This window comes from Magnolia sinica, chromosome 4, assembly GCF_029962835.1.
Source record: "Magnolia sinica isolate HGM2019 chromosome 4, MsV1, whole genome shotgun sequence".
Lineage (NCBI taxonomy): Eukaryota > Viridiplantae > Streptophyta > Magnoliopsida > Magnoliales > Magnoliaceae > Magnolia > Magnolia sinica.
Window position 1 is genome coordinate 4,240,870 of NC_080576.1, and position 57,492 is coordinate 4,298,361.

General features: G+C 39.6%; 3 protein-coding genes across 14 annotated transcripts; 2 read left to right on the plus strand and 1 right to left on the minus strand.

Annotated features, from left to right (window-relative positions):
• The first annotated feature begins 3,432 nt into the window (after positions 1-3,432).
• LOC131241984 (agamous-like MADS-box protein AGL104) lies at positions 3,433-13,959 on the plus strand. The gene is made up of 16 exons (XM_058240340.1): positions 3,433-3,617; positions 3,755-3,808; positions 3,915-3,933; positions 5,567-5,628; positions 5,765-5,864; positions 6,353-6,388; positions 8,230-8,279; positions 10,431-10,641; positions 10,740-10,808; positions 10,898-10,990; positions 11,089-11,160; positions 11,274-11,363; positions 11,629-11,673; positions 11,863-11,978; positions 13,586-13,766; positions 13,861-13,959. Exons 1-16 carry the CDS (start codon positions 3,433-3,435, stop codon positions 13,942-13,944), a joined length of 1,467 nt encoding a protein of 488 aa, XP_058096323.1. The 3' UTR covers positions 13,945-13,959.
• Positions 13,960-15,475: 1,516 nt separating this feature from the next.
• On the minus strand, positions 15,476-28,845 carry LOC131242206 (uncharacterized). 8 transcript variants are annotated; one of them, XM_058240714.1, is made up of 2 exons: positions 27,708-28,845; positions 15,476-15,493 (listed from the first exon to the last, which is right to left on the minus strand). In XM_058240714.1, exon 1 carries the CDS (start codon positions 28,786-28,788, stop codon positions 27,709-27,711), a length of 1,080 nt encoding a protein of 359 aa, XP_058096697.1. In that variant the 5' UTR covers positions 28,789-28,845; the 3' UTR covers positions 15,476-15,493; position 27,708. The 8 variants fall into 8 exon arrangements, with proteins under 8 accessions (XP_058096697.1, XP_058096694.1, XP_058096695.1 ...); XM_058240711.1 differs by lacking the exon at positions 15,476-15,493 and adding an exon at positions 15,568-16,093; XM_058240712.1 differs by lacking the exon at positions 15,476-15,493 and adding an exon at positions 16,702-16,835.
• Positions 28,846-43,467: 14,622 nt separating this feature from the next.
• LOC131242207 (sulfate transporter 1.3-like) lies at positions 43,468-51,176 on the plus strand. 5 transcript variants are annotated; one of them, XM_058240721.1, is made up of 14 exons: positions 43,468-43,588; positions 45,599-45,977; positions 46,069-46,117; positions 46,198-46,405; positions 46,718-46,892; positions 46,979-47,044; positions 47,128-47,241; positions 47,390-47,506; positions 47,591-47,717; positions 48,134-48,420; positions 48,510-48,700; positions 49,540-49,625; positions 49,748-49,824; positions 50,776-51,176. In XM_058240721.1, exons 2-14 carry the CDS (start codon positions 45,642-45,644, stop codon positions 50,920-50,922), a joined length of 1,980 nt encoding a protein of 659 aa, XP_058096704.1. In that variant the 5' UTR covers positions 43,468-43,588; positions 45,599-45,641; the 3' UTR covers positions 50,923-51,176. The 5 variants fall into 5 exon arrangements, with proteins under 5 accessions (XP_058096704.1, XP_058096699.1, XP_058096702.1 ...); XM_058240716.1 differs by lacking the exon at positions 43,468-43,588 and adding an exon at positions 44,663-45,171; XM_058240719.1 differs by lacking the exon at positions 43,468-43,588 and adding an exon at positions 44,663-45,134.
• Positions 51,177-57,492: the final 6,316 nt, after the last annotated feature.

Sequence of the window (57,492 nt, forward strand, 5' to 3'; positions counted from 1 at the left end):
TAATATGATCTGCTTAGGGCTAGGTTTGGGTATCGGTGGGTGTATGCCCACACCCAACCCAATTATTAACAAGACTCAAATTAATACAAGGACCTGTACCCACCCATAAATTAGCTACAACAATAATAATCCACATTGGGCCTACCTTAGGTACAATGGTGGGTGGTGGAATTGTTCTAAATGACCAACCTAAAATTAGGGTTATATGGGAAATGCCCATTTAGTAGAGTGGTCATCTTTGGATATTCTTGTTTCGATAGATTATCCCAGTAGACTGGTCGATAATTTGCAAGTATGAAATACCTGAAGAAATTGACAAACCAAAATAGAATAGGAAGGACTTGTTGTGTTACAGAAGTTCCAAGTAGTTGAAGAAACCAACCTCACTGCAATTTATATAAAAATAAGGAGAAGACTCTAGTTAGTGCTTTCTACTACATAAAAATGACCGGTGCAAGCTCTTCACGGTAGGTTTCTAATGATGCTTCAATGAGACGATCAAACACTTGATGACATCATCTAAACTCCCTTATGTACCATTTGGGCCCATTTTTGCAGAACACACTCTCATCTTCCCCGAATAGGAATGGCAAACCATATTTTAAAGCTTAATTTGAATATTTTTTGCTAGGAAGATTTTTAACATTATAATCACAACTATTTCTTTTGCAAAATTAGCTTTTAAAAAATAAACGAGTTCTATACAGTGTCCAACATTAAACTTGTGATTGGTAGTAAAACATCAATTTCATAATGTAATAATCTTATTAAATCCTCTCAAATTCAATGAAATTATATCCTTGATGTGATGGGTTATGGAGTTATGAATTCTCTCCCTCTTATGAGGGATTGTTAAAGAAAGCCCGAGGAGCTTCTTTTTTTGTTTTTTTTAATTTTATTTTTAACACACGCACACACACTCCACAGCTCCTCTTTTTATTTTATTTTATTTTATTTTTAACACACGCACACACACCCCACACATACACGCCATGGGATTTTACCACTGGTGGGTACTCGAACCTTGACCTGGTGTTGAAACTCCTGTGAGTCTACCACCCGGGTAAGGGTAAGGACCCAGAAAACCTGAGGAGCCTATTTAATAAGTAGCTGAATAAATTCGGATGCGCTTGATAATGACACCTATTCTTTTAGAATATTTTGTAAATTCACATTCCACAATTTAAAAGTGAGGTCGTCTTCATAAAGCAGGTGCCGATCAAAAATGGGAAAGACAGGTGACAGGCGACAGCCACGCATTGGTACCCTATCAACTGACACCAACAGCCGTCACTTGAGGAAGCTTGCAAAGGTTGATAAATGGAATAATTTAACGGTTGAAGTGTAATTTTGTCAGTAAGAGAAGCGACTATGAAGACAACCGTTAATGGTCACAATGATTGCCTAAAGATATTAACAAACCAAAATAGAATAGGAAGGACTTGTGTTGCAGAAGTACATGTATAAATAGTTGAAGAAACCTACCTTATTGCAATTTATATATATATATATATATAAAAAAAAAAGGAGGAGACTCTAGTTTGTGCTTTCTACTCCATAAAATGGGTGCAAGCTCTTCACGACAAATTTCTAATGATGCTTCAATGAGACGATCAAACACTTGATGACATCATCAAAACTCCGTTGTGTACCATCTAGGCCCATTTTCTCACAACACACACTATCATCTTCTCCAAATAGGAATGGTAAATCATATTTTAAAGCTTTGAATAATTTTTACTAGGAAGATTTTTCACACTATATTCACAACTATTTCTTTTGCAAAATTAGGTTTTAAAAAATAAATGAGTATTGCGTCCAACATTAAACTTGTGATTGGTAGTAAAACATGGATTTCATAATATGATAATCTTATTAAATTCTATCAAATTCAATGAAATTATACCCTTAATGTGACGGTTATGGAGTTGTGAATTCTCCCCCTCTTACGAGGGATCGTTAAAGAAAACCTATTTAATAAAGAGTTAAATAAATTTGGATGCGCTTGATGATGTCACCTGTTCCTTTAGAATATTTTGTAAATTCACATTCCATAATTTAAAAGTGAGGTCATCTTCATAAAGCATGTGCTGGTCAAAAACGGGAAAGACAGGCGATAGGCGACAGCCACGCGTTGGCGCCCTATCTATTGACACCAACTGCCGCCACTTGAGGAAGCTCGCAAAGGTTGATAAATGGAAAAATTTAACGGTTGAAGTGTCGTTTTGTCGTTAAAGGAAGCGAATATGAAGACAACCGTTAACGGTCACAATGATTGCCTACATTATAATTAGCATTTTATTTGTTGTCTAGTAATGACTTCCTCGTTATTTATAAATTATCCGACGAAGGTACTAAAAATGAGATGGCAATTGGCTGGACTAGGCTGAGCTAGTGTTTCCTTTGTCTCGACCCTAGTCCCTTAAGCCTTGGCCGTTGCCCAACCCTAGCCCTAATTGGGCTAAAAAGGCCTCAGCCCTGCTCCAACAAGGCCGGGTTGGGCTAGAGCCAACTCTATAAGAAAATAGGACATGGTGAAATGTTTGAAAAAGTTTAAATTTAAGAAACATTTTTTAATATCCCATGAGTCCTACAATATAAATGGTTTTGATGATAAAAATGTGACCCTAATGTAAAACTACCTTTAGTTACACATGAAGGTTGCATGAGACCCTTCCAAGTGTTTTCGAATTGTTTCACCCTTACCCTCAGACCAAGTCTAAGAGCCCAAGCCCCAACCCTATAAGGTTGGGCCACCAGAGCTAGACCCCGTGCCTGGTGGCTAGACATATCGTGGCCCCTACTATAGAGGAGAAAGGCTTACAAATTAATAGAACCAAGGTGGAATATATGGAACGCCGTTGTGATTGTAGGGTCTAGCATGAACTAGCTAGTAATTGTTGGACATTGAGAGATACTTTCATAAGTTGACTAAATGGGCCCTAAATTGGTGTCTACGAGATGCAGTTAATGAAAAATTAGGAATTATAATGTAAGCTTGAAATAATCAAAACTAGAAATGGATTAATGAAACTTATGTTAAGCAAGAAAATATGGAAATGAAGGGGTGGACCATATTTCCACCTTTGTATATGCCTAATATATATAATTATAATAAAAACAAAAATACAAATAGACTCATCCCTCAAACAAATGCTCCCAAAAAAGAGAAGCGAAATACACGAGGCTATCCTGCCGCGTCGTGATTTTCCTACTCATACCCAATGACTCAAAGGTATCCACATTAACTCCATACTCCCCTCTCCTTTATATTCTCACCCCCCCTTTTTTTCCTCTTCCCTCATTTTCATGCGCCTGCCTCATCCATCTTCCTCTTTCCCATCCTTTTTTTTTTAGCTCTCTCTCTCTCTCTCTCTCTCTCTCTCTCTCTCTCTCTCTCTCTCTCTCTCTCATATCTTCTCTTTTGTTAGCATGGGTCGTAACAAAATCGAGCTGAAGAGGATAGAAAACAATACCAGTCGGCAAGTGACCTTTTCGAAGCGTAGGAATGGTCTTATAAAGAAGGCATATGAATTATCAGTTTTATGTGATGTGGATGTGGGCCTCATTGCCTTCTCTCCATCCGGCCGACTTAGTTACTTCTCCGGCGATAAAAGGTAATTATTTTCTGTCAAGGCAAAAAATACCCAAATCTCCTTTTCTCACTTTCTAATACCATTTTCATGTTTCAAAGACCTTTTCTTGTCACAGCACTTTGGTGCTAACGTTTTCTTTGGGTCTTTTATTTCTGTAGGATTGAAGATATTTTTGCTCGTTTCATCAGCCTGCCTTCAAATTTGAGAGATTAGTACGGCGAAATCCTCCTAAGCTGAAGTTTGATTTGGGTTTTTTTTTTCCTCTTGTTTGTCTTGTTGTCTGATGTTCCTCTTCTTCATTGCTTGCTGAACTTGCAGTCCTATTGAGAACGAAGAGGTAATTAGCTATAATCCATACACTTTCTTTTCGTTTTTCTCTTTAATTTTGGTTCTTTCTTTCGGTTTTCTGGTTTTAGTGTTTGGCTAATGTGAAACTAGAGTGGAAGTCTTTTGAAAATGCTATGGATTCATGTGTTCGTTCATGCAGCATTTGATCAGGCTCCTGAACCAAATAAAGTTTGAGACTGATATGGCTGCCTTCAATGAAGAGTTTGCACTCTCTCTCTCTCTCTCTCTCTCTCTCTCTCTCTCTCTCTCTCTCTCTCTCTCTCTCTCTCTCTCTCTCTCAATTTGCATGCCTTACTTTTCACTGCATGATGAATGGTTCGGATCTGTGGCATGCATGCCATCTAATAGGGTTTTCTTTTGCACGGGTCCCTTCTCCAGCATGATGGCTGGTCAGATGGTGGAACAAATCCATCTTTGAGAGCTATTGTGAATGGGCCTTGATCCAAAACAACATAGAATGGATGATCCAAACCATTTTTAAATATATGTGATAATGTGAATGTCACACCTGAAAAATACATGTTCAAAGGTTCACATTCACTTCATAAATCAATGGTCAGGATCATTCTTTCATCATCATTACCAAATCGTGGCCCGTCTACAATAGCCTACGGAAGATAGATGGTTCCAACCATTGGATCATCTCTGCATGTGGGCCCCATGGGGGATGCGAGCCTGTGGACCTTAATACATCATAAGCTTCCATGAAAATGTTATTGCTATGGCCCATGTAATCTCCTTTTCCATTTCTTGACTTCTTAAAATCATTTTCCACTGTTTTGCATGATCGATAAAATGCTAAAAACCATTAACACATGCTCAATGCGGTAGAATTATACACACACACACACACTACGAGGTCGACCTCAAAGGAAGTGTGGGTGCCACTACCCCATCAGTCAGATGTATCATTTCATGGTGGGCCACGGGCTTGAACATCAATTCAATCCATGACTTAGGTGGGACACACCATATACAACAGTTAAGAGGGGTTATCCTCCCATTAGAACATTCATAATCATTTATTGAGCCCACCAAGATGTGGTTCACAAATCCAGCCCATCCATTGTCTGCGTTCTGCTTGGATGAGGGGCTGAACCAAGTTTAAGCCACATCCAAAATTACTCATGTGGGCCCCACCCAGTGCTTGTATTTGTTTTATGCATGTCTTTACATGATTTTAGATAGTATGGCCCACTTAAGTTCTGTATACGGCTGATTTTTGCAATATCCCATAAATTAAAGGGACCCATCAAATGCACAGTGTTGATGTTCGACACACATCATGGCGGGGCCCACACAGCTCACAGTACCATTTCCGTATGTATGTATGTATATCTGCATAAAGATGCATGTGGACAGATCTCTTAATCCTATTTTATTTTGCTTATTTGATTATCCGTTCGATCGTTCTAATGAAAGCCCTTTTGTTTTGAATACATCACTGTCGTTGAACTTGGATGGGCCCCATGATCACCAGTACACAGGTAAATAAATCATTTTCCGCAATGGCCTTCCTGGAAAAGAGAGAGAGAGAGAGAGAGAGAGAGAGAGAGAGAGAGAGAGAGAGAGAGAGTGGTTTTTTACCCTTCTGTTGATAATTTTTCTCAATTTACTCTCAGAGTCTGGAGCTGGAAATTCAGAGAACGAAACAACAACTAGAGCTCACCGAGGCCCAACTGAAGTTACTATAATTACCATCAAACCGTTGAATATTTTCATCAAATCAGAGAAGATGCCCATGTCATGATTTTAGTGAGTTTCATGGGTATTTTGGACATTAAAACAATAATTTCTTTCTCTCTTTGGGGTTTATGCAGGGAATACGAACCTGACCTAGGACAGGTCATGTCCGCGACTGAATACGAAGCGCGTGAGAAAATGCTTAAGGACACGCTGACACGTGTCATTGAGAGAAAGGTGGGGCCCAAACCCCTATCTGCCATGCATGTCGATAGATTCTTCTTCTGAGGTTGCGTGTTACTTCAGCGTAATTCACGACTTAAACGACCCCATGTAGATATGATCGTATGATCTGGACCGTTCACCTTATAGGTGATGTTGTGAATGGACCCAAATGAAAATATCAAGTTGAATGTGTGGTTCTAATGACCTATAAGTCTTGATGAGTTTGGATCGTTGAGAATATATTTTCTTCATTTTCGACGGTTCAGATTCAAACTAACAAATCAGTTGAAAAATCATAATTCTAGTGAACGGAGGATGGACGGTTCCGATAATCTGACCATCTCTGCCTATAGGCCCTACGGGGCTACGCATTCTGGAAACCGTAAGTCGCGGTTAACGGAAAACAAAATCGGGTGAGAACGGAGAAGTGCAAGCATTTGCAGAATAAATATTTTATTGACCATTTTACCCCTCTTCCTTTTCTGTATATTTTTTTTCAGAAATTTCTGCTATACAACCCGCCGTCGTATGTTCAGGTAAAAAGTCGACCAGAAATAAGTTGAAGGATGTAATAATTCATGTAATTTTTTACGTCATGGTCGATCAGTAGTGTGGCCAGTCTGATGAACGGTTCAGATCACCTACGCACTATTTCAAGATTGGGGAATGGTGTAGATGGATGCATCGCGTGTGCGCTTTGCTGGTATGTTACAACGAGGGTAAAAGAGCTCAGACAAATGAAGCGAAACTATATATAGTCCGCTTGCTGGGCCATGTTAATTGGTGGAATCCGTACTTCAGGAGATGGGCCCCACTGTTGATTGGCCATGGAAGATCTCATTTTTTCTTTAAAGACGATCGTAACCGTTCGGTAACTTGAATCAAATCCAAACCGTTGATTATCTATGATTTCCAACATGTTTCTGTAGATTGAATGGAACCAACTGACCGTTTGTGGCTTATTTCATATTGATGGATGTGCATACCTCTTGAAAAGTTACAATCGTCAACATGCATGGCCTGAAGGGTGGGCTACGATATCGCTTTAGTAGTCCGAAGACTATAAGACCGGGGCATCTTATTGAAATAAGAGAAATTGACCACTGTAGCGTCACTTTTTACCCACGTCTTTTTTAAATGCTCCCAAACTTACTTTCCCATTCTAAACCTTTCACGCACGGGTGTACATCGATTTGAACCGAGTTCAGCGGGCCTCAACTCGACTTGGCTTGGCCAGTAGTTGACATATCTCGATCAGCTCGATCCTCAAGCCTAACTGGCCAGCTCAGCTCGGTTTGGTCAGCAACTCGGGCCGAGTTCAAGCCATGGACCTAGCCGAGTTTGTTAGTGAAACATTTTCACAAACACCTTAACTACACTTTCAAAATCTCACTATATTTAAGATAGCAATAATAGTTTTACAAGTATTTTATTAAACACCTTCTAAGCAACATAAAAATTAAGAAAATTAGAGTATTGGTTTCATATACATACTTTCCTTGCCACCCGCCATACTTCTTTAAGTCATTTCATCAAACACTTGTGAGCAACATCAATATCAAAGTAATCAAGTCACCGAACTGGTTTGATCCAAGTTCGATTCGAGATAGGTTTTATCCAAGTCAAGTTAAGCTAGGGCTAACTCGAACATGGCTCGAACTCATTTTCGAGCTCCAAAAGTCAGCTTGACTCAACTCAAACTCAACTTCAAACTAAGTCGAATCGAGCTTTGTTGAGTTGAGTCGAGTCGAGCGAGTTAATCAAGCTAGCTTGGTTCGTGTACACTCCTACTTTCACGTAGGAACGGACTAATTGAGGATGAAAATACCCCTGCTTTTCAAAGTTAATTCTTAGAGGTATTTTCGTCCTCAATTAGTCTGTCCCTACATAAGAGGTTTAGACTGGGAATGCAGGTTTAAGATGGTTCAAAAAACACACTGGGGGTTAAAAGGTAGTGTCTACAGTGATCAATTTCTCTTGAAATAAATGTGGGCTAGACTCTTCTCTTAGCATTGCACCATTTGAAAAATGGTGGTGCCTCATCCTCCTCACACGTGATACTGACGTGCATCTATCCAGACCATCTAAATTATAGGACCCACTGTGATTGGATCATATATTTAAAATAAATCTGATCAAGATATCACAACCATCCAATTGATTTTAAATTAAAATGGTGTGTGTTCGAAAGAATTCAATGGTCACTATTATCTTCTCAGCTCAATTTTCAGCTGCTAATCTATCCAAAGCTTTTGAAGATTATTTTGGACGGTCAGGATTTTCGTAAAATTTCTTACTTTGTGAAAAAAAGGAGACGAGTGTGTTCGTATTGGTTATGAAACCATTTACTAATTTTAAAATGTTGACCCAAATGCAGCCGATGGTTGACCCAACTGCAGCTCATCCTTTTTTAATGGACACAACCAGGTATATATCCTATCATGTCAGTATACCAGCATCATCTCCATCACATCACCCTCTATCATCATGTTATCATTGCCAGTCTGGTGGACCACTGAAGTGAAATACATCTCTGCCAAATGAGCCATGTCTATCAGTGTAAGACCATCTTCAGGAAGTAGGGCCCACCATCAATAAGGTCATGGATAACCATATGATAAATGGGTTTAATTTAAACCGTTGACTATTCAATGATTTTATGTCCTTAGATTGAATGGCTAGGATGGTTTGTTGGAAAATATTTCTGACCGTGGCTTATAAAGTTGGTTGGACCTACCTCCTAAACGATTCGGATCACATAGCTCTGGCCGAACCAGCAGCCTAGAGCCTTGGTTTTTCTAACATATGATAGGCACCAGATCCAAACCAATAATACCCATAGGCTGTATTTTGGGTGGGCCATGCCCGAAAATCACACTGATTATTTTCAACCTCTTCGGTGGTGGGGACGACAAAATAAATGCTTATCAAAAGTCACACAGCTCCATTGACTGTCCACTTTCTCATTACAAAAAATAATAAATAAATAAAAAATCCTCCAATGCAAGGATTAGGATGGACGATTAATCCGGGTAAATATTGATACATGGCCCACCGAATACGACTGGCAATGCACTTGGCAAAATCGGTATTTAGAATGAGCCCGGCCTAATAAATCTACCCAACCGGTTGGAAATCCAGGCCTGAGTCCCGGCCATTGCCAGCCCTACATCCAAGGTATGGTCTATAAATCTGAGAGTGGATTGGCTGAGTAGCTAAGTTGTCTCTATTTTTAGTATCATAGAAGCAATACTTGTGTAGGACATCGTTATCATGAAATGGTTAGCCCCACTATGAAGATAACCTAATCAAAATTAGGCTGATATGCTGAATGAGAGTGGGCCACAAAAGTATCTTCAGATAGACCGTCCGTTATTCATTGATTCCAATGCTGTGGCCCACCCTATAATTGGAAAGACTGTTTTTCATTGTGGGGCCTGCCCATTTCATTGTAGTGATGTCCAATGCAAGTGATATGTTAGCAGGAAATATGGCAATGCACCACAAGTTGTAGTATATGGGTATATGCCATCATTTCTCTTAAACATTTTTTGGTTGCCACTTAAAATTGAGGGTTTTTTTTTTAATTTATTTATAAAAAAAACGTTTTAGTTAATAGTAATTATGTATTGAAGATTTTGGTAATGATCAATTTTTATTTTTATTTTTAACACACACCCTACATGTGCACTCAAACTCAGGACTTGAGAATTAAAATGCAGAAATGCTAGTTGTATGTTATAGTGCTTGTAGTTACATTAGTTCAATTGATTAATCTGAACTGTTTATTAAGTTTTTAGAAAATATTTCTAAGGCTATTAAGATTGGATGATTCAATTTCAATCCATCATTCCGTAGCAATCCTTTGCCCAAAATATGGATGAGATGGCTACGGTTGTCTAACAAAAGTGATTCTTTAAAATAACAAGCAATCGTCTCTAACAAAAACAAAATGGATCAAATTGTTTATTAGACCTAATTTTTCCTAAATGATTTTGGTTATATCTACATCAAAGACTATTGATCAAAAGGTAAATATTTTTCAAAATGGTTTGAGGTCTACATGGTTGTCCATGAAAATGTGCATTGGACCTAGTGAACAGTCTAATCAATGTATCATATCATCCAAGTGTCTCAATACAACTAGGAGCACTATAACTTAATGCTCTAAAAGCTCTCAATCTTAATAACATTTATAATTTATATAACTATAATTTCCAATACATAATTAATATTAACTTAAAAGAGAAATGGTCTAGTGAGCTAACTGTATCAAAACCTTTTCGTGCACATTGTTGCATTTGGACTTGTTGGCATCCGAATCACTTAATATAGAATATCCGTTAGATCTAATTTATCCATCATCATAGGCTTCCTTGAAAAGGCATACTAATCGGAGGATCCCAAGCTAAAGTTGGGGGCATGAAAAATGGATGGACAAGATTATTCTCAAAAGATTGGTCCAATCACAAATACTTGGGCTAAATCCATGAGATGAATTTTTAAGTGGCGCCCTGGAAGATTCTAGACTTATCTAGAACCTTTAGCTTGTTTATTTTCACGTAATTTATTTTATAGGCCTCACTGGATGACGTTCCTTGGCCCATGCAATCAACGGATGGGGTTCCCTGTCAATCCACACCTACATGAGAGCCACATCAATACTACACACCCCATGGACCACACCTACAATGCTGATCATGCTGCAAACCTGGCACCTTCACAAAATGTGGGCCCGTCCTCGCAGCATCCAGTCGTCCACATTCAACCAAATTACTCTGGAATCAAGGTATGAATCCCCTTCTCGAGATTCTCAACATCTTCCAACTTCATACCATAGTGTAGCATGTGGGGCCCACTTCTAGAACCTAATCATCATGACCACAGGAAATGGAGGGCCATCAAATTCCTTCCATGTTCCCCGTGCAGCAGGGGCAGATCTCACCTGACTACATGGTATTATAGTACCACTTACATTAGATTTTTGTAGCTTCATATACTATCTTGATGGGCCTGATTCTAGATCCTGATCATCATGGTGGTAGGGAATGGTGGGCCATGACATTCCCAGAATGCAGCCACATGAGCAGGAGGATGCTTTCCACAACAACTATACAGTACCAGCTTCTTTACCTGAGGTGTTAATCCATTCTTAAGGCCTTTCTTTTAGATTTTATAACTTCATAGGCCATCCCTTGTGGGGCGCATTTCTTGATCCTGACCATCATGGCAATAGGGAACTATGGGCCATCACATTCCTGAAATGCCACCTCATCACGAAGGCGAGATCCCAACCAATTACTTTGAGGTACCAACTTCTTTGATTAAAAAAAAGAAAAAGAAAAAAAGGGGCCCATTTATTGAATTTGTGACAGCATTGCTTGTGGGGCCTATCATTAATCATAATCATCACAACCGTAGGAAATGGAGGACCTTGATGTGCCCTTGATGCAACCCCATGAGCAAGTGGATCCTTTAGCCAACATCTACGAAGGGCCAAATTCACCCATGGTATTTATCCTTCCTAAAGTCCTAATTTTGAATTTTCTAGCTTTGTTAGGTAGGCTGCGTTTGGATGCATACATAAATTGAATAGAAAACATTCAAATTAATCAAATGAGATTTTTTTATTTTTTATTTTTTTTTTAAAAAACAATTAGAGCCATTCCCACTTTATTAGACTAGTCATTGCAATTTGATTCAATAGTGCATCCAAACGTGCCCCTACTATTGCTTATGAGACCTAATCAGTTCATCACGACGACATCGAATGAAGGGCTTTGATGACCACGTGATGTTTCCTTACGAACTGCACCCAGAGGTACAACTTCTTCCTTTAAGACCTTGTATTATAAACGTCGTATTATTGTTATCTCTCTCTCTCTCTCTCTCTCTCTCTCTCTATATATATATATATATATATATATATATATATATATATATATATATATATATATATATAAATAACCGAACGTAATTTAATTAATTGAAATCTCAATTGAGAAATCAGAGGCTTCCAAATTGGGTGGACGTGGTGCCGCCCTTATTCGAGGACGTGAATTGGATGGCGCAGAACATGCCCAGTAAAACTGAGGCTTTTATGGGGTCCTACGAAGATCACACAAGGTATATTTTTTTACAGTTCATTTTTTTTCCTGTAGAATCCATATGTGGTGATGGTCGGATAATTAGAGCTGTCCATATTTTGGATGCTGCACAACCGAGACGGGATGCAGTAAGAAACTGACATTGAATGGATGATTTAAACCACCCCAGTGTTGCTGATTGTGGATCATTGAATATTAAATTTTCATAATTCTCAATGATCAGGATCATCTTGTGGAGTGATTATTGGGTCATGGGCAATTCAAAATAGCACTTAAATCACATCACATGTGTCATGGCATGCGTGTGACATGCATGGGCTGGGCTCATCATGATATAGCCTTGGCCCAAAGAACAGGCTAAACTAAATCATGTGGTGCCCACATAAGTGGGGCATGCACCTGATTTGGTAATTCAAAGTAAAACTCCAAAAATGAATGGCCACATGAATCCTTCCATCTGGCTTTATATATTCCTAGATTTTAGGTTAGAGTTGTACACGAGCCGTGTTGGCTTGGTTAAATTGCTCGATTTGAAACTAGGTTTGAGCCAAATCAAGCTGATTTTTGGGGCTCGAAAAAGTTTTTAGCTGAGTCTCAGCTCGTCTAAGCTCGACTCGACTTGACTCCGATCGAATCAATTCAACTCGGATGAGTTCACTTAATATAAATATTTATATATTTAAATAAATTACATATTAAAAATCCTAAAACCTAAACTCTAACTCAGCTCTAAGGCTTGAAGTCAAACTCAAACTTAGCTCAAAAGATCGTGCTCAAGCTGGGCTCGAACTCAGCTCAAGCTGATCCGAGCTGAGCTGAGTTTGCCAATCAAGGTTGAGAACCGAGCCAAGCCGAGTTCGAGCTGGAGTAGCCTACTGGCGGGGCCAAGCTCGACTCAGTTCAACTTGTGTACAGCTCTTAACTCTTCAATCATTCACTAAAAAATAGATGGTGGAAGGAAAATTACACCAACAGGTCCAGAAAAGGACTGGGATCGAAGGGTTAGGATCTTTGAATTTGTGTGAATTCTTCTGCATACCCCATCATGATGGGGGCCCACTAGATCAATAGTTTGGATTGCTGAAATGTTGACCCTACATACTGGTGCTTTTCCATTTTAAACTCCTTTTGGGAAACTATGGTCTATGAATCACCTTGGTGAACGATACCATATTTAAAAACTGTGTCCATCAATATGGACCGTCCAATATAGGGCCCACCTCTTTGATGGGGCGATGTAAAATTCAAACCAATAAGACACCTCAAAACTTGTGATCAATAGACAACTTTTTTACCCTTTTTGATTGTCTAAAAATTACGGGATTGATCAACTGGTAGAATTATCCAACTGTGTGATTATCGATTGTGTTTGATTGAAGAGGTGGCCTACCAATTGGACAGTTCAGATTCGATTTACGTCCTCTCTTTAAGGAATACCATCATGATGGATTCTCTCTTTAAGAATAATATCAAGATGTGTTCAAAAAACTAATCTAGTGGTTAAGATAATCCACCCGATGAGAATTATGGGTCTACAGTCAATTGCAATAGGTGCCCCACCTACTTAACGGTCTGGATGGGCATGCACATGCACCTGACTATTATAGTTTTTTTTTTTTTTTCCAGGGATTCTTCCTCAACGGTTTATAATCCAGTTTATCAAGGGTATGGATTAGATGCAGATCCGCAACTCCGAGTGTATAATGGCAGCACATCAGATGCTCAAAGCTCAAACGGATGGGCTTGGGATAATGTGTACACATCATCTGGCCATCCAACGGGCGTACGTGGTTATCCCAAGATAGAGGTCAAATTCCTAGCTAGAAGCCCTACTAAGTGAAATTTCATATCATTGCATAGCTTAAGATGAATAATTATTAATAATGATCATGATGCCACAGGAAATGGTGGGCCCCACCACGCAGATGGGTGGGCCATATCAGGAGGAGGCATCCAACAGTTGCTCCAACATGCCTCCATACTAAAGCCCAATCACTGGTGTCTTAAGTAATTGGGTCTTTAAATTTCACCTCATGGAATAGTACATTCTGTTGTTGTTGTGGTTGTTATTTTGTTATTGTTGTTGTGTGATTGAGAGAGAGAAGGGGTTTGTAGCTGTTTTTTTTTTTTTTTCCCTCTCTATCTATGTTTGGTGTGGACATGGATTATGAATCTAGCCATATGAAACTTGAAAACATCTCTTCGTGATGTGCTAATTTCGAATCAGGAAATGATCCAGTGTGTGGTACAGTCCTGCATTGGAATGTCCTTGCCAGATCAGTGGCCCACAAACAAGCAGGTTAGAGAAAACACAGAGACATTCTACATACAATCAAAGGAGAAAGAAAAATAAAAGAAAAATGCTCAATGGTTTGGTTCTTTCAAACTCAAAAGATTTTTCGGGCAGAACGTTCCTGTGGGGTTTACCAAATCAATGGTATGGATCATCAAGACATGGGCCCCACATGTAGGGAATTGGGAGCTTCAGCTTTCTCTTTATGTTGGTAAATGGTTAATTTTCGATTTCATGTAAAATTAACTGATAATTTCAGTTTTACCTTTAAGCTTCGAGACTGTTGGGGCACCATGCATCCATGATTTGGCACATCAGATCAATGGTTTAGATAACCAAATCATGACCCCCCACATCTATAGAATTCTTCACTACAGAAAACTAATATTATAGCTCCAAAACTTGAATTGGCTCAGTCACTAGAAAACTCAGTACTGGGCCTAACTTACCTGGACTCGGAGGGACTCTTTGAGTCAACTCGACATATCTCAGCGGGACTCAAACAGAGTTTATAAATAAACAATTCCAACGTGGACCAAGAGAAGCATCATCCTTACCTAGTGAGGTATTTGTGTTGTTGTTGGTTTGAGTTACATTTATGTTACTTACATTAGATCTAACTATTTCAAATATTGATTTCTAATATTTTCAGTTTACAATATTTAAATATCGAGTTGAGTCAGGTGGAGTCTTCGAGTCAACCCAGTCCAGCTGAACGTCCAGTTAAGTTTTCAGGTTTTTGAACTACGGTATTGTAATTATGGATTGGGTTCTTTGACTGTGTTCAATCATACAATATACATTTCCAGAAGGATCTACAGACCTTATTGATGCAACCGGGCATTCACATGGGAATAAGAAGAGATCTAGTGTGAGCCCCAGAAGATCACGAGTGGACCGTGATCATACATGTGATTAATATTAGATATCATTTTTCAGTTTTGTTTAGTTTTATGCCATTATGAAAAAAGGGAATCTACCCAAAAACCCCTACTTAGGATTTATTATGAAGTGGCCATAAGTGAGCACAATTTTGTAAATTCCCATCTTTAGGGCTCTCTTTTGTCTAAAGCCTATAATAAGCACTCACTCGGATGTGTGGTTCATTATTGCTTGAAGAATTTAAAAATAAAAATAAAAATCAGCATCTCGTTTATGCTTTCATGGCAGAAGAGCAGAAGAGGAAATCTAATTCACTGGTTCATCTGGTCGGGTGGGCTGTAGGGTTGATCCCACACCCGCTAGCTGTTGCAAATCAGCTTCCGGGTCACGTTAATGATACTCTCATTAAAAACGTATTGCATTCCTGTAATATGTGGTCAGAAAGGGAAGGGATGCATGCAGAAAAGATAAGATTATCAACAAAGCAGAGTTACTTTTCTAATCAACATGCAAAGCAAACTAAGGTCTTAATTAGCATACCCAGCATATGCTACAATAAGCATTTTGGCTGGTGACAATATCAAGCTATTCAATAATGGAAACTGTATCAACCCCTGCAGTGTCATTATGGGCCTTTTTTTTTTTTAGAACAGGCATTACAGCCCATATTTCATAATGGATCCTACTTTTTTTTTTTTTTTTTTTTTTTTTGAAAGGTCATATTTTTTTCAGCAGTTGGGATCTTCAACAGGGTTCTCCTTTTTAGGGATTGGGCCCATTAGTTTTGTCATAGTGTAGGATGGCTTGTTGGGTCTTCCAGCTAGCCATGGGGCTGGTGTCGTTGTATTTCTATTTTTGAGGTTTTTAGTTTGCCAGTTGCAAGTGGTGTAGCTTTTCTTCTTCTTATTTCCTCGATTTTGTTGTCCTTTTCTTTTCAGCTTTTGCCTAATAAATTTCACCTTGTTAAAAAAAAAAGGGCAAGAGCCGAAAGAAAACAAAACATAAACAGAAAGGACAACAAAACAACCAGAAAACACACGACCAAACCTATAAAGAGTACGACAACAACAGACAGCCCCTTGGCTGAAAACATTAAGGCGCCCAATCCCTTAAGGGCTCCCACTGTTTTTTTTTTGAAAGATGAACGAGAATTTCATTAAACGAAAGGAAACAGGAACAAAGAAGAACAAAAAAACAGAAGCCACAAAAAAAAACAAAAAAACAAAAAAAAACCAAAAAAACAAAAACTGAGGATGAAAGATCCACTGAGATAGCAGATCAGAACAAACTCAGATCACATCCCTAGAAACCGCAAATCTGCGTTCTTCAGCACATCAACCTGCGTGGCCCACTCTATCAGGGCCTTCTTTGACTTGGAGGTCACGAACTGAGCGATATGGGCAACATCCCTGAAACATCTATTGTTGCGCTCCTCCCAGACGAACCACCAGATGGCAAGCACCAACTTAAGGGCTCCCACTGTTACCATTATGTAACAGCAGTTATGGCCATTATCTAATGGTTTTTTAATACCATGAGCAATATAGACACAGTTTGCCCTCAACACTAGTGACAATGCCCTTCCTAGCAGGAATTTGCATCAAATGGATACAAAAACAGCATTTTTTCAAGGATTTTAATAATATTGCACACAGAATCTACCTGAGTTTTCATCATCAAAGCAACTGGTGGTCCATAGATCTGCAAAAAGGAGCTGTATGAATTCAAACCAGGCAGTTTGGGAAGTGCAATGCACATGAAGAGAGGAAAGTGGTCAGAGAGAGGCAGAGAAGCGGGAATTCCAGGAGATTGTGATGATTGACACACTCGCGCTTTTGAAATCATACATGGCATATATCAGCTCAATCAAACCGTCTAATTTGTGAGACCCACATTAGATAATAGTTTTCAAAATTCACATTAATTTGACATCCCTAATATCTTATTAATAAGCATTTACTCACGGGTCCTTGCTCATGCCTCGGTGGTAGACTCACAAGGGTTTCAACACGAGGTCACCCGTTGTGGTGAAATCCCACACTGGTGTGAGTGTGTGTGGGGTGTCAGTGCGTGTGTTAAAAAAAAAAAAAAAAGAATTTACTCATTGAATTTGGTCCATCAATTGCTGTCTATTAACTATCTACCAATCAGCCAACTAAAAAATCAAATAATTACATCTACAATACTTCTAAATCAAATCCCATGATTATGATTTATTCTGAGTTTCTGATATTCTGCTTGTACAAATTTTTAGTGCCGGTGTATCAATCATCTTACCCTACCAGTACCAAAGATTCCTCTCGTTTTCAAAAAGCAAGAGAGTCATATTCAGATTCTCTTGAACCAAAGACATCTCTGCCACTATCTCCTGCTGTTTCTCGTTCACCGAAGAATTCACTGATCCTGCTGAGAAAGCAGGCATTGGAGGAATCAAATTCACCACCAACGAAGGGCAAGTGTTTAGCTGCATTATCTGGCCCATTAAAGTCTCATCCGCCATTCATTCGTTGGCCTTGGCCATAAGGGAGGGGATCAGAAAAATCTATAATCATTTCTTTAAAAGGTAACAGGAACTTTCATTGAAAAGCGCAGAGGTAGCGCAAAAGGCAGAAAACAAAGAAAAGCAAAAAGATAAAAAGGAAAACAGAAAAGCAACTAATCTAGCCACCCCTTACACCCGGCCCACACACACAACACTTTCCCAAACATGAGAGGCTACCCCCTTGACATCCTGACAAACATTGCAAAAACACTGCCCATTCCTCTCACCCCATATATCCCCCAAAGACTTGCAAGGAGAAGGTCTCTACACCGCTCGACACTTGTTGGAAAGAGAAGCCCCATGCCACTCATCTAGCAAGTCACCAATATCCCATAGCATGATCCATGCAATGTTGAATCTGACGAAGGAATCCCATATGCAACTAGAATAGGAGCAAAGAATAAAAAGGTAGTTGACCGATTCAGCATCAGAAATGCAGAGGAGACAGACATTTGGGATGATCATAGAACGTTTTTGGAGGTTATCCATTGTCAGCACTCTGTTTCTGCCCACTAACCACCCGAAGGCTCCAATCTTGAGGGGAGCACCGTAGTGCCACACAGGAGTCATCTTTCCACACTTCGTCCCATCAGACCAAAGAATGAAATAAAAAGAACTAACTGAGAAATGTCCTAACTTTTCCATAGGCCAAGCCAAGCTATCCTTTTCATCCATCCGGGGCCAAAAAATATGGAGAAACTCTAGAAGCACAACATATTCCTCTTATCTCGTCATCATGAAGAGCCCGGCAACAGGGTGGAGACCTCACAACTGTACCACCACAAATCTCATAACAACGATCGATCATGACGTACCAATTCGAAGCAAGGCGGGCAATAGCCGGGAAAGCGACGCAAAGAGACACATCACCCCTTCAAAACATTTTCCCATAAATCGAATGTTCTCTCCATTCCCCAAAGAGAAGGCCACACCTTTCATGAAGTTTAATCCCATACTCCAAATACCCTTCCAAGCCGCCGACGCCCTGTAGATGGAAGACTCTTTTGTCCACCACCCACCAACCGAGCAACCATATTTGCTAGCAATGATCTATCTCCAAAGAGCATCTCTTTTAGAGTTAAAATGCCACCACCATTTGCCTAATAGAGCATCGTTCATTTCCGCAAACTTATGAATGCTTGCACCACCTCCATCATACAGCTTATAGACTTCGTCCCATTCTAACAAGTGGAACTTTTTCTTCTCCGCCAACTCGCCCCAAATAAAATCATGCCTAAGCTTCTCAAGGTGATCAAGTACCGATCTTGGGCATCTAAAGAGCAACAGAAAATAAATCGGCAAATTAGATAATGCCGCTTTAACAAGAGTGATCCGCTCACCAAGCGACAAGAATGGCCCTCTCCAACCTGTAAGTTTCTGCTCGAATCTTTCAAACGCCTTATCCCACAGGTGCTTAGCTAGCTTACCAATACAAAGGAGAAGCTCCAAATACGAAGATGGGAAAGATCCCACCTTGCACCCATAGCACTCGGCAAGGAGATCGATTTCGCTAAGTTCCGTGTGGATTCCAAGCAACTCACACTTAGCAAGATTTACATTTTACCTCAAAACTATTTCAAAGCACTGGAGATCTTACACAAGTTATTAAACTTAACTTTGTCCACGTTGCAAGACAGGAGCGTATCATCTGGATACTGAATATGAGAGATCAAGGAGGGCAAGCGACCCACTTGGAAGCCATTGAAGAAACCAACCTCTTGGCCATTAGATAACATCCTACCCAAAAGCTTATGCAATGACAATGAAGAGAAGCGGGGATAACAGATCACTTTACCTTAAGCCCCTAGAGCTTTTGAAGAAGCCTTTAGGGAGGCTGGTCACCAACACGGAGAATCTGGCAGAGCTAACACATTCTTTAATCCATCGTCTCCATATACACCCACATCCAATCCTGTCAAGCATCTAGTCCAAAAACGCCCAATCGACATGATCGTAAGTTTTTTCTATATCCAACTTCCAAACCGCCCCTTTCACCCCTGCCCTATAGCAAGAATCAATACATTCATGTGCAATTAAAGCACAGTCCAGGATCCATCTTCCCTCAAAAAAAGCACCTTGATGATGAGAAATGAATTTACTGAGGACCCGGCAAAATCTAGAGGCCAGAATTTTGTAATACCCGCCAATAGTCAGTCTTTCAATCTAGAGGCGAAATCTACAATCAATTTCAGCACGCACACGTCAAAATTGTCGGTCTTTGAAATGAGCTCATGAACTGGGTCTCGGGGGGAGGCCTGTTCCCCTACCATGTTAGTCACTGTTTTTAACAAGATCGAGGCCTTGGCAGTTGGGCTAAACATATCATTTATCCAGGCTGTGGGGCCAGCTCATCTTAAGGTGTGCGATTTAGCTAGCGCTGAGGTGCTTCGCCACTCATGCTATAGGGCATCCATCCCCCTCCCTTGATTTTAATGAAGTTCTAGTCACTCTCTTTCCAAAAAATAAAGAAGAAGAAGCAAGAGAACCCAGGTGCACAACACCATGTTAAATTACCAGAAAACCCTTCCTAGGTCCTGAAACAAGGCAAAGCTTCAGCTACTCCTAAAACTAATTGTGGGGATGAAGTTGTCCCTGCTACTCGTGTTATATATATTATAGATGAGTGTCTTCACTTCTTTTGTCCACCAGAAACATCATCTTTGTAGCATATCTTGATGGAATTGGCATGTGAGTTTTCATTTTGGTAGGTAAGATGGGATGACCTCAATGTCGAAGAAATGACTGCCTACTGTCAAGCTATGGGCTCAAACGCACCATAACCAAGCATGGGCATGATCTCCCAGAAGAAGTTTCACATGAAGAATTAAAGCTAAATTACTCAATACTGAGGTTGGGGAGGTCTATTTCGGCTTTTTTCTGTCATAACCATGAGAGAATCTGTCATTGCTCAGTTAGAAACAAGGTTTAAAATTTCAAATGATCCTTGCTGCAGTGGATAAATTGGTGAAGCTAGGATTGATGTAAATTTGTGAGAAGCTGGAATAAAACAGATATCGTGATCCTTTGAAAAATGAAAAACACCAGGACTTGAATAGTGAAAAGTTGGAGTGAACCGTATTGGAGTGAAAAACAAATATCAAGATCATGGGATTTGAATATTGGTATCGTATCAGCAGATACAACCATATTTTATTTGCATTGGTAGGAAAAGATACGCGTGCAGGTTCAATCAGGCTGTCCCACAAATATGCCCGTATCTTCACCAATACACAGCCCAATTTTGGTTTTTTTTTTTTTTTTTTTTTTTTTTCAAATTTTCTTCTCATTTTTCCTTTTCTTTTTTCATGTCAACTGTAACGTCTAGGAAGCTTAAAAAGTCATTTTAAATTAGATCTAGGCCTAGTTTGGGGATCAAAACATAAGATCTGAGTGGGATTGAACTAATCAAAGTTGAATGAACTTTTGTGAGGAAAACAAATAAATAAAAGAACAACCCCCCCCCCCCCCCCAAAAAAAAAAAAGAGGTAACCCACCACCTTCTCATTTTCTCATCTTCTTTTTGTTGTATGTCAATGTAATGGACCCTAAACCACCAAATCATGATTGATTTGCATTCAGTTAGGGCCATGGTGTGCTATAAAGGCCGTCACGTAAAGGTAACGGTGGCAACTGTTACATGTTACGGGGTCGTAACAGTCGTAACGGCCGTTATGGAAAAAAAATTACCCATAATTACCATTAACGGCACGTTACATCCCCTATAAAGGCCATAATAGCTCCGTAATGGTGTTTATTACGGGACATAACTTTTTAATCAACATTATGGGCAGATACAGGTTTTTCAGGGGGTTTTTTCAATAAATAAAAAAAGAGAGACAGTAACGGCCGTTACGAGGCCGTAACAGCCATTATGCCTCGTATCGTAAAGGTAACAGTGGTGGCCATTACGGCCACCGTTACCTTTACGGAACACCTTGATTAGGGCCCACTTGGTTGACTTTCAACAAGTTGACAGACAACATTAGTATCAAAGAATGGTCTGATGCATTAGTATATACGTCCAAAAAAAAAAAAAAAAGATTCTTGAATTTCCCTTTTTTTCCTTAATTCTTTAGCTTAAAAACTTCGACCGATATGGGCCAATACAATATATCTGTATCATATCTATTTTTGGCTGGGGTGATACACTCCCCAATACCAATATTCAGAACCATGCCATAAAATTCCATTGCATGCATGCAGGAAAGGAGAATAGGGTGAAGAATCATCATGGTGAACTCCTTACTTGCATAGCACAATGCCATATGACCTGAAAAGGGGTTACCTGTAAATTGATGTGCTTGTAAACAGTGTTTTAAATATCGACGATATCGGCCGATATATCCCACGATATATCTTGTATCCCACCTGTGCAATACGAAACACACTAGTTGGATATATCCCACATGTTCAATCCGGTGAGCATTTTTTTTTTCGATCATTTTTTTTCTTCTGTAAATTATGTTAAATCAGTGTCAAATTGTTACGATCCATGACTTTTCAAGCTTTGCATGAAAAATCATGGATTGAGAAGCTTCAATTTCAATATTTAGAGAAGGACCGAGTCGTAGAAAATTGAAAAATAAAAATAAAAATTCCAAATTTCTCACAAATCGGTTGCAATCTATGTTCAAACATAAAACCAAACATGTGTGTAACCTAATCTAGTGATTCTTATTTTTCTTTTGAATGTATTGCTTGTGTTTCCACACTTCTTCTTAGATTTATAAATTATATGAATATACTTGCATCACTTCAATTAGACAACGCATAAATTAGGACCCCATACAAAGAAAACCTATTATATGCACTTGTTTTTTGTAATGTTTTGATTTGTATGTATTGATGTCTTTTTTAACAATCACTGAAATTTCATTGAAAAATTCGACCAATTTCCAATGTTTCCCCATGTTTCCAACAACAGCGATACATTACGCGATATAACTAATATATCCCATGCGATAACCGATACGTATCTGTATCCCAAGGGTGTGATACGTAACGCGATACCGATATTTCGAACATTGCTTGTAAATGAGAAATGGATTGTCAAGGTGATCAACAAAAGCTGATTATGTATTTGACCATGAGGTGGAGATGAAGGTTGAGTGGTTGACAACATTCAATTTGGGAATTGAACAGGAATTTGTTTCAAGTGCATAGCCTTTTCAGGATAAAGGAGATGCATGAGAAATGAACCCCTCTATGACAACAGAGAGCATCGACCATGAAAAGAAACAAACACATCCATTACAACAAAGATTTGAACCAACCAAGATGCTGCAAGTAACAATCTCCTTGGCTTAGCCTCACAAAGAAATTGAATAAGCTGAAAGAGGAATATATGAATCCATATCTCTTCTGGCACATTTGCCAATCTCCACAGGACATTGTCATAGGTGCTTATCCAATGGTTCACATTCCATGAATCACTTCCAACTCAGTGCAAAGAACACGTCGAAGTCCAATTACAATGCTTTCTAAGAGAATATTTCCCATCTTGGAATGATGGTTGTTCTGGGTGGAGGCAATCTTTGTTCAATATCACGGTGAAATCAGAGAAGCCAAGGGTTGAAACCATCTCAATATTGCGTATCAAGGACAAAGAAAATAATAGCATAGGTTAACTGCCTCACTACATTAATGCAAGGTGTTTTCATTGTCGATATCATGGTTTTAAATAGCAGTTTGGAATGCTCTCTTTTGATATCTTGACTTGTCCTGGTCCCTACTGGAACCGGTATAACTTGCACGAACCAAGTTGTATCAGATGATAATTTGAGCCATGTTGATAGGACTGTAAACAGGATAGGGTTCAGGCCCAGGCCAAGAAAAATCAAATTTCCGTTAGGGCCAGCCCTATCAGTTCAACATCTGGGACCAAGCCAATCTTATGCCCAACCTGCTAGAAGAACATTCTAATCCTCTTGATGAGTTTGGCCTAGAAGAAAATTATAATCCTCCTGAAAGCACTCAAAGACACCATTCCATATAGCATTCCACAATGAGGGAGCTTGGTTTAACATTGCATGTCAGTAACTCCAACAGGATCTCTGCAAGTTGAAAGGATTAGATGATTTGTATGCTGAACCTCATTACCTATTTATCAACATCCTAAGGTGCCTTGTGACACACTAATTTGAATTCATGAGCAAAGAAATCAAGGGAAATGAATTCCCTACGCATTGGATTTGTGACACTAGTTTTGCAAATGGACCAACAACCAAAGGATGAAGTCTGCATGGTTTGGCTTGCATCTACCTAAGCAGTTGAATGTGATATTCTTCTTGGGTTTGGATTACGCAAGCAGCTGTGTGTTGGTTAAAAGATTGCATTTAGCACTTCATGGTTTTCCAATGTTCCATACAAGCCATTGATACATGCAAGGAAAGTAACCCTTGTACGGAAAAAAAAAAGAAGAAGAAGAAGAAGAAGAACAACAACAACAACAAAGCACAAACATCTTGTGTATACAAAATCAAGATACAAAAAACTATTACAAATCACAACTATACTTTACACTTACAACTTACACATTCACACCTACAAGACGCCCAACAAAGACCCACAATTATGACCAATGTTCTCCAATCGCATAAGCCATCAGCCAGGGCTGATCGCTTAGGCCATCGCATAAGCGATTGCTCGGGCTGATGGGTTTATTTTTTTTGAAAAAAATTTGAATCGTGATGAGTTTTTTTTTTTTTTTTTGTTAGCTTGTTAGTACACAACACTGTCAGCTCACACATCACTGTTAGACACCCCCACTAGAGAATCGATACCAAGACCTCAATGTTGAAATGAGGTATCTTTCACTCAGTCTACCCCTTGAGCTATGGATCAGGGTGTAATCGTGATGAGTTAACGCATACAATACAAATTACAACTTACACCTTATTACAATCTACAAGAAACTTGATTGTTGGTCATTATGTCATGGCATACTTTAGTATGCCATGGATTATGAGTTTATGCCATCACATAAGCATCGCATACTTCCTGCATGGCATATGCGACCATGGTATAAGCAATCTGAACCATGGTATGCGATTATGCGATTGCACATGACAACACTGATTAAAACACTTACAATTAGCAATTACACCAATAACACATCACACAACTACAACTTCACATACCTCACACCTTACAATTATTTATATCTCATCACAACTTCACCTCACTTACAACACACTCATATATAATTTTTACAAACTAAAGTCGGTGACAAAAAAAGGTCATACAGACTATACGTAGACTATTCTTCTACCATGTATATAGTCGGTTAAAAGTGAGCATGGAGATAACCCACGTGGTTACCTTTGCGCCATTTACTTCAGTCAATTTAAAATCGATGTTCTTTCTACAATACTCCCTCTCGACATTGACTTTATTTAATTGTAGATATTTTAATCATACCAAGTGTTTTTCGGTGCTTTGTGAATGATAGTCTCTTGTTCCGATTGGTGGTAGTGTTCTATTTTTTACAAGACTTTTTCTCGAATGTAGTGATAATGTACTTCAACGTGTTTGGTCCTTGCATGGAATATAGGATTCTCAGCTAACTTGATAGCGACAAGTTGTCATGATAGAGTGACACCGGCTTGCTACTAGCTGATGTAACTTCTTCAACAAGAGTGTCAGTCGGGTATATTCTTAAGTAATCATGGCTGCAGATTTGTACCTTGCTTCAGTGGTTGACAATGAAATTGTTGGTCGTCTCTTGCTACACCAAGAGACTTCTATCAAACTAAAGCTAAAGAAATATCCAATAATAGATTAGCGAGTTGTGAGATCTCTAGCAAAGTTAGTATCGCAATATCTAGTTAGCTCACACTTGCCCTTTTTGTATAAAAGGCCGTAGACATTAATGCCTTTGATGTATAGTATAATTCTTCGAATAGCCTCCAAATGGCTTTCTTGGTTCTTGCATGAAACTACTAATTACTCCAATTGCATGTGAAACGGTGGGTCGGGTTAGTGTCAAATCAATTAAACTCCTGATAAGCTGTCTATACATTGTTGAATCTTTGAGGGTGTCTCCTTCATTCGTGCTTAGTATCACGTTTGTCTCCATCGGCATAGATATTGACCTGCAGTTAGCCGTACCAAACTTTTATAAAAGGTCCCTTATATATTTATGTTCACACAAGAAAAGTCCATTGATGCGGGTGCATCTCCACACAAGGGTGGGGTGGCCCACGAGGTGGAGTTTGTGAGATGCTGAATGGCCACAGGGTGGGTCCCACTATGGAACCTGTCAGATACAGAGTAGCCCACAAGGAGGTTTCAGTCGGTTTTCCTAGGAGAGCCTAGATTATGGTGTGCCGTAAAGGTCGTTACGGGGCTGTAAAGGCCGTTACATAAAGGTAAGGGTGGTAACCGTTACACGTTACGGGATCGTAACAGCCGTAACAGCCGCTATGAAAAAAATAATCTGTAATTGCTATTAACGGCACATTACATCCCCTATAAATGCCATAATAGCCTCATAATGGTCTATTACGGGACATATACAGGTTTTTCATAATTTTTAATCAACATTACGGAGCAGATATAGATTTTTTGGGATTTTTTTCAATAAATAAAAAAATAAATAAAAGAGACCGTAACGGCCGTCACGGGGCCGTAACAGCCGTTATGCCCCGTATCGTAAAAGTAACGGTGGCGGCCATTACGGCCACCGTTACCGTTACGGAACACCTTAGCCTGAATAAAGGGATATTCCGGTACTTCCCTAACAACTCTGGAGCTTTTGTTGCGTTGGCCGGTACTCCCTGCATCAAGTGGTATCAGAGCGGGAGACCAGTGTTTGAGTCTTTTTACAGATGTGGGTGGATGATGCAGGTGCATCTCCACATTAAGATGGGGTGGACCACGAGGTGAGGTCTGTGAGATGCAAAATGGTCACAGGGTGGGTCCCATTCCCACTGTGGGACCTGTGAGATGCGGGGTAGCCCACGGGGAGATCTTGATCAGTTTTCCTAAGAGGGCCTAAAGAAATGGATATTATGATGCTTCCCCACTAGCTTTAGAGCTTTTGGTGCTTTGGCCGGTACTCCCTGCATCAACATTCCTTGACTTGATTGATTTCGAGTCCTCGAAAATGCCAGAATTCCCTGAGCTCCTTCATTTGAAATCGCACCAATAGGTTTTCCTTCACTCAGATAACCTGCCATTTCTAGCTTTTATAAATAAGCTAGAGTCTATGAGTGCAACCAAATATCCATTCTGCAGCAAGAATTCAACGATCTTACCATACCATGCTCTTGGTTCTTGCCTTAGTATTGTAAAAACAATGCCGACTTTAAACTGACTAAAGTAAATGGTAAAGAGGTAACTGTATGGGTTATCCTCATATTCACTTTTAATCGACTATATACATGGTAAAAGAATGGTCTATGTGTGGTCTTTATGACCTTTTGTTGTCGCCAACATTAGTTTGCAAAAACTATATATAGGGAGTGTCTGTTGTAAGTGAGGTGAAGTTGTGACGAGATGTAAGTAGCTGTGAGGTGTGAGGTGTGTGAAGTTTTAGTTGTGTGATGTGTTATTGGTGTAGTTGATAATTGAAGTGTTGCAATTGTGGGTCTTAGTTGAGAGTCTTGTAGGTGCGAATGTGTAAGTTGTAAGAGTAAAGTATAGCTGTGATTTGTGATTGTTGTGTATCTTGAATTTGTGTATGCAAGATTTTTTTTGTACTTTGTTCTTTTTTCTTTACTTTTCTTTTTTCTTTTTCTTTTTTTTCCCTAACAACTCTCCAGTAGAAGCAACAGGTAAAAACTAAAAATAAAATAAGACCAAATGCAGGATAAACACACCAAGATGCACAGAAAATCAAATGATGAAAAAACAACCAAAAGGAGCAAAAATAGAAATCCTCAAATAGGCACCATCTCAAATACATCATGTGCAAACCGAAATACAATGATTTTTCCCAACAGATCAATTCCAAGTAAGCCTATGGCAGCTACAAATCTATACAATTCAAAGAAGAAGAAAAGAAAAAAATGCAGCTAAACAAAAGGTACCTCAAGTTCTAGTACAAGACGAATTAAAATCATCCGGCGCAACCCTCGCAATCCAGTTGCTGAGTGTCTTCTTGATCTCCGAGTGGTTCACGAATGCCAGCTCATACATGCTACACAAATTCACCACGACTGTCTCATTCAGCGCCGCTGTAGGCACCCTTTCCAGTGCACCCTCCAGCACCTTGATCGAATCCGACAGATCCCTAAGATACATCAAGCACAGCGCCTTGTTATTAAACGCGACGACATCTGCCGGGTCCCTCTCAATGCACTCCTCATACTCCCTCACTGCTGACACGTAATCCTTCCCGACCAAGTACACCAGTGCCCTGTTCCGGTTCACGAGGTTCTGGAACTCCTTCCCCTCCACTGCCAGCCCCTCAATGCGGGTGAAAACTGACTTCGCCTCTTCCAAGTCGCCAATCTGCATGTAAATATACGCAGCCTTCGATAGCAGGACAGGATCAGAGGGCTTGGAACGGAGCTGGTCCTGCAACAAGCACAAGCAGACGGAGAATTCCTTGTAGGCCAGATGGTTGCTAACGATTGAATTGACGACGAACATCTCCCGTTTATCCCAGACGCTGTTCTGGAAGGCTTCTGTTGCAAGCTTCCTTCGGCGGATGAAGGCAAGGAGGCGGTAGAGGCGATCGAGGGATTCGGACCGGTTGCCGAGGCGGTGCGGGAGATCGGCATAGAGCCAGCGGAGGGCGAAAGGGAGCATTGAGCCGGAGCGATTGGGGTAGAGGTTGGGATAGGACTCGAAGCGGTGGCGGGGATCGGGTTCGGCATCAGAATCTTCGAGATCGAGATCGATGAGGAGACGGGAGGCGTCGGAGAATCGGCGGAGCTTGAAGAGGGCGAGGGCGTTGAAGGAGAGGTAGATGAGATGTTCGTGGGGTTGGAGAGTGGCGGTGGCATCGGAGAGCTTGTCGAGGAGGGCGAGCCACGAGCCGCGGGAGGCTAGGTCTTGAAGGGTGGCCAGGTCGTTGCAGGAGAAAGGATCGATGGAGGAAGATGAAAGAGGGTCCGAGAATGAAGGGCTGGGATCTTCTGCTGCTGCTGCTGCTGGGAGATCCATTGGTAGGGAGATGAGGAGCTAAAATGCACAGTGGGAAAGGGATGGGATAACTGGAGGTGGGGAATGATCACATACAGCGGCTGTATGTGAACTTTCAAGGGTTCGTTTTGTATCTGTCGCGTCTGACAACGTAGCATATGTCGCGACCCACTGGAGCCCTCATGCGAAATGGTCTGATTATGTGAATCGTCCGTTTTTTCTTTACTGACACAACTAAGCTGTTTTAATATATTTATGCTTCAGTGATCATTCTGGCCTTTGATTTTTGGAGTTGAATGTGAGCCATTGATTCCTTGCTTTAGATTAATCTACAGGTACTGAAGGTCATAATTACGCTTTCAGAATCAGTTTGTTAGGTGGGCCTTGTATGATAGATTCTGACGGTTTCGATCATCAGGCCAATCAGCGTGTGGGCCCCAGTGGCGACCACAGACACTCAACATGTGGGGCCTACTTGCCGCGCCACACGCGACGGAGGCTAAGCGAGCTCACGTGCCAGATATCTTGGGAACCACACACGTGTCAGTGATCCGGGTCATTCATCTAGTGGGGTAACATGGCATGGACTAAAAATAATGTTGGCCGGTTCAGGCAAGTTGGTTCAGACATGTGTGGATCACCCAAGGACTTGTGTTGTCAATGGGCCCAGATTACTTTTTGGCCTAGGGGCCTGACCTGCTTTGAGCTGAACTTAGGCGGAGAAACAACCCAAGGGTAGGGCTGAGAGTCGGGCAGGTTGGGCCGGGTTGGTGCTCAACCCTAACCTAACCCACTGTTATATACCTCGACGCTAACCCAACCCAACCTCAGGTTGAGAATTCTTAACCCAAGCCCGATCCAAGTGGGCTGTCTAGTTGGTTGAGTTGATACATGCTAATATTTTTGTTATTACATTAGTCTATCATATTTTCAATACACAATTTATTTTTTGTACCTATGATTTGATTAATTATATATGTAGTTATTTATAGTAAAGAACTTATTTTTTCTAAACAAACAAATTAAAATACAGGACAACTGCTTTAAAAGTTGTGTTGTTTAGCATGCCATCTGTTTGGGAGAGAGCAATCCGGAATATCTTGTTAGCTTGACTCATCGAAAATGATGTGGACCATTGAAACCCAACAGCATTGGAAATTCATGTGCCTTCAACACAAACAATCCACACTCAACTATAATTTATAAGTAACTCATATATCGATCGGTTCGGACAACCCAAGACTTCAAACTAAGTCCAACCCAAATTTTATCAGGTTGGTTTTTATATAGCCCAAGCCTGAGACCAAACCCGATGCATCTTGCCCGAGCCCAACCCAATGCCGGGCGGTCATGGGTCGGTCGGGTTGAACCCCCGGGGTTAAGATTCAGGCAGCCAGGCAAGTTTGTTCAAACGTGTGGATCACCCGAGGAGTCGGATTGTTAATGGGCCCGGATAACCCGTCAGGCTTCGGGCCTGGCTTGCCTTGAGTTGGACTTGAGCTGGAGTAACAACCCAGGGCTAGGGTTGGGGTTAAGATTCAGGCACGTTTTTCAAACGGCTAGGGTTAGGACATTCAGCCTGGCCAGAATATAGCTTGGCTTTCCTTGGGCTGGACTTAAACTGCGAACTTTGGCCGAGGGCCTAGAGTTATGCACTATTGGAGTTGGTATCCTAGACGGTAGGGCTCGTCCATGTGAAGGATGTGGTATTGGTGGGGCCAGGTTAATTTGTTCAGGTATCTGCTCTCAATCATTTGTTTCACCTGACATATGTTCCTGGGACGCCCTGATATGGCCCTTGTTGAATCACGACTCTTTCTTTTCTGAGGACACCCTGCATTGTTACTGAGGAAATGAGGCCCTAGTAAAATATTGGTTGGTCCACACGCTACCTCTCTAAATCATACCATTGGCTGTCCAATGATTTTAATATTATTTTCCTATTTTTGGTTGGTGGGGAATAAATGGTTGTATTGAAAATAACAATGCCATCGCTCTATGTGATCATTTCTAGTGGTACTGAAGGTTAACAAACATTCAACCAGTGTATGTAATCGGAGCATCAGTACATGATTTAAATCTACATTGAGCCAGTTTGCACAGCCACTTTGTTAATTTAAAAGATGGCTTACTGTCTTTTAAAAGACTAGTGAAAATTCACCTCTCCGTATGTAGCCTAATATAGTAAAAGGAAGATTGCTGCATGAATAGTAGCAGTTTAGACATTATAAAAGTTCTTACATCAATCACTCCACTACAGATGTGTTACTCCATCTCTGGTTAAACTGTTAGATTGGACTAGGAAGCTATGGTGGATATGTATTGCCAAAAATGAAATTCTCAAAAGAAGTTGCTGAGAGAGAAAATTAGATATTCTTGCCTTTCAGTAAATTTGTACTCCCAGCATAGATATTCTTTACCATGGTATGGCAGCTTCTCCAAAATTTATTTCATCTGTGACATTATCTCACACTAACTTGTACTGTTGCATTCAGGTTATAATTCCAGCTCCATTTTGGGTTAGCCGAGGCTGGCTGGCAGCATGCCTTTTATTAATCCCACGGTCATATCAAATCATTTTCTATTAAAAAGCCTTGCTTCTTGCTTCAAGACTCAATGAAAGCTATCCCTGTCGTGTGGGAAAATCCAAAAATCAGGTGTGTCGCCTTCTCAATTGCCTGTCATTGCTTTCAACATTGATATTCTTGATTATATTTTAGAATATTTATTTAATTTTTAATTGATATCTTAAAATATTAAAAGTAAATGATGACATAACAATGAAATAAGGCATTGACTTGGATTGCATTTGTTGATATTATGAGCCTCCAACAAACCTATATCAACCCTAGGCATTAGAATTTCAGATTTAATACCACTGGTAATTTGTACACAGAATAAAGATAAAAAAATAAAAAATAAATAACGCAGAATAACCAAACAATGAAGCAATCAACCACAAACACAAAATATTTTATGGGAAAAACCTTTATTGAAAAAATTCACAGTACAAAGCGACAGAAATTAACTAAAATCAGAACTTTAGAATTTGTGATCACACTCATCTTCTTTTACTAAGAAGCACCAATCTCCTTTTTTTTTTTTTTGGGGGTTAGTACACAGGTATCTCCACTCAAATCTCCCCTTGTGATGTGCAAGCTCTTGAGAAAATCCATTCTCAAATCTTTATAAGTATTTGGAAACTCCTCTTACCTCGCAAACCCCTTGCTCTTAGAAAGAAAACAATCGTATTACCAGCCTTAATCACAAATAAAACTTAAATATCCTGATTTGCATTAATCTGTGTAGCATGTTTGATCGAAGCAAATGAAACTATTGGTCAGATTGAACCTAACCGACTGCACTTTTCGGTTGAACCGTAAAGCGCAAATCTTCACAGTGTGCATCCTAAGTTACCACCCTATCTTTGGTAGGACCAAATCATAAACCAGTTAAATTGAATCAGGACTTCTCTCACAACAAATTAGCAGAATCCAAAGCATCTCCATCATGGTTGAGCTCATGGATCAATGGTTTGGATTATGAACCTTGGGTCCCATATATAACGAATCCTATGTGCTACAAACTGCAGAGCATGACCCTATATTCCTATGAAAGAGGCAAGAACGGTAAGTTCATATGCTTGAAGGCTACTTTCGGGCCATTCCCAGCCAAACCATTTCAAGGAAAGGGGATCTCACCAAAGAGAAGCAAAAAGAATTGGAGAAGCCCAAAAAGTTCTATGTCACATGGAAGAGTTTGGACTTGCTGCCTGTGGCAGTGGATGTTTGTGCATGTATGTGCAAATAAGTCAGGAGGGGACAACGGGAGTTCTAGACCCGACCCATGTTCGATTCGTGTCTATATTTTGGCTCTAGACTGGACCCAATAATACATAAGGGGTGGGTCCATGTTGGGTCTAGGTCAAAATAAGCCAACTTATTATTATTTTTTTTTTCTCAAGTAACTAGTCAAGTATATGGTATTAAAAGGATTCAAACCTAACCCATTTATTTAATTAGTGGGTTGGGTTTGGGTTAGGTCTAAGAAGTAGAGTGGAGTTTTCAAATTATAATGTGATGTAGAGCGGGTCGCAGGCACTTTCATGGCAAAGATGGACCAGAGAAGGCCCAACCCAAGGCGGAAACAATCTGACCGTCAGAACTTGCAATCAGTCGTATCGCGCAAACTGGGATGAGCTTTCCAACCTGTTACACTGGTTGCCCATGCTGGATTTACAAGATTCCATCAGATCAATAGTTAAAAGTCCCATTTAGTTTCATTTTTACTATAAATAGTAAGTTTTACTTCGAGTAGAACTTTTGATCCTTTCAGTTGTAGAAGTCATGGCCAACATGAAAATGGCTTAAAGGTCATCTAATAGAAATAGTGGTTGTTTTTAAATAGCAAGTTTACTATCTAAAGTAAGTCATGTTTTTAGGGTGTTTGAGTTGTTGTCGAGGTCTAAAACTCAGTTCTAGGTTTGAGATCCTTATTTAATGAGTTGTAATTCCATTTTTCTATCATCAATCAATTTATTTTGAATTTATTATGAATTATTCATGTTTTATCCCTCAGGGATTTAAGGAAGCTTTGTGAGGAGTCAAGATCTCCATGGATTTGGAGTATTTATCCCCTGAGGAAGACGGTGATCAATCTCACGTCCCTCCCTGTGCCATAATGATTCAAGTATATTGTTTGTGACCAGGATTAAATCAAAGTGCTTTAAAGCACTTGTTACACTGCTCTCTTAAGGTGCTTTTGGTTGCCCCAACTGTTATGAAATTCGATGGTATGATTCATCATGAAATTTCATGATTTTGGTACAATTCAACAAGCCCTTAGATAAATTGTCTTTGATAAACTAATCTAGCACTACGCATTAGGAAAAAAAAAAAAAAAAAACAGAAGAAAAAAAAAAAGAAAAGAGAGAGAGTCGGTGAATCATATACAATAGTGTATATTAGTGGAGTCGGATACACAAAAGCTTCATATCTCATACCATAAGATACAGTAAGGGCATGTTTGGATTACACAATTTCCATGCAAAGAAGATGGAAAATTTTACTAAATGATTATTTCCATTGAGCATTATTGGAAATTGGAATCTGGTTTTAGAGCACTATTTGGATATTATTATATATATTTGAAAATTTAAGGCTTAGCTCTCGACCATGATTTGGATGATTGCAGTGGTTGAGTTTGGGTTTGATCGGTTTAAGTCAGTCTGAATCAGACCCATTTAAACATTGAGTATGAGGCAGATTAGGTTGGGTTTATTTTGAGAGTCTCGAATCTCGCCGAAATTTTGTATCTGGGCATGATCCAACAGGCCCAGATTTAGATTCTGACTAGTTGATCATTAGGTCAGTTCAATGAGTGACTGGGTCTACCTGTGTCGGGATGCAATGGGCTGGATTTGGGCCGGATCAGGCCATGCCTGCTCGACCTAATGCTGGAAGCTGGACCAGGCCTAGCATGACCGACTATAGCAGGTCCAAACTCGAACCCCAAAATATTGGTTGTGTCCGTGCCCTACTAGCCCAAACTAGCCTAGCTCAGAAATTAATAAATCCCTATTCTCCCACTTGAATGTTCCTAATCCATTCGTTGATCAAGTGGCCCACACATGCATAAAGAAATAAACATTTAAAAAGAATGAAACCAACAGTACTCTACATTCAAATGCATGGTGTTGCCCAACTGATGATTGGAACCGGTTTTTTGTAGGATGTGACACATGTATATATGACGCCGGGTTGGGGCGGGTCAAAATGCAGCCCAAAAATAGAGTAGGCCATGCATAAGAAGCCCAAGCCCAGCCCATGGGTCTAAGCCATTAAGTCCAGGTCCAAAAGCTGGTTTGAGCTGGCTGCCCGGCACGTTGCTTCCCTGGACCTGACCCATTTACCTTGTAGAAAGCAACAAGTTTGAGGCACTTTCCTCTCGAGGAATTGCTTAGTAGCAGCGGAGAGAATGAGGAGCATGTACATACACAGCTAAATGCACTACATGCGACCTGCTGTTAGGGCTGTCAACGTGTACCCAATAAATTCGGTCCGATTTTAGCGGGTCAGGCAGCTTTGGGTGACAGGTATCAACCTTTACGTGCCCCGTTTAAATGGGAGCGGATTAGGTGGACCTTGATGTATGTATTCTATATCCAGAACGTTGGTCAGTTTTCTCATATCAATTTAAGTGCATAAGCCCAAAAACGAAGGACCATACCATAGGAAAAAGTGGTGATTGTCAATTAATAGACCACAAAAGTTTTGAATCAAGTTGATATGTGTACGAAAACATTACAATAGGCCACGGTCTTGGGTGAGGCTCCCTATAAACAAGTAGGGATCGATACCGAGACCTTAGTAATGAAAGGATGTATCTTTCACTCAGTCTACCATTTCGGGGGATCCAATGGATGTTTATTTGTCACTCAACCTATTAATTAGGTTATGCAAATCGAAAACACAAAGATCATCTCGATCCAAAACTTTTGCAGCCCAGCCCTCCAAAAAATTTTCAATGGTGGGCGTTCAATTACTACTATTTATTTGGGTGTGGTTCACTTGAGATTTGAATTAGCCTTATTTTTGGGCTCATGCCATTAATATGAGCTGGCAAAATGGATGAATAATATGGATAAAAACATATACGTCATGGTGGGGTCACTACAGAATCCAAATCCCTCCAACTTAGGCTGGGTCAATTAGATAAGCCTCGATGGATCAGTTAATCAGATAAGCTCGAAATATGTCAAACCAATTTTAATAGCAAAATTTTATATTATATAAAACTTTGTTAAGCGCACACCTGTGACCTGTCCGCAAAAAGCTGGCGTAGAAACCATATGTGCGAGCATGGCACATAGGTTTCCATCCATCAGGTCATTAGGTTAGTATGACTTTTTATATGTTTTCTTAAAAATAAAATCTGGTCTAATCATCATTTGCGTGCCATTGTTGGAAACCCATGGATGGATTAGAAAACTTTAGCCAAGTTCTTTAGAACCGTACATTTGTTTTGTAAACTGTGGCCCACCTAACCAGTGGATCAATCCAATTCTTGGGCTAGGCCGTTAATATAGGGGCGCCATTCTCATGTGTCCATTGGATCTTGGACCTATCGTGTAATGCTAGCACAGCACATGAGCGCGTATGTGGGCTTTACACGACGTTACGTGACTCTGTCAAATGTATATCGGACGCCTACTGCGTCTTACCCCTTGCAGTTCTGTAGCGGCCCCACCATGATTTAGCTGTTTATCCAAGACGTCCGTCCCTTCTCTCAGGTTATTTCAAGATATGTACTTAAAAATGATGCAAATAAAACATTCAAGTAGACCATACCAAACCAATAAGCTTGGGTTACATTAAATGCACAAAGGACGGTGGTGAGCCATGAAAAGGTTGCTGGACGGGCCAAAGGACGTGGCGACGTCACTAGCCAGACTCGCTGCTGTCGGTTTCAGTCTGCCTACAGACGGTCAGTCCTGTCAGGGGTCTTTATGAGACCCACTATGATATATATGTTTTATCTACACCATTCATCCATTTCCACCGACGATATTAGCGAATAGTTCAAAATTGAGACACGTTGAAGGCTTAAGTGGACCACACCATAGAAAGCAGTGGAGATTGGAAGCCTACTTTGAAAACTTCTTATGAGCGACAGAGGTTTTGGATCAACCTGGTATTTATGTTTTCCCTTTATTCAGGTCTACATAACTTAATGAACAGATGGGATGGCAAGTAAACATCACAATGTCAAATAACCTTCCCTTTATTCAAAAGTTTTGGAACAAGATAATATTTATGTTTTGCTTTCATCCAAGTACATGTGACCTTATTAACAGGTTTGAAGGTAAATAGGCACCACGGTGGGTCCTAAGAAAGGTTTCAATAGTTGGCATTATTGTCATCACTACTTCCTCTAGCGTGGTCCACTACAGCCTTTCATCTGCCTCCTTATTCAGTTCATCTACTAAATTTATCTGTTAAAATGGATAGACGGTGTGGATAAAACTCCCACATCACAGTGGGCCCCACAGAGCTCCTGTCCGTCTCTAGCAATGGCCTGGTGGGGGTAATACCCAATCCAGATCCAACCAACCCAACCCAACCCAACCCAACCCTTCCAAAAGACCTTTTAAGCAAACGGACCAGGCTTGGGTTGACATAGAACCCGACCTAACCTTCTCTTTAGTGGTAGATCCATATACAATCAAGTGACTCGCCCTTGACTCAGGTGCCTAAGTCAAGATTGGACTCGATGCTGAATGAATCGGTCCACGTTGCAAATGGAGTCATCTAACCAATGGTGCAAGTGCCTTGCATTCTGCCGGGTCAGGAAATCCAAACAAAGCTCTATTGTCCGTTTGACCTACAAAGTTCATGTTTTCTTGGTCAGAAGTCTAAAGCAGAGTAGTATCTGTTAGTTGGAGTTGATCATACTAACGAACTCCAATTTAGTTATTAGGTTTTGCACAAATCGATGTATTTAAGCCTAAATAGTATTAGGGCTTGTAAAGACAAGTGCTTTCTCAAGTTTTATAGAGTGAGAGGGTTTTCTACAACTGTAAGGCTTAGGAATGGATTTTCTCAAGGGCTCGGGTTTTCCTAGGTGTCCTTTGAAATTGGAGATTAGAGTGCTTTTGTAATTAAAGAATGTGAGTGGTGTAACTCTAAGGTTTCAATTATAGTGGAGATCTTTGTCACTTTGTGCCGCGGTTTTCTTTTCCTCCAAGGGTTTTCTATAAAAAATTATGTGTTTGTGTTTTGCTTTGATTGATTGTTTTGTCTTCGTTGAATATGCTTTCACAAAGTGCAAGATTAACAATGATGTTAGATCTGAATTTCTAATACCTAGGGTTAATTCAAGTTTGTTATGGGTTTGAAATTATTATTTTTTTAAAGTGATAGTAGAGGTTGAGCACGTTCGGAGATTCAACAAAGTTATCAGGGTCAAAGTTTAATATCCAAAAATTCGATAGGAGGAATAGTTTTAGTTTATGACAGTGAAATGTTAAAAAAATTCTAGTGTCACGGGGATTGAGCAAGACGTTGTTAGAGATTAAACTTGAGAAGATATCGAAAGACGACTGAAGTGAACTTAGAGATAAGGCGATGAGCGTTATCCATATGTGTCTATCAAATGAAGTCATTTACAACGTTCTGCATGAAGAATTGTCCTTGAATATATAGAGGGAGCTAGAAGATTTATACATAGCAAAGTCCCTCACTAAAAAGTTCTTTATAAAGAAACAATTTTATGAGCTACAGATGAAGGAAAAATCTGATCTTCTGTAGTACATAAACTTGTTTACGAAAATAGGACAGAGTGTTGGTCCGACCTACAGAGTGTATGTTTTCTCGGTTTAAAGTCTGGAGTAGAGCAGTGTTCGTTGGTCTGACCGATAGACTCTTGTTTAGTTACGCAGTTTTATGCAAATCAAGGTATTTAAACCTAAATACAATTAAAGCTTGTAGAAATGAGTGTTTCTCTAAAATTACAAGGGTTTTGTAGGGTGAGAGGGGTTTCTACACTTATAAGGGCTCATGAAGGAATTTTCTCAAGGGCTAGGGTTTTCTTAAGTGTGCATTAAAAGGAAAGATTAAGATGCTTATATAGTTGGAGAAGATGAGTATGTAACTCTTAAGATTCCAATTGACGTAACTCCTTTAAAAAAATTTCATGTAAAATCATGTGTTTGTGTTTTATTTTGATTGGTTGCTTTCTATTTAATCGTTCTATCTTTAATTTCATCAAAAGCATGACAGTATTAGATTCAAATTTCAAGTAACCAAAATTGATCCAAGTTTACTATATGTTCAGAATTTCGACATAACTATTTCAATTATTCATAATGTAGATTTTTTACATGCACCCAGGTTGGGACGGGGCCTGACCCTTAGGCATTGGTCAGCCTGTTCATCTCATCTCAGGTCGTGGGTCGGCTCATTAGACTTTATTTTACGAAGGCCACGGCTCAACGATGATGTTAAGTAGGCTCAAAGTCTAGAGTCTGTAATATGTATCAGTGGATATCCCACGGTTCAGCCATAGATCCAAGGGTTTAGAATTGTCCCACGCGCGAGATTTCTGGGGGATGTTCCATCCACTGCTGTCTTTCGTCCAGCATCACGAAATTCATGGGCTACAAGGGTAGTCAAAGAGAGCGGGAGCGGACTGAATAACCTCTGTGGGGCAACCATGATTTATTTATTTATTCATCCATTTTACTAGAAAATTTAAGGGCTTAACAAAAAATGAATCACATCCAGAGCTCAAGTAGAGCAGACCACAGGGTGTGAATTGAACATCTACCATTGAAAAATTCTCGGGGGCACAGAAGTTTTGGATCAAGCTGATATTTGTGTTTTTCCTTCATCCGTCTGATTTCATGAACAGTTTTGATGACAAATAAACATCAATGCAGGTTTAGTAAGGTTTCAGCAGTGTAAATCATTATTAGCACTGTTTCCTATGGTATGGTCAACTTGAGCCTTGGTATGCTTAAATTTTGGGCTCAACCACTAAATAAGCTGGAAAAATGGATGAACAGTGTAGATAAAATATATACATTGACCATGGGCTTAACAGTGTTTACTCACCATGATAAAGGGTGCCTGAGTTACTCATTGGTATGCAATCCCATTTCAAAGGGAGCGGATTAGGTGCGGCCCTGCTTCACCCATTACTTTGCAGCCCATATGGTGGGCCAACTTTGATTTATGTATTATATATTTATGTTGCTCATCCGTTTTGTCACGATATTTTAGTGCATGAACAATAAAATGAAATAGATACAAATCTCAAGTAGTCCATGCCATAGGAAATAGTAGTGATTGAATGCCTGTTATTAAAAACTTCCTAGTGCCCATTATAATGTTTATTTACCATCCAAACGAGGGGAAAAACAAATATGAGCTTCTTCCAAAACTTTTGTAACCCTTAATAAGTTTTTAAGGGTCAATCACCACTGTTTCCTATAGCATGGTCCACCTAAGATTTGGATTTCCTTCCTTCGGTTTATGTACTAAAATAATATTTTAAAAAAGATGAACAGCATGAATATAGAATACACGCATCAAGGTGGGCCCCACAATATGGGCCGCACTTAGCACGCCAAGGTCAGTGGGGTCCACAAGGTTCTATATTTAAAATTCACTCCGTCCATCATGTAAGAATCATTATTTTGACTGTATATATGTAAGATAACTATTATGGGCTACACCAACGGGAACAATGTGAAATTGCCTCAGAATGTGTGGCCCGCCTCAATTTCTTATCATGTTGATTTTATTTTTTTTTATTTTTCATTTCGGTGATTACACCTTATTAAAAGGTTTGATGAAAGATACACGTCATGATGGCGCCACGTGCAAACCTATGGTTAGCATTCTATCTACATTTTTCCGGGTGGTGTGGCCCATCTCAATTATGAATGTAGCTGATTTTGGTCCTGAGATCTAATGTTGAGGGCAGAACCTGATAGGTACATTGGAATTTACATGTACACCATGGTGGGCCTCACAGACTTCACCGAGGGAAAGGAGGCAGATTGGCTGGTGTACCATATACACCAACGACTTGCTGGTGTGTCAAAGTCACCAAGGTCTTTTGATCGTATCATGAGATATGTGTTATATCCAAACTGTCCGTCCATTTGGCTAGCTCATCGTAGGGCTTGATCTGAAAAATAAGATAGATCCAAGGATTAATTGGACCACAATGCAAAAAGTAGTGGGGGATTAAACATTTACCATTGAAATCCTTTTGGGGTCATTGGATGAATATAGGGGTGTACATCGAGACTTGGCTTGGCCACTAGCTGACCTTAGCTCGAACTCGGCCCAGCCAGCTCAACTCGGTTCGGTCAGCAGCTCGGGCCAGTTCAAGCCAAGATCAAGCCCAGTTCATCTCGGCGGCATTTTCATAAATACCTAGACTGCACCTTCAAAATCCTACCATATGTAAAACAACATAAAAAGTTTTTCAAGTATTTTATCAAACACCTTCTAAGCAACATAAAACTAGAGAAAAAAAGAGTATACATACCTTCCTGGTCACCGGCCACACTTCGTTGAGTCATTTCATCAAACACTTGGTGAGCAACATCAATATGAAAGTAACCGAGTCACCAAACTGGTTCGATCCAAGTTCAATTCGAGCAGGGTTCAATATGAGTCGAGTTGAACTGGGGCCAGCTTGAACTCGACTCGAACTCATTTTCGCGCTAAAAAAATCAGCTCGACTTGACTCGAACTCAGCTTTGAACCGAGTGGAAACGAACTTTTTGAGTCAAGTCCAGCGAGCTAACCGAGCTAGCTCGGTTCATGTACACGTCTAGATGAGTATAATATTTGTGTTTTGTCTTAGTTTAGGTCGCTGTGACCTTATGAACAGATTGGTTTTTAAGAAGGAGAATTATTGTCAAAGCTGCTTATTTGTAGTGTGGTCTATTTAAACTTTGGATATGACTCATTTTTAACGTCATGCTCTAAAATAATCTTACCAAATGGATGAACGGTGTGGATATAATAAATATATCATTATGGCCCACTAACTTTGATCTCCTTTGAACCGTTCATTGGGAGCTGGAGGCGGCGCTCGTCTCCGCACTACACGTGGTAGGTCGGGGATGCGTGGTACACCAGCCAATCCGCTTCCTGAGGGAAACGTGTTGCAGAGGATTCTAGTCCACCCCTAATAATTCACCTGTTTAGAACATCCGTACCATGAAAATGGTAGGCCCCACCGTGGATATCACCGGGCAGAGCACCTGTTCAGATGGGCCACCATTTTCATAGTTAGGAAAGCACATGTGGTACGTGTTGGCGGGAAAGATGGTAGGGGTGACACAAATAAGGGAAATCAGTTGGACCACCTTGAATGTACGTGGTCTACTCACGCCGTCCTTCGTTTTTTCATCTAATTTAAGGGGTTGAGGCCAACATTGAAGCATATTCAAAGATCAAGTGAATCATATCACAAGAAACAGTTGGTATACTGATTTCAAAATTCTACTAAAATAGAGGCATTGTGAAATAATTATTTATTTACATGATATTTACACCGAATTTGGAATATCAAGCGTAGTGAGTAACAATCCGCTTCCGTAAGGGTAAACTCAATTGGACCCATCTTGATTGTATGTGGCCTATCCATGCACTCCATCCGTTTTTCTATCAAATTTAAGAAGTTGAGCTCAAAATTGAAGTATATCAAAGCTAAAGTGGATCTTACCACAAGAAACAGTGGTGATGATGATTTCCATGGCTGAAACTTTTTTAAGTCCCAGAGTGATATTTATTTGCCATCTAACATGTTCATGAGATCATACATACGTAGATGAAGGGAAAACATATATATAAGCTTTGATCCAAAACTTCGGTGGCTCCCAAGATATTGTCAACGTAGAGGTTGGATTCAATTGTTTCCTTTAGTGTGGTCCATTTAAACATTTTATATGCCTCATTTTTAGGCTAAAGCCTTAAAATTATTTTATAAAAGACATGAGAGGATGAAATACATAAATCACAGTGGACCTAAGAGATTTTACACAGTATGATAAGGGCCGTAAGTTACCGGTAACTACGCAAGTAAGCGGATTGCGCGCCGGCTACCTCAGCGGTGTGTTAACGTCACCGAGTTATATGGGTCCCAACATGATGAATGTCTTATATCCACACCGTCCATCCATTTTGTGAGATTGTCTTAGGCGATGGGCCCAAAAATAAGTGAATCCAAAAACACGAGTGGACCCTATCACTAGGGCCCGTCGGTGTGACTTCATGAACAGGTTATATGGAAAATAAAGAAGGTTTTAAGAGGGGCTTTCATTGTCCCATTGCTTCCTTTGGTGTGGTCCACTTGAGCTTTGGAGCTATCTCATTTTTGTCCTCATGCCGTAAAATATTATCACAAAATGGATAGACGGTGTGGATATAACATATAAATCATGATGGGCTCACATATATCGGTAACCTCAACATACCACCGAAGTCGGTGTGGTGTACGTCACACCACGCAATCCGCTTCCCACAAGTTGCCGTGCCGACTGCCTTCATTCTCACACGATCTTAATTCTCACATTATCATCTGCCGGAGTATTTTTGCAGTATACTCGTCTTTTCATATTTCACGCGGTGCGCCCATGATTCAATGATCTGGACCATTTATCTACTGAAACGCACCAAGGATCGAAGATGGCCAACATATTTTCTCATCACGACGGTCCTTCCTAATCTTTCAATCTGTGTACTGCAGATAAGTGGTCAAGAAGAGAAACACGTCAACGGTCCAAATTCAACCTGGAGATATTTGGAACATGGACAATCCTGTGTCCATCCCAACAAATCAACCGTCCGGATTACTGATTGAAAACTGTGGTCGAGACGATATTTTAAAAAAATTAAGGAGCCGTGGAAGAAAAAGAAGTAGTATGCACAGTATAAACAATAGCCAGTTTAGATATTCATTGAACGTGGACGGATTTTGGAGATATTCATAATAGATTGTTCGGGATCAATGAGAGCCATTGAAGTTGGAAAAAAGGTGAAAGAAGGTAGAAGGTTAGAAAAGAAAGAATTTTTTTTCATCTTTTCCTTTTTCTTTGTTATGATAATGAAGTTTTGTTGGTTGAGGGACGACTTCGACTCCGAACATATTGTCTTTTGTTAAGGACCCTTTTTGGTGCGCATCTTCATTTTGGCCACCTTTGATGGTTTACATGCGACGCTTTTTCACGAGAAAGAGAGAGACTCGTTCTCCTTTTGCTGTTTGCTTTTCTGGGAAAGAAAGACTTAGAATATGCCACGTAAGCTTTCTTTCCGCCCAAGAAGCTGTACAGATGGGGCCCACCTTCTGGTGATCTAGATCGCTTTATGGAAAGTTGGTTTGTTCCATTAGGAAGGCTAGATTCTGTTGCATGGCCCATCTCCCACCTGATGAAGTGGCCCCATCTAGTTTGTGGTGCGTGTTGGTTGTGGGTGGGGCCCAAAAAACCAGATGATGGAATTAGATTTGTTTATTTTATGGCTGGTTAGTTTAAGTGATCTTTTGGTTAGAAATGGATATATCTAATTTGGCTTTTGGGTATGATCAATAGGTAAGGTCGTTTATGCATGAAAGGTCTTCTTCCTTAAAATAATATGTTTTTTTTTTTTAATCTGATTTTTTTTATTTTTTTAATTATTTTTTTTTAATCTGGAATGATCGTTGATGGCGCGTTACTCAGATTTTTTTATATTTATTTACTATTTATTAAGTATAAAATTCCATTTGAGTATCTTTTAACCATTAATGAAGAGAAAGGAAAAGGAAAAAGGAATTCTATGATGCCTGGCTGCATCTTTGTACAATATACCTGGGTTTTCAATTCTGGCAAGTGGGGTCCATGGATTGGTTATTCAGATGATTTGTCAGCTGTGTCCCACCATTGATAGACAATGCCTTGAAATTCTCCTGGATATGGGACAATCGTAGCCCTTGATTTTCTGGCCTACAGATGGACGGTTAGGAAGAGAAATACAAGAATGGGCCACATCCAACTGAAAAGGTCTTAAAATATTGTCACTCTGATCTCCCAATCTGAGAGAATTTTGGGTCATGTTCCATCCATGAACCATGGGCCCTACTTTTCAGAACTGATTAATAAGGTTGGAATTTGGATGCCCTCTCTCTCTCTCTCTCTCTCTCTCTCTCTCTCTCTCTCAGGTTTATTTATTTATTTTTTTAATTTTTTGAGTGTTGATTGTATGTGTGTGTTTTTAACAGTTTTGGCCCTTTCTTACTACAAATGAATGATTTCCAGTTAATGAAAAGGTTAAAAAGTGTGTATTCTTTAGTCTTTATAAAATGCAAGGACCATTTGCGAACAGTAGTCATTCCATGCGTCGTGGAGAATGGAAGCCGAATTTGGCTTTTGCTTTCAAAACTCAAGTACATAACAATCACCATACAAAAAGTCCTCTCTCCCATTTTTCTCTTTCCTTTGAAAAACATAGTGCAAATGGTAGGCTTGAGTATTCTAGTAGTTGCTATCAATGCACTCTCTAGTCAATCCCTTCATAAGCATTACAACTACCCATGAGATGCTCATTTATGTATTTAAATAACCCCAAACTCGCTTCTTCCTATTTAAATTCTATTCAGTTTTGACTTACTAATCAATCTTGTATCGGGTATGTATTTGGTCTAGATTCATAGCTATGCCACCATTTTCTCTCTGTGGGCATGTTTGACCCGCTGATTCAGCTAAAAAAAAAAAAAAACTTATATAAGGAGCTTCTCTAGTTCCTCCCACAATGTGCAAGTTTCTTCTCTCCAATTAGCGCCGTTCACCATTGTTTCACTGAAATCAAGTGAGGAGGGCTTTCATTTGTGATTTTTCTTTAATAGGTTAGCAAGGATTCCGATTCCAATTTGTGGGTGTTCGCTTGAATACAGTAACTATCCTTGTCCACTGATAAATCGCCTCTTTCGCTTTCTTTGAATTCCTTGGTTGTGCTTTGCCATTTTGTGTTTGGTTTTGTGATTGAGGAAGATGCCTATCTACTGATATAGTAGAATTTTTTTTAACTTAAAAGCTTCTTGAATCAATGTCTGCATTATAGAAGCTATGTTTATTTCACAGCTTTTATAAGTGAATTTATGGGTTAGAGACTTTGAAGAGATTTGTGCTTGCTATGGTCAAGTTCTTTCCTTTTCATTTTAAAGATTTGAGTGTATATGTGTACTGATATAACGTTGTGTTACTTCCACACACTAATGTATATTAGGCTGTGGGTTTTCATATCATTTTCTTCTGATTTGTGTGTTCCCACAGGTGAATTCCTGTAAAGAATAGACAGTTTGGTAGATAGGGTCTGATGGGTCATTCTGTTTCCGATGAACTCGAACCAAAGGACTCGGACATTGCCAGCCAGCAGTCTTCGCGCCGTCATGCTGACAGCTTGCCATCCATTCACAAGGTGAGATTGCCACCTCGGCAGAAGCTCTTCAGAGAATTCACTTCTACAGTGAAGGAAACTTTCTTCGCAGATGACCCTTTACGCTCTTTCAAGGACCAACCCAAATCAAGAAAGTTAGTCTTAGGCGTGCAGGCCTTGTTTCCCATTCTTGAATGGGGGAGACACTATGATATCAGCAAATTCAAAGGAGATGTGATTGCGGGACTGACCATTGCAAGCCTTTGTATCCCTCAGGTAGATAATCTGAACTTTATGGAACATGTTTATCTCCCATTGCAAACAAGCTTAATAAAATCTCTAATGTGAATTTTGGCCTTTGAAATAGGATATTGGCTATGCAAAGCTTGCGAATTTGGATCCCCAATATGGGCTATGTAAGTTCCATGTTGCCCATTACATTCTTTTTTGTGTTTCTCAGCTACAAGATGCATTGACTTGTATGTAAACATTACAGACTCTAGTTTTGTTCCACCGCTGATTTATGCATTCATGGGAAGTTCGAGAGATATTGCCATCGGACCTGTAGCGGTCGTATCTCTATTGCTTGGGACTCTGCTCCAGAATGAGATTGATTATGTTAAAGATGCTGCTGAGTACCGTCGGCTTGCATTCACAGCAACTTTCTTTGCCGGTGTCACTCAAGCAGCACTTGGGTTTTTGAGGTAATTGAAGTATAGCCATATTAAAATTCTTGTCGAGAATAATATTTTAGTTCCATTTTGTATTTGTATATGGATTGTATTCTCTATGTGATGTTAGTCCAACAATACAATCAGTGTCTACATTAAGAAGCATGTATCTTAGTATTATTATTTTAAAATTTTCAATGATCTAGGATGTATCCACGGTACTAGTTGAGGGCTTGTCTCATGTGAGAGGAAGAAATCCATATTCATTTCCTGCCTTTTCTTTTTCATGGCTATTGTGATTCTATTTTTTATAACACCAATGAATGGTTTTGGTTACACTTCCAGATTGGGTTTCTTGATCGATTTTCTGTCTCATGCTGCCATTGTTGGATTCATGGGCGGGGCAGCTATTACAATTGCCCTACAACAGCTCAAAGGCTTCCTAGGCATAAAGACGTTCACGAAGAAGACGGATATAGTTTCAGTAATGCGTTCGGTGTGGGGTTCTGCACACCATGGGGTAAGGTCATTACCTCTCTTCGACAGTCGGTAACACTGTCGCAGTCACTTGTACTTATTGACTGTTATGGGTTACTGCATTTTCAGTGGAACTGGCAAACCATACTCATTGGAGCGTCGTTCTTGGTGTTCCTTCTGGTCGCCAAGTACATTGTAAGAGCTACTCTTTGCTTCTTATTATTTGAACTTTGAGTGTAAAACAGCCGCCCTGCTTCTTACATGATTGCATGTAACAGGGGAAGAAGAAGAAAAGCCTTTTCTGGATTTCAGCAATCGCCCCTTTGATCTCCGTCATTCTGTCGACCTTCTTTGTGTACATTACCCACGCTGAAAAGCATGGGGTTCAGATTGTAAGTAAAATGAACTTTGAACAATTTCCACAATCTCTGCCAGCTGTTCCGTCTTCTTTAAAGCTTTTAATACATGCATTTCTATGGATTCATTCTAGTAGAAATAGTTTAACAACATTGGATTAATCGTATTGCTGATGTCTGAAAGGTGAAAAATATAAGAAAGGGCGTAAACCCGTCATCTTTGAATCAAATTCATTTTACTGGGGAATTTGCTGCAAAAGGTTTTAGAATCGGGGCTGTTGCTGGCATGGTTGCCCTAACGGTAAGTGAGTTAGAAATTACATATCTCTATTAAAAAAAGTAGCTCGAGGGCCACATGCTAAAGTGGATGGTTAGGATTTATCAGGAAGCTGTGGCAATAGGAAGGACTTTTGCATCCATGAAAGACTATCAGCTGGATGGAAACAAGGAAATGGTGGCTCTAGGAGTGATGAATGTTGCTGGTTCAATGTCATCTTGCTATGTTGCAACAGGTAAAAGAACCAATTCAGGCCACGGCAATCTCCTATGAGCCTTGCTATAGCTACAAGGAAGCCTAGCTGTTCGAATCTCATTCTCCCTATGTGTGTGAATTCTGAGCTTTCTATCAGGTGTGCCCCATGTTTCAAATGTTGGCCCAACAATTGGCCGGTCCTGTCATCAGGAGGGCCACACATCAATGTTGAATGTAGCCCATTAGTCAATTCTTTTTAATTATTCATTTCTTTCATGCACCTGTGGGCCGTGGTCCACCTGATGACCCAACACAGACAAACAGGTGGAGTCCACCTAATGAATGATCAAGAACTCCCATGTGGAAAGAGTAGGATCTAGGCATCGCAATTCTAATCTGGCATGTCACAGCTTATGGTTTTCCTACTCATGGATTAGATTGTCTGCTTTCTTGCAGGATCCTTCTCTCGCTCTGCCGTGAATTACATGGCTGGCTGTCAAACAGCCGTCTCCAACATTGTGATGTCGGCAGTTGTATTCCTAACTTTGGAACTGATCACTCCCGCCTTCAAATACACCCCAAATGCCATTCTTTCGTCCATCATCATTTCTGCTGTGATCAGCCTAGTTGACTACAGTGCAGCTATTCTCATTTGGAAAATTGATAAATTCGATTTTGTTGCTTGCATGGGGGCTTTCTTTGGCGTGATTTTTGCCTCCGTTGAGATTGGCCTCTTGATTGCGGTGATCACCACATTGCACTTTACAAACTTTTTTCCTTTTCGTTTTTGTTTTTGCACATGTATCTGTTTTTCACACTCTCTTTCAAACAGGTCTCAATCTCATTTGCAAAAATCCTTCTTCAAGTGACAAGACCAAGAACAGCAGTACTGGGGAAACTCCCTGGAACTACCATATACCGAAACATTGAACAATATCCTGATGCTAAGAGAGTCTCCGGTATACTGATTGTGAGAGTTGATTCTGCCATCTACTTTTCCAACTCCAACTATGTTCGGGAGAGGTATTCATGCTCTTTAGCCTCTTCATAGCTGCAATTTGATTGTCTACAGATTTTCTTCTTAATTTCATCGTCATCATCTAAGCCTTATACCAACTAATTGGGTTGGTTACACAAATCCTGTTCCACCATTCCAATCAATGGACTCCATACCCTTTTGTATGTACTCTTTCAATAAAATAGGTTAGAGGTATTCATGCTCTTTAGCCTCTTGATAGCTGCAATTTGATTCTGTCTACAGATTTTCTTCTTAATTTCATCATCATCATCTAAGCCTTATCCCAACTAATTGGGTTGGTTACACAAATCCTTCATGGGACTCCATACCCTTTTGTATGTACTCTTTATGTACTCTTTCAATAAAATAGGTTTGAAATTTCTTTTTCTTCTTAATTTCATCATCATCATCTAAGCCTTATACCAACTAATTGTACTCCATACCCTTTTTCTTCTTCTTCTTCTTCGCATTTTGATTTATGAGTGGACCTCCTTCTTGCTATTGATGAATTCATTCTTCTCCTTCTTGCTATTGATGAATTCATTCTTCTCCTTCTTGCTATTGATGAATTCATTGCTTAGACATAACAAACTTAGACATAACAAAAAACTTGCATTTATTCCTCACAGATACAACTCGTGTTTAAAAGTGAATGATAAAAAAGTAAGTTTTTCTACAATTTGATTTTCATTTATTGAAGTATGACACAGTCTTACAATTTGTTTTATGCTTGTAAGTGGGTTTAATCATGCATCAGTTTCTTTTTCATCTCTTCTAGAACACATATCATTAGAAACCTTAATAGGAACTGCTATCAATGGTAGAAATATTCATTTCCTTACAGGATCTTGAGATGGTTGAGTGATGAAGATGAGAAACTGAAAGCAAGCAACCAACCTAGAATACAGTTCTTGATTGTGGAAATGTCACGTAAGTGATTGTGGTTCAGTCTCATGTGCTTCTCTTTCCTGTTTATAAACAAGTAGACATGACAAATTCATTTGGGTCAGTACTCGTTTTCACTTTTTCTCCCCCTTTTTTGTCTATTGCAGCCGTGACTGACATTGACACCAGCGGCATCCATGCGTTGGAAGAGTTATACAGGAGTCTCCAAAAGAGAGAAGTCCAGGTAAGCAACCACTGTTTAGTTTTCAGTTTGTGTTTAGTTGGTGTGGGGGGTTAGGTTTATGCTTTTCTTGCCTTTGGCCATGCCGGGTGCGCATGAATGTACAAATGCTTCCGGCTTTTGAAACTCTCCTGCTGGGGGAGCGAAACTTCTGTAGGTTTGGTTCATCTTGAAAAAAAAAAACCACACTACCATCAGATGCTATCAAGAAAGAACAAGAACCAACCTTCCTTTGAATAAATTATGAAAACACCACCGAATACCTTAAGCTATAAAATTGCCATTGAAGATGATGATCTTAATAAAAATCAAATTCCCCAAATATAACATCTTCAATGTTCACCAGAAAATGTGTTTATCCATTATACCATCCAATATATAGTTTGCCTCTTTGGTAAGACTCAATCCTAAACTCACACTGATTAGCTGATCTTGAATTATTATTATTATTATTATATTTAGGGACTTCTTTTGGAACCCTTTTTCATCATCCAAACTTAAGCAATTGGTCGAACGGTTGACCAACCAGTGCGACTTATGGACTATGATCAAAATTTGACCAATCAATTGGACAGCCCAGATTTGATATACGATCGCTTTTTGAGGAATAATATCATGATGTATTGCATTTCTGTGTGCCCCGTCGCTACCCCAGTAGTCCCAGCTGTTGGATGGACCACACCAAAAAATGAAATCAAATTGATAATCCTAACCTCCAACTAACAACCAAAAAGTAGGCAGTTGATTGGGTGGTTAAGATCATCTGATGATGATATTTTCAGGCTATGAACCAATACAAAATGTGTATCATTTATAGAGTGGTGTCGATGGGCAAGCACTTGCAAAAATTGTCTGGTGAATTAACGTGGTATAAACACAATGATATTATGTACCAGATGTATACTCGTTATGACAGTTTCGATAGACCTGACAAACCATGCATTTTTTGTACAGCTTGTTCTAGCCAACCCCGGGCAAGCGGTGATCAACAAGCTCCACGAATCCAAATTCGCAGACATAATAGGCCAAGATAAGATCTTCCTAACGGTCGGAGAAGCTGTGCAGACCTGTTCTCCAAAGATGGCAGTAGCCGAAGTCTGAAGAAACGAAAGCAAATCAGAAGAGAAGAAAGAAGAAGCATGAGAGAATTGCTTACTAGGGATATTTCACATAGCACACCCTTTGTTTCTACTTTTTGTAGCTGCAGTGGTCCAAAACTATGCTGTTCTTGTACTTAAAATAGAAAAGAAGGGTGTTTGTATGAGAATTGAGAATGAATGATCTGTGACAGAGTCGGTGATGAGAAATTGGATGGTGGGGCCCATTTTTAATGATGATCAAGTTGGGTGGCCACAGAAATATGCGCATCACACCCAAAAAAAAAAAAAACAAAGTTTTGGGCCTCCAAATTCTAGAGCTCTCCTCTTCTACTTTTACTGAATTATATTCCACAATGTAATGATATTACACTAAAACCACGGCATGCTTAAAAATGTCTTTGGGTGTACCAAAATAAACTGATCAATCATGAATTTTCATGTCATGATATTTGGTGCAACCAAACGCACCCTAAATGACATTGGTTATGATAAGATCTTTCTTGTCTAAAAGTAGGGCTGTCAACGGGCTGGGCCTGGGGTTGCCTTCGGCCTAGATTTTTAACCGTTGGTGCTGGGTCTATTCAGAATTTTTATTTTTCCTGACCTGAGCCGGGCCTCTCATTACATAACACGAATGATTGTGCCCATTTTAATGTTATTAAGACATTTTTATTGAAAACTTGGACATAGAAATCAAATACATGAAGATTTTGGTCATTTCCTCCTATATCGCCCCATCCATGTAGTGGTCTACCATTTGAGCGGTTTGGATTGAAATGTTTGTGTACAATGCTTGTCATTGCTGTGTACATGTGTTTTCTTTTTGAATGCAAGTTGGGGTTTGGCCAAAGCCCTACCAGACACTCAACAAAGGAAGAAATGATGAATTCAATCCTAGAGTACATTCTCGCTTCAAGGATCACGATTATAACACCATTAGCATCTTGACCCATCAAATAGGACATTCTCCTATACACGATCCACACCATCCATTTTTGCCACTACTAATCGGATGGTTAAAATCATCACAATTGTGTTAAATTTTGCATGATAGCCAATGAAATGTCCTCTGGAACTAATGAATGATCACGGTGGATTGATTGTATTTTCCAAGTGTCCTATTCATGGAGTATCTAACTCAAGGTACCTTGTGAGCACCGGATGATTTCTCATGAAGTAGCTCCTCCCTCTCTCAAGAAGAGGTTTGCTAGTCTCCTTCTCGTTTGGTTGGTGGAGACAGGCCCCCATGAAGGAATCCCTGGGTTTATGACCCTGCCCACTCTGTCTATATATTCAACTTTGAAAAGTTAAATAACTAAAGTAAATAGGTCCTAACCTACCCGATGTAGGATGGGTAAATGATAATTTTTTTAATTATTATTATTATTATCATTATTATTTAACACACACACACACCGCCACACACTCACGCCGTAGTGGGATTTCACCACCTATGGGTAATGAAGGGCTATGATCGCACAAATTTAGGTCTGAAGGGCCCACATTGGGCAAAAAGGGACTAAACACAAACAATAGCTCTTTGCCACGTAATAAGACCATCACTCATGGCTGTGCAAAATTCAATTTTATTATTGGTCAAATTAGGACTTTTAAGTTAAAACTTATCATTTTTATTAAGTTCTATTTTAACTAGTTTTAAAGTTTTAGGAGTTTGATTGTAAGAGTCGGATTGTGACCCAACATCCTTGTTTTAATGATATAATGTTGATTATTAGTATTTTAGGATTACATATCTAATGGTTAGAGTGGATCTCACATACATATTATGATGAGCCTTGTAAAAAAATTAAGGGTTGGCCAAAAAGTCAGGCTAAGCCCTAATTGAATTGGGAGAGAGATGTCCACCCTTCATCTTCATAGGGCACATCATGATGAATGAATGAAATCCACTCTAACAATTAGATGCTACACCTAAACTTAGGCCTGGGTCCAAAAATCAGGTCCATCTGTAATTCAGGTGGGCATATTAAGGGAAACAGTTTGGAGGGTAAGCATTGTATTATAGTACTGTTTCCAATCTTGTGATCCATTCTGAGTTTTGGGACCTAGACCTATCAGGGGTTGGCGTAACTCGTGGTTAGGTGGATTTCATGTAAACATCACTATGGGGCCTACCTTAGCTGCCACTTGTTTCCTTGCAGGAGGGTACTATAATGGTAATTACTTATAGATTAGTGAGGAAGCATATTAAAAACCTTTCTTTAAAAAAGTATCAAAATGTAACTTCTATATTAATTAGGTAGTTTGTTTGTAAATTTTCTAAAGTGAAAAGAGTGCATGATTTTCATGGTTCAAATATTTAATAGCTAAACAAACCTTACTCGGGGAATGAAAAACCACGATGCTAAAGCAGAATATATTGTATGATATACAGGCACTTGGAACTTAGGCATGCAATTAAAATTGCGGGCAGGGATTATAACTAAGGACAGTGGCCTCCACAATTCAATTAGTCTAATTTGACGATATTTGCCTTGGACAGTTCCCCTGTGCCTGCCTATCAAGTGTCATATGCTGCTAGAGTATCAATTAATTGAGTGTGTGTGAAAACCATCTCTCACCATGGGATGGTGTGGGGGGAATCTTGGTGCACTTGGCTAGCCAAAATTTTTAAATCTTGACTAGAATAATGCATGGGATTCCCTAACATGGGCCACACCAGAAAACAATTAACATTATTGAAGTACTCAATTCCAGAACAAGTTATCTTTAATAGGTGGGAGTGGTGGATGTACATGTGACTTGCCTATGACTCGGGGTTACATGATCCTTTGTCAACTCACACTCTATGGGGCCACTATGATGTTTGTATTATATTTGGGGGTAACATGATCCCCCGTCAATCCATGTGGGGGCCATCATGATTTTTGTATTGTATCCAATTTGTCCATCCAATTTGCCATCTAAGGACAAGTACTTCAAGCAGGAGAGAGTACAAAACTCACTAGAATTACACCACAGGAAAGTGGGGATGAAAATACCAATTGCTGAAACCTTCATAGGGTGCACAATGCCAAAACCGTGATTTTGTGACGGATTTTTCGACATATTTCGTCCGTCGCAAAAAGTCTTCTTTTAACGACGGCCTTAGTCCGTCGCTAATGGAAAATGTCCGCACACATTCATTGAATTGTTGGCCTTGGCAGGATTCAATGACGGACTAAAATCCATCACTAAAATGATATTTAAAATGGATTTTGATCTCTCGCAAAGTGTTGCCCCAAGTTTACGACGTATTTTATTTGGTTTTGTGATGGATCATGGTTCGTCATTTAGCAACGTATCCTATATCTTTTTTTCTAGAATATGGTGGAAAATTGTGTTTTATTGAAGTTTACAATGTATATATATATATATATAGAAAGTCAATGATTTAATTGTATTTATTTCAATTTACTATTCAGGTCAATTGAGCATTCACACACCCAAAATGATACTAGTCCACTTTCATATTCTCCTTAAATCTTTTGAATTTTGTGAATGGGATTTTTATTAAACAATTGTATGATTTTATTTTGGATGACTAAGTGTTCCAGATTCAAAAAACAAAAAAAACAAAAAAACCCAAATATATCGTAGTTTTTATATTTGCAGAAAATTTAGCAATGGGCCAAATCTATTAATTTATGGGTTGTATCTCATTAGAACAGCGACGGACCGTATCTGTCGCAGAAGTTTATAACGACAATTATGGGCATAGTGATGGATTTTTTTTTGCGACTTGGTATCCATTGGAAAATTTCGACAGACTAAATCCGTCGTAGATATGTCAAAATTTTGCGGCGATCCCATCCGTCATTTTTGTTATTTGACAAACAGCGACGGTCCAAATCCATCGTTAGTTTGGTTTTGCGACGAATGTGGTCCGTCGCAAATTCCTGATTTTGGCATAATGATTCTCCATGATGTTTCTTTGCCTTCTAAACCCGTTTATAAGGTGATTATCAACTGGATGAAGGGAAAAACAAACATCTGCCTTATCCAAAACTCTTATGGCCTTGAGAAGGTTTCGAATGTGGATGTTCAATCACCTCTTCTAGTTGCATGGATTTAAGTTTTGGATGTACGTCATGTTTGATCTTGTCCTAAAATGAACTGGAAAAATAGACGTAAGAGTGGATATAATACAAACACCACTGCTTGGGGCTATAAGGGATTCTACTAACCTTGTGTTACAGGCAAGTAGTGTTACGAAGTTGTGCACACCTATGTAGAACGGGTTGCAAGTACTTTCATAGCAAAGATGGACCAGAGAGGGCCCGATCGAAGGTAAAAGTGATCTAGACTGTCAGAACCTTAAAACAATTGTATCTTGCAAATTGGGATGAGTTTTTCGATATATTATATATAATTTTGAAAGTAGGAGAAGCTACTTAGGCCAACCAACCCCACTATATATGCTAGGTTGCCCATGCTGGATTTGCGAAATTCTATCAAATTGATGGTCAAAAGTCTCATTTATTTTCAATTTTATTATAAATAGTAAGTTTTAGTTTAAGTATAACTTTTAATATTTTGAGTTGTAGAAGTCGTGCCCAACATGAAAAGGGCTTTAAAAAGTTAAGAGAATAACATGGTTGAGCATTTGCTTATTCACTGTCCATTTGTCTACACCATCTGGACAGATATCCTTTCTTGTTTCAAGGTCAGCTGGTGTTTTCCCAGAGACATGGACGTGCTCCTAAAAGCTTGGCACGGCGTCAGAATAGGCAAATTGAAATCTCGACTATGGCGGATGGCGATCCTGGCCACTAGGTGGGCCGTGTGGACAGAAAGAAATAGTCATTGCTTCCGAAATAAATCTAAGCCCTCTCATTTAGTGGCCTCCAACGTTAAATGTCTGGTCGCTGAATGGGCTTCCCATATTGATGTGTTTAAAGATGTAGATTTAGCCTTTCTTGAGGCCTAGTTAGTTTCTGCTCCCTCAATAGATTCTAGCTCTCTTGTAGTTCTATTCCTTTTTTAATATGATCAGTTATCTTTATATTAAAAATAAAAATAAATAAAAACATGGTTGAGCCAAATTGGACACTTTATTTTTTTTCACCGAAAACCATGAAAGTCTAGTAGGAATAGATGTCTTTTGGCCAAAAACCATGAAGTCCAATAGGAATAGAGGTCATCTATAAATAATAAGTTTCTATTTACGGTAAGTCATATTTTTAGGGTGTTTGAGTCTAAATCTCCATCCTAGGTTTGAGTTCTTTATTTAAAGTTAGAGAGTTGTAATTTGGTTTTTTATTATGGGATTTTTCCATATGACAGCCTGCTTTTTTTGTTATAGACAGAAAACCTCCTGTTTTTAAACTATTTCCCAAAACCTGCCCACCTATTTCAAAAACGTTTTGCCGCCGCTTACACGAAAGTATGCTCGATAGATGCAGCTGTTAACTACCGAAAAGTTATTTTTACTCCTGATTAATCACAGATATCACCGTTTCATGCCCTCCCTTGGTTTTACCTTTGCAAAATGATAATGCTGTCCATTTTTGTCCCGGGAGCCGGCCCATAGATTGAAGACGCATGGGAAGTGGATTACGTATTGAGTAAACTCTGTGGGGCCACCATGATTTATATATTCTATCCACTCCTTGCATCCATTTTAACAGATAATTTAGGGCTTGAGCCCAAAAATGAAGCATATCCAAAGCTCAAGTGGGCCATACCACATGAAACAATGTGAATTGAATGTCTACCGTTGAAAAATTCATGGGGTCCACAAGTTTTGGATCAATATGATATTTGTGCTTTCCCTTCATCCCTATCTGTGTGATCTTATGAATAGGTTGGATGATAAATAAACATCACTTTTGACCCTAGAAAGGTTTCAACGGTGGAAATTATTATTCCCACTGTTTCTTGTGGTATGGTCCACTTGACCTTTGGATATGATTCAATTTTGGTTTCAACCATTAAAATGAGCTGGAAAAAGGGATGGACGGCGTGGATAGGCGGCATACATTCAAAGTGGGCCCAATAGAGTTTACTCAGTACCCAATACGATTTTAGATGCATGACGATGGATGGGGTCCACATGAATGTCTGTCTTTGCATGAAAATAGGTGCGGTACACGTGAAACGTTGCTAATTGCATGGACATCTCTTTTAAACTAACATCCACCAATCAATTGGCAATGATGGATTTAGATCGTCTAAATCAAACTGATAACATGTATCTGGGTATGAATTTAGCTAATGAGCATGTGCAGTTTGACATTTTTTTACTTTTAACTATTTTTTAGGCCACCCAATGGACGGACAAGATTGATTTATCAGTGTTGTACTTGGCTTGGTGCTCATCACGCTAATATATACCAAGATTGAGACGGACTCAGGCTACAACGTACAAGTAGGGGTGTATATCGAGTCAAACCGAGCTGAGCTAGTCTCAGCTCGGCTCAGCTTGGTCACTAGTTAACCTCAGCTTGAACTCGGCTTGGCTTGGTCCTTGAGTCTGATTGGCCAGCTCAGCTCGGTTCGTTCAACAACTCGGGCCGGTTCGAGCCGAGTTCAAGCCAAGATTGAGCCGAGTTCGTTATTGCAGCATTTC

Bases quoted from the DNA above. Each gene is read 5' to 3' on its own strand.
- LOC131241984 (XM_058240340.1), top strand. From the start codon at position 3,433: ATGGGTCGTAACAAAATCGAGCTGAAGAGGATAGAAAACAATACCAGT. The intron at 3,618-3,754 runs GTAATTATTTTC...TTATTTCTGTAG, and splicing joins TACTTCTCCGGCGATAAAAG to GATTGAAGATATTTTTGCTC. The intron at 10,642-10,739 runs GTATGAATCCCC...TCATGACCACAG, and splicing joins CAAATTACTCTGGAATCAAG to GAAATGGAGGGCCATCAAAT.
- LOC131242206 (XM_058240714.1), bottom strand. From the start codon at position 28,788: ATGGATCTCCCAGCAGCAGCAGCAGCAGAAGATCCCAGCCCTTCATTC.
- LOC131242207 (XM_058240721.1), top strand. From the start codon at position 45,642: ATGGGTCATTCTGTTTCCGATGAACTCGAACCAAAGGACTCGGACATT. The intron at 46,118-46,197 runs GTAAGTTCCATG...TAAACATTACAG, and splicing joins GGATCCCCAATATGGGCTAT to ACTCTAGTTTTGTTCCACCG. The intron at 46,893-46,978 runs GTAAGGTCATTA...CTGCATTTTCAG, and splicing joins GGGGTTCTGCACACCATGGG to TGGAACTGGCAAACCATACT.